Source organism: Macrobrachium rosenbergii, chromosome 21, assembly GCF_040412425.1.
Source record: "Macrobrachium rosenbergii isolate ZJJX-2024 chromosome 21, ASM4041242v1, whole genome shotgun sequence".
Taxonomy (NCBI): domain Eukaryota; kingdom Metazoa; phylum Arthropoda; class Malacostraca; order Decapoda; family Palaemonidae; genus Macrobrachium; species Macrobrachium rosenbergii.
Genome location: NC_089761.1, coordinates 2,135,790 through 2,207,878, shown reverse-complemented (window position 1 = coordinate 2,207,878; position 72,089 = coordinate 2,135,790). Strand labels below are relative to the sequence as shown.

The 72,089-nt window shown below is 37.8% G+C and overlaps 3 protein-coding genes across 3 annotated transcripts; all 3 read right to left on the bottom strand.

The window, feature by feature from the left end:
* Positions 1 to 26,685: 26,685 nt before the first annotated feature.
* Positions 26,686 to 27,624, bottom strand: LOC136849828 (uncharacterized). Its single transcript, XM_067123291.1, has one exon. It carries the CDS (start codon positions 27,622 to 27,624, stop codon positions 26,686 to 26,688), a length of 939 nt encoding a protein of 312 aa, XP_066979392.1.
* A 173-nt stretch (positions 27,625 to 27,797) lies between these two features.
* Positions 27,798 to 29,329, bottom strand: LOC136849825 (uncharacterized). Its single transcript, XM_067123286.1, has 2 exons — positions 29,244 to 29,329; positions 27,798 to 28,668 (listed from the first exon to the last, which is right to left on the bottom strand). The coding sequence occupies exons 1-2, from the start codon at positions 29,327 to 29,329 to the stop codon at positions 27,798 to 27,800; spliced, it is 957 nt and encodes a 318-aa protein (XP_066979387.1).
* Positions 29,330 to 31,218: 1,889 nt separating this feature from the next.
* Positions 31,219 to 31,683, bottom strand: LOC136849823 (uncharacterized). Its single transcript, XM_067123284.1, has one exon. It carries the CDS (start codon positions 31,681 to 31,683, stop codon positions 31,219 to 31,221), a length of 465 nt encoding a protein of 154 aa, XP_066979385.1.
* Positions 31,684 to 72,089: the final 40,406 nt, after the last annotated feature.

The following is a 72,089-nucleotide window of genomic DNA, read 5'->3' as shown; positions in this document are numbered from 1 at the left end:
ACAGATCGACTGCATGCCTTATTAAAAGAAGTTATTGCTCTTGCCATTCAGGTACAGGTAGATTATGAAGTAAGACTGGAAACCTGGTATCTATGATGTGGACAAGTGCACAAACTTACATTTGTTCCCACGCTATGGAGGTGGTTTAACAAGGTATCAGGTAAAAAGAATCTTATCAGCGCACTTCATCCTAATCCCTGAGTGAAGCAGACTATATTACTCAACATTTTGCAGACAGGATGAGAACCATTACCGTTCTTCCCCCTGCAACTCACTGCGACCTAATGGCACTGGAGCCCATTGGGGATACAGCCATAATGACTGCATGCAACACTCTCAATGATACAGACACCCTTCACCATGGTAGAACTTAACCTTGCTCTCAAAAGAGGTAAGGATACTGTGTCTGGTTCTGATTTGATAACCTATAGGATGCTAATGAATATGAATAACTCTGCAAAATCTGTATACTTCATGCTTATAAACAGAACTTACACTGAGTCAAACCAAGGAAGCCAAAGACAGATGGTGCCAACAGACCCATTACTTTAATTAGCTGTACAGAGAAGGAGGCCAAGAGGATGGTTTTCAATAGGCTGACCTGGAAGACAGGCCCCTTGCACCTACGATTATATGCATACAGAAAAGGTATTAGGACTCAGGAATGCATAACCAACATCCTGTCCACAATCAATGAAGAGAAAGCTTTAATAGTCTTTCTGGATTTCTGGATTTCGAAAAGGCCCATGCATTGACAAGCCCTACTGGCATTCTCTTTTCCCTTGTCAGGAAAGACATCAAAGATAACCTATTGGCATGGACACAGAGCTACACTATGAATAGAGAAACTAGGGTCTACTTTCAAGGAGGTTATTCTGAGTTTATTGAACATGAAAATGGGACACTACAGAAATGAATTTCTTAATCCCTTTCTCTTCAAAGTTCTCTTGGAAAACCTTACCACTCTAAATCCTCTCCAATGGGTAGAAGTCTTCATCTTTGCAAATGATGTCTGTATTGTCTACCCCCAGCGACCAGGCGACATTCAGTTACAAAAACCCTAACAGGAACTAGACTTGATTGAGGAAAAATGCAACGAACTGGGCCTGAAGATCAACATCATCTAATTCTAAACCAAGGCAATGTCTACCTAACAATCTCTCCATCATGAGGGAAGCCACTGAACGGGTAAATAATTTCATTTATCTGGGTGTGAGGCAATGATTATCAAGTATCAAAACACTCATGACTCTCTTTAGTGCAGCAGATTGCTGTAAAAATCGTTCAGATAGTGAAACAAGCATGAAATTTGGCACAAACATTCCTAAGACTACGCTCTCTTAGAAAAGGGCGCTGGCCACCTGAAAATCCAAGATGGCGGCTATTTTTCAAAATGGCCGCCATCTATGTTGAGATTCACTGGTTTGGGAGCATCTATTGATGGAATATGCCAGTTTTTTTTTAAACCTCGACTTTTAGGTTATAAAAATGTTCCATACCACACATTTTATTGAAAACCCTTACTAAATGAATTGTAACCAAGATGGCGTACAAAATGGTTGCCATAAAAGTTTTTTTTTCTATCCACAGCGCTAGCAGACATAGAGACCAACTGTTTTTATTTAATGGTATATTCATGTGATCAGACAGTTTAACTAATATGCTATTTTCAACTGAAATAGTAATGGTATGGTCACATACAACATTGTGTCTAAGACTGTAACCATAAAAAGAAAAGAAGAGAAATACGGACTAAACGCAACCAATCTATGTATAGGTCTCTCAACCTACACCTTTGAAAATTCGAGGATAAGAAGGTAGGCATAGCATGACACGTTGGATGCTCAAGCCAGATTATCTACTGAAGAGAGGGCAATATTTATCTAGACTTCACATTTGCATGTGCACAGAGCTGTGCAGGGAAGACCCAGCTTGTAGCACTTGCACCTTTCCCGACAGCCTGCTTTGCATCCACATTTGGTAAGCTGTTGGCAACTCTTGGCTAAGGGCGAGTTGGTTGTCCAGAGGACTTGCCATGCTTCACCAGACTTTTGCCATCCCCACTCAGCAGGGTTCTCTGGCTGTGGCTGACACTGGGTGGCCTGCCCCCACACACAACCAGCCTGGTACGCAGCACGCTTGGTGTGTTGGAGGAGAGCCCCTGGTTGGTGGAATGGCCTCATATGCCCTTTGTTTTCTGGCAAACATATCAAGTCTAGCCTCATCCACAGTGCCAGCAGTGCTGGATCTTTCATACATAAGTATGACAAACCTCTCCAGGACCTTCAGGTCACTCTCTTCCACTCTGAGAGGGTAGTGACTCAGTTTGGAGAACACAGTGGAGGCCTCTGGAAAGATGTTCCATGTCTGCCAGGCGGTCTTCTTGCCCTTGCTCCGGAAGGCTGACACTGTATCACAGCCTGTGAACGCATGGAAGAAGAGCATGCCATTCACCTTCTCCTGGCCCAGAGAGTTGCACAGGTCATGCACAGCAATCCAGCGCAGGCTCTGGCCTTGGCCAAATGCCACCCATAGCTTCTCTAGCCCTAGATTGTGGAGAGTGGAGAAAGCACTGACTGCAACGACAAGAACATCTGTGTCATTTGCTTTAACCGTGATGGTCTTGGCTCCATGTTCTGTGGCATATTGGGCATGGAGAAAGATGCGGGTGTCAGCTTCCTCATGAGAGCACTTTTCCAGTCCCTGAAGACTAGCCTCATGAGTGCTGAGGACAGCAGACCCTTTCGTGGCAATGACAACATTTGTGGCAGACATCTGGGCAACTTTGTCTGCCAGGAACTGGAACAACTCTGTCTTGTTGGCATCGTGTCTTAGGAAATTGCGCCAGTTGGATGGAATTGTGTTCTTGTCTGTCACCTTGCGCCTTCCTCCTTGACCACGTTGGAGCCTGGTCTCAGCTTTGAGGCTGGATGTATTGTATACATCAAATACAAGATGTGATGATGTGTACTTGCTGCTATAGGATTGTATCACAGGCAAGAAGTCGCAAAGTGCATAGCCCTCAAAGGTCTTTCCTTTCTTTGGTGGCAAGGCATGGACCAAAGCTGATCCATCTACAATGAGGACATCAGTCTTTGGTTCTTTGTCTTCTAGTGTAACATGACTCTCCAGGACCGAGGTCAGCTGAGACTTCTGACATGTGTACAGCCTACCACCCTCACTAAGGGAAGCTAGGAATGTTTGATTCTCGTGCTGGAAGAATTCCTGCAGATCACATTCACGGCTCTGACAGGATATAAATAGCTTTGAGAAAAGCTGGCAATCCTCCTTCAGAAGTTTCTGCTTTGACTGTTCTACAGGAGCAGCTTCTTGCCTGAAGAAGTCAGTTCTGTTCTTCTTTATCGGCTCATAGAAGGAGACTGCATTGTTTGCCAAAGAGTCTGAAAACTTCTGAAATTTAGTGCGGCCTCTGTCAAGGTGTGTCTGTAGAAGTTCTGCTGAGCTGGGGTGGGCAATGTCTTTGTTGTCAATGGAATACAGATCCTGGCTCTCTTCCTGAAAAGGACTTCCCAAGTGTTGCAAAGCCAATGACAGCTTGCTGACTCTCTCCAAGAATGTCTTCTGCGCATGAGGTGTTTGTTCATGGTGTGTTGTCTGCTCATTAGACTCCTTACTTTGAACCTCTGTTTCGTATGCAGACACCAAGCGGATGATCTCTGGGCCAGCCACCATCCATCTTCTGAGTGCTGACGGATCTTCAGTCAGCCCAATGGCTCCGCCATCAGCCTTTATAAAGGCATTGGTCTGCTCATGAGCTTGGTCAAGAGCCATTGCTGAGAACTGGCGACTGGTCTTGTGCACAACAAAGTTGCCAGCCTTGAACTCCTTGTGCAACTCTGGGTGTGAACTCTCTAGGGTAAGCATGTCCCTGAGGTGAATAGGCAGCCAACGAGCATAGTTTGTATTATTGTTGGAAAAGAAGTAGGTATCAGCTCATGCAATGCCTGGCAGTAGAGGACAAAATTGGCCTCACGGAAGGACCTGATCAGTAGGAATATCACAAGTTCCATAGACAACACCATGTGCCAGAAGTGGAACTGTGGACTCTGCTGTCTTCGAAGGTCACACCACTCCTCAAACTCTAATGCCTGCTCATTGTTGTTTGCTTTCTCAGCACAGTAGTCAGTGTATGCTGTCCTCAGGAGTTTGTACAAACTAGAGGCTGTAACCTGGTGCATCTGCCGTGTCCTGGTTACACTTGCAGCTGACAGGAAGGATTCTGCAGTTCCAGATGAAGCAACTCCTGCCTCCACCAGAGCTCCTGTCCAACCACTGCCATGAAGAAGAGTACCAAGAGATGTCATTGCTGCCATCTCAATGTGCAGACCACCAAACATTACCAGATACTTGTCTTCGCCATACTGATCAGGCCACTGCCACTGCACCTGCTTTGCTACGGCATAGATTGGCTGATCAGCTGTGATTATGGGTATCTGGCCAGGGTTCAGAAAATCAGTGACATCCTGCACTTTCTGCATCACGTGTTTGATCGTAGCAACAGAATGAGCCTGATCACGCAGGAGAGGAAGCAATGAAGTTATGGTTACTTCAAATTCTGGGCTTCTCTTCATTGAAGCGTGATGAGCTGACCACGTCAGATTCACTGCATCATCTATTTCCTGGGTGACTATGACCTTGTCTAGCCACTGATACTCCAGTGCAAGCTGTGGCCCCAAGATATCTGTGGGTGGCTTTGGTATTGCAGTGTTTGGTGGCACAGGGTTCTTTGTTTGAAAGGAAGCTGGTGAGATGTTTGTGAATGTGTCCGGCAATTCAGGCACCGACCTCACTTTCTCAGGTGCAAACTTTAGTTGCTGTCTTTCCTGTCCAGTGTTCTCCTTGGTGGGGTGCTGAAATATGGAGATGCTAGTTCCATGGAAGGAGGTAGTGGCAGTAGTTGCAGATGGGTTGTGGTCGATGTTGTCCATCACTGCAGTGGTGAACAACCCTTTTCGCAGTACTGGGGGACAGACCACACCCTCCTCCACATATTTGCTGACTGTGGCATCTCCTAACTGTGCAGAGACCTCCAGTACTCTGTCATAAGAGATACTGAGGCCATACTGATGTAGCATTTCAACCAGGTTTCTCTTCCTGGTTTTGGCATAGACTGAGAGTCCCATGTAGACTGGGAATGGTGTTTCTCTGTCTTTGGAGTGTCTATGAGTTGTTGCTCCCTCTTTGTATCGGGAGTAGCAGTTGAACTGCATGAGCTGTGCAATGGCCTGGTCTGACTTTGATGCTCCAAATCGTAACTGTGACTTGATGTCAGCCCCATGCTCAACCATCCCTACAAACTGGAGTAGGAGAGGAGGCACAGAATTTCGTACACAAGCCTCAGAAAATGTGCCATCAAACCGTGACTGATGATCAAGTATAGACTTTCTGAGAATATTTGCTGCTTTAGCAATGATAACTGCCTCTGAAAGATCAGATGATTGAGCAAGTGCTTTTCCCACATCCTTTTGAAATGCAAGTAATACATCTCTGCCAGATTTATGAGCCTCAAGTTCTGGAATTTCTGCCAGAAGTTTGTCTTTGAGTCTCGTGGAATTTACACTTGGTGACTCTACACCTAATTGTTCCAGACGTTGTTGGTAGAGGTGGCAAATATCTGCCAGCCGAAATGTGACTGGATCATCTGAACAAAGGTTGTTTTCAACAATGTATGTCATCAGTTCTGACAGAACTAGTGGATACACATCTGATTCTGACTCAGTGCTACCTTGGTCTTTCTCAAGGCTCCTCAGGTAGGACCTTTTTCTGTTGTAGAGGGCACAAAGACAGGCATGGTGATACTTAAACTCCTGTGCAATGACATCCCCACCAGTCAACTTAGCAAGGAGCTTGCCATCACTAAGTATCTCTGCACATTCACGCAATTTCAAGTCAAGGCCCTTAGTACTAGCCTGTCTGAGATCAGATGCAGGTGCCACTTTCTCACAGAAAATGCAAACTTCATTGTCATGACTGGTTCGGCGCAGTTTTGCACGACTAGTCTCAGTGTTGCTGGTCTGGTCATTGGATTGTCGCTTTCTTGCACGGTCCAGTTTAGTGTTGTTAAACAACAAGCGACAGTTCACATGGTATTTTGCTGCATTTTTCCTGAGAGTGGCCTCTATGCCATCACCTTCATCCAGCCTTGCTGGATCCATTATCAGTGGCATTTCATTAATTTCACTGAACATGGGAATGTTCCTTGCCAGCATTGTGTACCCATCATGGTCTAGGACATGATGACTTGGAGGTGATGTCAAGTGCTCACCTCTTTTGTCCTTCTGACAAAGACAACACAAACTCCAGTTTGTTTTTCTACTGCTCAATATTGGATTGGCATCACATTCTGCCATGATTTCACTTTTGATTAAGGCCGAGGGGTTATCTTTTACCACCTTAAACAAAGCACACATTCCTGTATGGGATTCAACTAGGTTCGGTCTCCCTACACCTAGCCCGATCATTCATCCAGTGCCATTTAAGTCCCGTGTGATCTGTACACCATCCGGGTAAGTACATGAACCATCATGTACAGCCCCATACCCTTGGCTCGGCTCTCCCGCGCTGGCACATCCTGTCTATTCAGGTGCAGCTATCTAACTATAGCTGGTCTGGGGCTGTTAGAAAGCATTTGGGACACTAAACTAAACTATACTACAACTACTTGTCTAAGACTACAGGATTAGTAAAGCTGGATTAGCTGGCACTGAACCCCATGCTGAGTTACACAGCAGTGATGTCACCAGTGTGCCCTGGTTGTGTGCAGACATACACTCTTTTACATTTATTAATTTTCCTTCAAAATTGATGAGTTATTCGAAAGAGATGGCCTCATTAGGATCTAAAACCACAGAAACCAAGATCCATGCTTAAAACGATAATTGTTGAACGGGCATTATTTCTCATTATAATTATTGTTTCTACCTTTTCTTGGCAGCCATATAGCCCCCATATTTAAAGGTAAACTGTACTGGGAAGCTACAGAAACATAATATTCACAAGAAATAGTATGGAAGAGCTTTACCATATTGCTAGAAGCAAATACATGCCATTCTAGTGAAAAATTAGCCAAAATCTGTCGATACTGGCCGCCATCTTGGAATTTGGCCGCCATATTAAATTTTTTGCGTGGCCAGCGCCCTTTTCTGATAGAGGGAACTTTAAAGAGCACTTGTGCAAAATTTCATGCTTGTTTCACTATCTGAACGATTCTTATGAAATATGCAATTATCTGCTGCACTACTTAGTGATATAGGACCTTTTCCTGTATACACAGGCTTACACATAAAATCAATGCACAGTAATATTGGGTTAAGTAAATGCAAAAATACATTAACAATTTATTACAGAAATATTATGTAAATACATAATCCTGGGATACCTAAAATTAAACAAAGTACAACATAACATTAAGACAAAATCTCAAGTAGTATATAAACAAACAAGCATTCCCTTTACCCTTAGTATAATTATCAATGCACTTGCAGGTAACCAGGTAACATGAGCCTAAGACAGACAATTGCAAATACATAGTGACACTGGAAGGCTATGGTACTTGGCAGAAGTTGAAAACCTCTAATTAAACCCTGCAGATTCCGGAAAATCACTGGAATATTCCTAATCCTGTACACAGTAAAAATTTAACTTATGAATGGAGTCTCTCTGCTCCATCCATTTTGTCATTGTAACGTAATTTTATTATATTTACTTTTTCTAGATTTCTGTTACTTTTATTTTCATATTTAGTATATTTAAATTCTATTTTTTTTTTCTTTTTCATAATTCTTGCTTTATACAATTTTGTATTAATTTTCTAACATTTTTATCGTTTTGAACTATTCTTTATTTACATTTTATTTTTCTTATTTCGCTTATTTTTATCTTTTTTAATTTTTCCATTTCTAATTATTTTTTCACATTTTTTATTTCCATTTTTTTATTATTTTATAATATTTATTTTATTTTTGTTTGTATTATTTAATAAATTTTACTGTTATTCTTATTTTTAATATTTAGTGTTTTATTTATGTCTTTTTATTTTATTTTTATTGTTATTGCATTTAACATCATTTTTATTAACTCCATTATTATTTTTATTTTTATTTCTATATTTTTCCTAGAAAGTTTTTATATTAATATTATCGTTGTTTTTATTACATTTTAATTATCTTTTAATTTTTAATCTATTCTTTTTCTTTTCATTTTTTATATTTCTGTTTTTAATAACTTCGGTTATTATTATCATTCTTATTACCATTTTATTATTATTATCACCAGTTTTATTTTCCCGCTTAGTCCTATGTTTTTTTTATTTTTTTATATTTTATTTCCTATTTCTCTATTTGATTTTCATTCCAGTTTTTATTTCTATTCTATTACAAATAATTTTATTATATGGCCTTCCGTTCTGACCAGTAACAAGAGACAATGCAAGGATTGTACTACCCTATTCTTGTTTTTCATAGTAGGCAATTGAATGCAGATTCATTGCTATTTGAGTTGCTGGAGACACCGAATTTGAAACACCATTCACTAAAATGTTCGTCACTTAGCATTTCACGTTAGTTAAACGCACAATTCCTCTGTGATTAACACATGACCTGTGCATTTGCGATATTGCTGTTGTAGTAAAATGTAGGCTCATCAAACCCTGTGGTAAGAACTTTGCCCTGGATTTATTTCAAGAAACAAGAGTTTAAGATAGAGAAATCAGGTCATCATTGGAAACAGGACACAAACTTTTGATAAAATGCGTTCTAAAGCCACAAGTATATTGGTAAATCTATATACTATATGTTTTTTTTTTTTCTTGAAATGAGTTGCAGAGATATGATGAATTTCAAAACTGAGAACATTAACCTATGGAATATAAATCAAAACTAACTGTCAAATTTAATAAACTGGGATCAAATTTTCTAGACTTACACCTTTTTAGTAATATATCTGATACACCATCACGTACTGTCCCAAACATAACTGATTATCTTCTGCAATTATTGCAAACCAGTTACTTACTAAAAGGAACCGCCGTAACTGGGTCCTTTTATTGCACCGTCATATCAATAACTTTATCCAACCCAAAACCAGCAAAATTAAGGTTTCCGGCCAACTTGCCAAGATAATGGAAAAAGGATCTAATCTGATTGTCATTTTGGCTACACACAAGGATAATATAGTTTATGTGCATTTTTATCTGCATTGTTCGGCGGTTTAAGAATGCATAGCAGTTTCATCCAAATTGTATAAGAATATTTGGCTTTGCTCTATTTGTGAATGCCTTGTAGAAGGTCGCGCTAATCTTTTCAATATTCAAGCTGCTCTTGATCAGTCCATAGACACAGTGAACACTTTTAGGAGTCAAATAATGTTTGCCTATATTTCAGCCACCCTTGCATCACCACTGATTGGGCTGTTCCTCCCTTGACCACTAGCGTTTTTGCTGTTTTACCATAAAAAAAAAAAAAATATTGTAAAGAAATACATTCCTTCTGCTTTCCCTACGTGTTCTTTCACAGTATGAGATTCTTCAAGACTCATCATCAAGCTACTTCATACATTACTGGCAGGTATAATACCAATGATATCAGATTTCTTTTATGTGACCCAAGAGAGGACAACACCAAATCTGCACTTGCTGGAAGGTAACTGATTTCCGGGCCATGGCGACGTAGTGGCAAGGTGACTAAGAGTCTTAGGACTGAAGCTTATATGTATAAGCAAAGCTAACTGGCACCTGAGTTGGGGATCTACATGGAAAATCGTTAGTATGGTCAGTTAGGGTCTAACCGCTATGGCGCACTGGAAACCTCTTGGCGATATTTAAAATGAGCACAAATGCCAACAGTCCATCGAAAATAACACTACTATCATTGCTAAACATCTTTGCTCCAAAGAAACCAGCACATTGGTAAATATGTTTTTAAAAAAAGATATTTTGGCAAAAATTATTTAAATTTCAGTTGGAATATAAGAAAGTACCACTGAGTATAACCTGCTTCAATTGGCATAACAGATATGTATAAAGAGAAATCATTCTCATGTATTATTTTTTTCGTGAATTATGTCTTAACTTACATTCTCTGCGTAGCATCCGACCGACACTCTTGGATGTTTCATCCCTAGAAGGAGGGATGGATTATCTGTAAAGTCACATTTTTTATGCTCCTTTACTCGTTTTCCTTTTGTTTCTTGTGAAACCTGGACATCGTTTTCCATATACATTCTGACCTTTTATTTTTTTTTTTGTTAAAACCATTCTCTACAATTATTCTCATATACTAGTATGAACACCTCAGACTTGAAGCTTCTTAATTTTACCTCGTGTTGACAGTATTTTGGCGACTTTTGCTCTGCTCGTTACATTGCTGCTTTGATCCAGTTTACTGTTGTGAGAGAATGCGACAGACTTATGTATGCTTGTACGATCACGAGACGGTCAGCGCTCTCAGTTGTTATTTTTATTAGACATATCCTCGTGATAATACTGACAACAAAAGTCTTTCCTAATACTGTGTGGATTCATAAGTAAGAGGAACACAAACGCATTGCATAATACTGTTCTTTCTCACATTTATACAAACACATAGACAGCACAAGTAATGAATAAATAATGACTCTCTCTCTCTCTCTCTCTCTCTCTCTCTCTCTCTCTCTCTCTCTCTCTCTCTCTCTCTCTCTCATTAAACAGATCAAGTTACGATAGCACAACATAACTCCTGAAGATGAATGGCAATACCGGTACCGCATAAAACAAGAATATAGGGTAGAATTGCTTGCTTTGTATTATGCAAAGCAGCACATCCTTTCAAACAGCTGCGTTTTCATATGGAAAATACCCATCCTATTTCTATATGGAGATGTAAATGAAAGAGAAACTCTACAATTAATTTAGTGCTTTTATTATTAATCTGCTTAGAAGGCCACTCAAGAAGACAGTAGTTTTGCATATGCAAAGGCCTTCAAATCATTTTGTACATACATACAGATATACATCCAATATATACTTGCCTTCAGCATTATTATTATTCTTATTATTATTATTACTATTATTAAGCGAACATTCATAAGGAACAAGAATTGTCATTAAAGATTCCACCGAACAGAATAAAGAGGAAACAGAGAGCGCTAAATAATAAATGAATAACAATAAAGACAAATCATCAAATAAATGGGTAATCACATACTAAGCAACAATAGAGGTTAGGCAAAGCAAGACATATTAGACATTTTACGGAATATTGCAAACATTCTTCTGAGCGTGAAGTGTCTGATTACATCATCCTTTTCTGTGGTCGACCAGAATGTTGTCTACTTTTCACACATTAGAAGAAGTTAAACTAGCAGCTCTTTCCATCCTTTCTTTTGTGCTAGAATGACACATTACTGTAAAGCAGATCTCCAGTTAAAAAAAAAAATTACAAACATAATTCGGAACTTTGATATATTTTCTTTCCACATCAAATTCACAGAAATTCACAAACACACCTTAAAATGTCTTAGATTTTTATGCTCATATAACCACTTATACTTAACGAGAAAATTAACAAGATTTTTTTTTTCTTTTTCATTGACACATTGTCATGTTAACTTTATTAATGTTGTTATCACCCAGGTAGGAGGAGCACTATGGCTGCTTAGACTTACTTCAAGAGTTCAGACTTCTAAGATGAAGCACATCTGTCTTCAGTTCCCAAGCTTGAATTTAAGTCGGTGCCTGAATGCACCTAGTCTAATACACCCAGTATTTCTTACACTTGCAGCATACTTTATAGATTATTCAAGGTTATGTCTTCAGAATCGTTTGAATTAGTAATCCAGATTAAACAGTATCCAAAGACTTCAGATTATTGTATTGTACCTTCCAAGGGTATTTAAATGGTTTTATACCTTACACATGGTTTAGTGCAATTGTAGTGTAGCTAGGGAAGTTAGGTAGAAAAGAAAGGGAGAGAGAGAAAGAGAAATGTAGAAAATTGAGGAAGTAAAGAGAGAGAGAGAGAGAGACATAAAGAATAAAAAGGGAGGCAGAGAGAACAGTGATAACGCCTAAAAGCTGTTGTTATTACCGTGGATTCAAATACAATGACCGAGGTAGAACTTTGCACGAACTCAAAAACAGTGAGCAGTTTATAGCGTCTAAAGCCATAAAACCGATCATAAAAGTGGGAAGTAGTGGTCTTGCAATTAGCGTAACCAAATCATGAGTCAGCACAGCCAAAAAGCTAACATCAGCCAGCTCTATAACCCCGCCTTCAATAGGAGGCGTTTTCATGGAAATTCCAGGAAATAGGGGGCTGGACAAAGTGATGTACTTCAACACCCTCCTAAGATCACCTCCAATCAAGACCTCTAAGGAGAGATTTGAATCACACCCACTACAGTCCTTCCCAGTCAACTATTTGAAGGGGAGGCCTTGCAGATAAATCCTTCCAATAGGACAGAAGGAGGTGGAGATTGCAGATTAAAAGAAATCCAGGGGTTCAACAGCCTGGAGAGCGACAGGAGAGAAGCAGATTCGAGCTGTGTCCACCTGGGAGAGTATGTCTCCCCTCGCTTTTGTGGTCCCCAATAGACTGAGTCAAACTAATTTCTCAAGGGTGACTTCGTTTATACCACTGTACCATTTTAATTTTGTACTGATTTTGTTAATCTTTCTAAGTTACATTCCATTATTAAAGTGAAGAAATTACAGAACTCGTCTCTATACGCCTTCCTGAGAAATATCAATACTTTAGGAATATTTATCTTCAATAACAGACATTAAAGAAGAAAGAGAGGCGCTGTGGACACACACAGAAGAATAACAAGGCAAGAAAGTGGAAGACTAAAATCACACGACAAAAGAAACGCATAACACAATTACCGAACACCTAGGAGAAGACTTAGTGTATATTTATAGTTCATACATGCAGAAGTGTCTTCTTTATGACTTCACAATAATGTGTTCTATACTGATGTGACAGAGCCCAGAGAATTTCTGACCCACACCTGTAGACAAGATCCTACTTTACATTTCTTTGTGAGTGGTAAAAGCAACTGACGTGGTGTTAATCCACATCAGAAATTCTCCTTAAATCTTTCATTGATCATTCCTCCGATTTATGACAATCAGTAATCAAATGAAGGTCCTGATAGGCAATATAGTGTGATGAAAATTGCAATCCACAAAGAGATATGAAAGTAATTTGTGATCAAAAGATTCCATATCATTTGACTGAATTACAAGAGATAGAACTTCATAATTATAAAAAATAATTCCCCGGTTTTAAAAGTATTCTGTGTGTGAGATCACCCCTCGCATAGAATGAAATCAAACTCTTCAAGGAATGCAATTAAATAGGGATTTCACAAAGGTACTTCTCAAAATTTCTTAATAAAAGTACATTATCATGAAAGATACTAATCAAAAACCGTCAGAATTATATTAGTCAGAGGAATATGCCTTCTTAATATTACCTACATACATATGTACATACACAGAAGGTGATTCGATTTTGGGAAAGGTATTCAAATATGGTACTTGAATTACAATAGTCATGTTCGGATATTTCAATCCATTGTGCAGTATCACTTCCTTCGTTTAGTGGAGAGAGAGAGAGAGAGAGAGAGAGAGAGAGAGAGAGACTATAATAAAATGGGCGACTTTATTTTACAGTATTACTTGGCATAATGGATGAAACCAAGTCTTGGTCGTTAGAAAATCCATAAAAGGAATAAAATAAAGAATGAATAATAAAATCTTTCCTCGGAAAGTCCATAAGACGTCATAAAGTAATGGGGAAATGACCCTAAAAAGCTTCCAGATTGTTCCATCACAGCTGGGGAAGGCATATAAAAAAGGCCATCTTAACTAGGTTAAGGATCATTAAAGATCTGTTTGAGATTTTACCTCCCGGTCACAGCTCTTCGTGATTTTGTCCCCTGATTCCCTTTATTCAAGCTGAATATGTGGCAGCATCACCTAGATACAATTATAACATTACAGAGATGGTATACAACCGTGATTTCATTATTTATTATTACCTACGAAATTCTTACGAGTACTCGAGAACGAAGGATATATCCCTCACGTTTAATTAACGACTAACGAGGTCCAGTTAATCTCCAATTTTTCCTAGATAAATATGCTCTTGGTTAATTAGAGAAAATAAGAGTGTGAACGTGATTCTGAATAAGCCCGTTCAGTAGCTGAATATCGAACACAGGAAAATGAGAGTTGCATCTCCTTCTCTGGTGTATTTGACTTCGTTGCATGTTTGCCAGATGTCACCATAACTCAAGCAATGTTAACACTAAAAGCCTTCGCTCGTTCACATTTGGTGCAATAAACGCCATCGAAAAGTTCAACCTTTTTTTCGCACTGCAGTGGTAGGTGACATTAAGCGAGTTGCACGCCTCCAAAACAGTGCTATATATCATACTGATATTTTCATGTGTTGACCATTTCGGGACACTCTAGTGTAGCGGAATGGCCGGTAAAATGTTTCCGTATATGAACACACTGAAATTCATTCTTTGAACTATTTGGTCGCTTTATTTATGGCGCCTCATTGTTCACATTCTTCTTTTTTCGTGCGTGTTTTGTCCTGTGAGCTCAACGGGGCAGGCTGAAGTTCCACACTGAGAACTCTGCTTCTCACCAAATTTCCCCCGAGGTAGATGACAGAACTCAATATCCAGCAGTTAGGATAAGAAGCAACTAGTGACAATGAAATTATTACAATGATAAACAGGGCTTTAACGAAACATACAGAATCGCATCAATACCAACCTGCCGGAAATGAACGAAATCTGGAACCTAGAATATCCACTCATTCTCAGTGTTCACAGGCTTATTTACGCACATGAGTGAATTTACTAATTATATACAGTATATGTGTGTGTGTTTATGTATGTGTGTGTACTTAATTATGTATAAAGAATCTACTATTTACCAGTTAAATATATATTTGTATCAGCCGGAATAATCTCTTAACTTCTCATTTTCTTTACACTTTTTGGATATGCTTGTTACTAGCAAGCTTTAGAAATAATAAAATAAAGTCTGGCGACCATATGAAGGATTCGAAGGTCGACTGGTTAAGTCTAACCCCACTGACAATCGTGGGCGGGTTCGAGTCCTTCGTTTATTTCTTTCTTCATTTGGCTCCAGGGCTTTGTAGTGAAACGCTTATATTGGAAGTGTGAAGAAATCCAGAAGTTAAGAGGTCATTGTAATTATTACAGTTTTATTGTCTATTGGCCAAAGTTTCGGCACTCATCAGTTTTGAAGGCTAAAAAATATATTAAAATAATTCGTGAAATATATTCTACTGAAAAGTTAACAAAAACTTCTCAAAAGCATAAAACCTTTAAGAAAACATTTAAGTGCATAAGAAATTAGAATTTGTAAAAATTACTTTGACGTCCAGGGTAAAGGAAATTCTTTATAAAATTCTTTATAAGAAAATGAAGTCACCTTTGGAGACTAACTCAGCAGCAACAGGTAAAAGAGCTGAGAGACCTTGGAAGCGGAACTAGTTAAAGGCAGACTTAGAAATAACCTATTCTGGCGATATGAAGAGGAATAGGAATTGATCGTTCATCTTTGGTACTCTTTGTAATAAAAAGTAAACCAGATGATTTTTAGCACCGTTTAGGATGAGAAGCCATTGGAAATTGTATTTCTAAACCGTACAAGGCGATCTATTTTAAGAGGCTACTTTCAATTGTGTTTTTAAATTTCGTTAGAAATAAAGGAGTTTTTCCAAGTGTTGTTTCTTCTAATCCTCTTACGCAGTGGTATTCCATTGGTCTTATGCTTCCCTCTAATCACTAATTGCTCTCTGGGCGCGTCAATTTTGATTCCTTGTCTAGCCTTAGTTGGATAACCAATTAATAGGTGTTCAAATGCGAAATGTATTCCCCTTGCTACTAGAACTTTCTCCTTAAGTGAGATTCTTCCTAATTTAAAAGGTAAATCAATTTGCCCCACTAGTTTGATTTTGTTTCCTTGAACATCTGTGATTCTACAGTCTACTACTGGGCTCAAGCTTAAATGAGAGAAATATGCCTGATACACCTTTTCAGACATTATATTTTTAGGACTGCCTGTATCAAAGAATACGGCAATAGGCTTTTCTAAACCAACATGGGCAGGGAATACGGGTGTATAACTATATTTATTTCCTATATTAACTTCGCTAATACACTCAGTCTGGATTAGTGTTGACGTTCTGGTCTTTTCTTCTACTAAGTAGGAAAGTCCATGATACAATCGGTGTAAAAATTTACTGTCGAGTTGTCTGATAGTTCTTGATCTGGTTGGTATACTAGGTTTGCAGCTTAGTCATTGTTCTGATCTCTATTATAATTTTGATCTCTGTTCCTTCCAGCTTGTGGAGACTGACTATGATTTCTACCTCTACCTTGTGACTGTGATCTATGTCTAGGTCTGTTCTTACAATCTCTAGCGCTGTGTCCTGTTTTCTTATGGTAAGGACAATAAGCTGTTCCAAGGCATTCATTTGAATGCCCTCTCTTTTGGCAGTTGCAACATGCAACTGTTGAAAATTTTCCTTGCGGTGTGTTACCTGGATTCCTATTCTGACTTCTAGCTGGTGTCCTAGATCTCCTATTCTGGTAAGTCTGGTGATTATGTTCCCCTCTATCTTGTCCTACAGTGGCTAAAGGTCTGTATAGATCATTCCCTTCAGGGTTTCTGCCTAAAATTTTCCTCACTTCATTTTCAATTTCGACGACATCGTCTTCTAAACCTCAAGTACGATTCATCCTTTCAAGAGCTTTTGAGGGTAGGCCTCCCAACAGCAAAGCTAACCTAAACAAATTATGGCAGTTTTCAGCTGTTACTACTTTTGACCTCCTGATGTTGTTGACCATGGAGTGTCTGAAACTAAATGACTCCATTCCTTGAAATGGCTATATAACTGCGGATTCATTCTGAGCTAATCTCTTGTCTCTACTCTCCATCCATGAACTATCTTTGCGAGGTTTGATAACAGGGTCTGTTTCGCCTACTGTGGAATATATTCCCCTTAGGTATTGTTTTAGTTCTTCCCAGTTCTTAATTCTTCTATATATCAGCACTAGAATGAACGTAACACCCCATATCTCCTGTCGACAAATCTAGATAGGCTCTGGCTTCATTTAATTTTTCTGTGTCTTCGAGCTATGTTATTCAAATGGGTTTCAAACTTGCTCGATCCATGTTTCCAGATTGCAAGCATCATGCTTTCCCTTTCTTCCCCAACATTTGATAATAAGGTTACTTGCGTGTAATTTATGAGTAATCATGGAGGTTGTGTTCGATGAAGTTGAAGGTGTACTATAGGTGTAGCCACTGCCAATTTGTTTGTTTGGCTTCTGGTACGAGCGGGAGTTCTTACCTTCTTCTTACGTGCCGATCTCTTTCCGTGCATCTACTCATTAATGGTAAGTAATTTCTTAAACACTAAAAATAACTGAATTACGATTGAATTATGGCAGTAATATCTCTAAAAAAAATAAAGTCAACCCAGGTATTTAAAGAATCACACAAAACAAAATCATAAGCACTTCTACCTTAATTAAAGTTAACAATCATTTAAAACTCCCCCCAAAGTTTCTAAACATTGAAAATGTTTTTTTTTAAATAAAGTAAAACAAAATATAAATATAATATGATTTAGTAAATGCAAATGTTGAATATTCTTTAGTAAATGATTAGCACTAATTAGTAAAAATGGAAAAATTGTTGCCAAAAAATTTATATCTATTTAACTCAAGTGCAAGTCTTTGTGTCTTAAAAAAATATCAAACAGAAGTATTCACATCATGTTAGCTTTAGTAAAAAAACTTGTGTGTGTGTGTATGTGAGGATATATAAATTATATGTGTGTGTGTATATGTGAGGATATATATATATATGTGTGTGTGTGTATATGTGAGGATATGTATGTGTACTTAACTTGCCATCTTCGAATCTGGGTGTCGTCGTGGGCGTACGATCTTCTTGGCTGCTTTATCTTGTCTGTGTTGCTGGAACATCTCTCTCCCTCTCTCCTTTGACGTCGCGCTGATCGTCGAGGGAAATGCGGATCTTCTGTTCTCTCTTCTTCGTAAACCGGCCGTGGTTTCATTCGTCTTCTTCCTTTTCACTTATTTATTCTTCAGTGCTCTTCCTTGCTGGATTCTTCTTTCTTCTGTGTCTGATGCACTAATATTCTTCTTCTTCTTCTCCACGAAAATGTCACTAAAATGTTTCTAGGTTCGTAGTCACTGGAACTTCTCTTTCAACGGAGCAGAACGATGAATTCTCCTGTTTCTTTCAAAAGATTTTTCATACAGTGGTGATAACTTTAACTATATGGCGAGAGTGTGTGAAAATTCAGTGTTAAACACTTGGCTTAGTACCCTTCAGTTGGTCTTGAGGTTGAAATTTAATATGCAGATTTGTAAAACACTCACTAATTAATAATTCTTTCTTGATAGTCGTATCCGATCGTAGATCAAATCGTAGTCCAAGTGTATCCAATTGTATCCTTCGTATCCTTGTATCACACCTCTGCAACCAAAATTCTGTAGCAGGAGATTAACTTCAGTAGGAGCAAGTTACTTGCTGTAAGTTATCTTTGCACTCAGCTATCTTGGATATACGCAAGTGTTTTTAAAGTCTTGGTTGTAGAAAAAAAAAATATTTTTTCCCTTTCTAAATTTATTGGCGTCTTAAAAATTATAAATTCTCCTCCACCTGTTGCCTTGGGTAGTAGCTGGGACTTTATTTAAGACACATTGAATATTCTTCAGTCTGCAACTTGGACTTAGAATCCTCACTTAGTCTTTGGGCACACTGAATCTCGCACTCTCTCCCTTCGGTGCCCTGTCTCTCACTGCCTCCTGGTTCAAAAGTCCCTATATGGAACGATTCAGCTCTCTGAAAATCATGGGGTTCTTATTTCGACCTTTAGTTGAAACCATTGACATTTGCATTAATAATTTATATAGTAACTCTGACAAAATTATTAATGCAAATGTCAATGGTTTCAACTAAAGGTATATTCGTGAACAGCGACTTCACACCAAAGCTTACCATGGCAAGCTTTGATGTGAAGTCGCATTAATAATTTATGTAGTGATTCTGATAAAATTCAAAATTTTACAAAACCTCAGCTTCATAAACTTTTATCTCTAGCAGCAACACGGCTGGGGTTGACATGCCTTGCTTGCATATCGTGAGGTTAGTTGTTTAAAAGAATGTCCTGTATCTTTCAAACCACTTCTGTATAGACGCTATGTAGATGACACTTTGTTAACTTTCAGATCTCTCACTCACATTCCTTTGTTTCTAGAGTACTTAAACTCGAAGCATGAAAATATCACATTTACGTCAGAAACAGAGACTGAGGGAAAGCTGGCCTTTCTGGATGTTCCCGTAAGCCGTAAAGATGGCGAGTTTCAAATAGAGGTGTATAGAAAGCCAACTTTCACAGGACTCACAACCAAATTTTCATTTTTTATACCCATCGATTTTAAGAGGAACTTCGTGAAAAGTTTAGTGACTATGGCATTTCAGATTTGTTCTGATTATTTTAGCTTACATTCTGAATTTTCTTGTATCAAGGATATTCTTTTTCATAATGGATTCGGTGCTAAATTTATTGACATACATTGGTAAACAACTGCAAAAACTAATAAGTCCACGTCCCCCAAAAGTGACAGTAAACAAGGCTACTGTTTATTTTTCCTTGCCCTATATGGGTAAAACCAGTTTCTCCTTGAGAAACAGTTTATCTAAATTACTATTGCAATTTTACCCTCAAATTAGTCTCAGAGTCATATTCAGGCCTAAAAATGTAATACAAAAGTTTTTCAAGTTCAAAGACACGGTGCCCAAAGACCTAGTCATCTGTAGTCTATAAGTATACATGTCGTTGCTGTAATGCAACTTATATTGGTAAATCAAAGCGCCAGTTTCGGGTCCGTGCCTTTGAACACCTAGGCCTCTCAATTAGAACAAACAGGCCTCTTAACAAACAAGCATTTAGTGCCATTCATGAGCATTCCCATCAGCATGACCATCCTCGAGTATAGATTCTTTTTCTATATTAGCCAGTCGGTCTAGCGATGTGGAGCTCACCACAATTGAAACATTATATTCCATCAGAGAAAAACCATCACTCTGTAATAATGAACGGCCAGTTGAGTTGCCTTGTTTTTAATTCTGTGTCTGTCCTCTGTAACTATCTTTGTATTTGCCTTTTATTCCTCTCTTGACTCTTGCTTTGATAGGTTAAACGGTACTTTAATTCTCGGTAGTTAGTTCTGATGTGTTTAATTTTATTTTATTTTAGTGGGTGTTTTTTTTTATTGTATTTATTTCTTATTTTTAGGTGCCTGATGATGGGGTATGTTAGAACCTCGAAACTAGTCGCAATAAAGGATGTTTCCTCAAGTACTGGTCTACCTATTCTTTATTTGACTCCGCTTTCCACGGAATTCCATATATGCATACACACACACACACACACACACACACATATACAATATATATATATATATATATATATATATATATATATATATATATATATATATATATATATATATATATATATATATATATATATATTCCCCTCTGGCCTGTTTTCACCGGGGGGGGCGGGGCACAGCGTAAACATAAACGAAGGCGACACTGTTATTGGTAATCAATGTAATCGTGAGACGAAAGCACGCAAAGAAAGCATACTGGGAAGTTCGTGGTTCATGTACTCAACGGTGGGATATCTCTGATGGTGATTTCTTTGATATATATATATATATATATATATATATATATATATATATATATATATATATATATATATATATATATATATATATATATATATATATATATATATATATATATATATATATATATATATATATATATATATATATATATATATATATATATATATATATATATATATATATATATGAAATTATACCAGTGTTTTTGAAATTATAGCCCCGTCCACAGAACAAATGGAAAGTTATGAAGTTTTCTGCTATAGCCTATCTCCAAGTACATTATTTTAAGTTTATATTAAGCTATTTTTCATTTTACATTTCTTGTATTTTCAGACTGAGTGACGGAGTTAGATACAGTCATGGCTAACGACTCGGAGGAAATCAGATGGATTGACCAAATCCAGGCTATAACCTTCAGAGAGGCCAGGGATGCTGGCGCATCCTTCATTTCACATTCCTGGATAGCTAAATACATTAAAAGAGATGAATCCTTTGTTAAAAGAAACTGGAACAAAAATCCATGAATGTCATCGCGAAAAGAGTGAGAATCTTGGAAGGCCTGAAGTCCTTTCTCAGGAGTCAAAAGACATCATAGCTGAGGCAGTGGGTAGACCAAGAAAGTCTTTATGTAAATTGGTGCTTGAACTAGAAACAAAAAGGGGAAAGAAGAAAAGTATAGTGCTGTACATTGTGAGTTGAAAAAATCAGGTTCTTGTCCTTCGCTGGTTCGAGCCCACAGGACGACGAACTTATTATCAACTAAAAAATTCCCCTTTGGTAACATATATGAAAATATATTATTTCCGAGGTAGAGCGAATTGGATATTAAAGGACGTTTGTAGCTTACTGATTGTATATGAATCACGGTGATGTGATAAAAAGTCATAATATGGCTGCGTGCGACAAACGACTACACGGTCAACATGGCAGAAGTGGGTGGATATCGTCACTAAATACAAACACCTGAGTTCAACGGGGGATTTGTATAAGGGAGGCGTTATCCACTTATACCTCACTTGCTGGTCGTTTGGTTTAAAGTGTCCACTATAGTCCTGAGTTCTTGTCCTTCGCTGGTTCGAGCCCACGGGACGATGAACTTATTATCAAATTATCAACTAAAAAATTCCCCTTCGGTAACATATATGAAAATATATTATTTCCGAGGTAGAGCGAATTGGATATTAAAGGACGTTTGTAGCTTACTGAATATATATATATATATATATATATATATATATATATATATATATATATATATATATATATATATATATATATATATATATATATATATATATATATATATATATATATATATATATATATATATATATATATATATATATATATATATATATATATATCCATCAAATTCAGAATCTACATTAAATTACCTTTCTAACAGCGTTTATTATTTGTCAATTTACACTTTTGTTGAAGTGTAACATGCCAAAGTTAAAAGCAGAGTATAGCTTTACAGTTACATGAATAAGAAATTATTTGTAAACACTGAACGTTAGCAAGAGATTAGACTTGCAATCTGATTGTCATTTTCCCTGAATAAATTCCGACATGTTTTGAACAGTTATAAAAGCAAAATTATAATTATTTATCACAGAATGGAGAAAGAGGACATGCAACGATGTACAACAGATAAAGACGGAAAGGGAGAGAGAGAGAGAGAGAGAGAGAGAGAGAGAGAGAGAGAGAATCATCTTTTACTCTTGTTTTCATTATGTACTTCTCGAAAAATCTCCCATATGCCATAAGATGTAATCAGGAAAAAATTAACAGTTTATTGAAGTCTAGTATGGGAATTAGATAATCTATTTATCCATAGATTATCATGAACCACCACAGCGGCTGGCGGGTAGTAAAGCCCAGCCACCCGGAGTACGCAAAAACCCTACTTTGCCCTCTATAACTCTGGAAATATTCAACCGGCCGGGATGAAAGTCTGGCTTTAGAGGTTTCCCACTAAGATCTCTAATCGTGCCAAATTTCATCGAAATCTGTTCAGCCGTTCCAGAGATCCAGATATCGATTTTTGGTATTCCGGTGATGTGGTAGGGGGTGGGTGGATGAGGGACCCAACATATCTGTGAAGCAATAACGATAAAAGATACAGCCATGATAATTAGTTTTTCTGAAAGCTCGTGTTCTGGAGGGGTGCCTTTCGGGATTTGTTTTTTAAAATAATGAAATTTTAAAGTTACAGTATGCCATTCAAATTAGCCACCAAAATTCATATTTCCTGAAGTTCAGGTGCGGACTGTTCACAACATTAGGAGAGACGCCGTTTTCTCATTGTGGGAATTCATCCGTTATCTTACGTAACAATTTCTTCTTTTTTTTATCTAGATGAGAATCAAATGTCTCTCATTTTTACATTACTGTATTTCCATTTACTACAAAATTTTGGAAACCTAATGTAATTAACAAGCCCCTTTACCTAACAATTTTTTATCTGCGGAAGTCATTTTACTCTTGAGCTGGTGTCATGGATGATCATCAATCTTGAAAGGTTTGCAATAGCGAGCGGATGCGAAACTGACAGTCCACAGTATTTTCCACAAGTTTCAAGTTATCCTCTTCATTAACGTGAACCAAAGGCTACGACAGGTTTCACTGCTTGGAAAGTTGATTCCGTCCATCTTTCGATCTTGAAATCATAGAACGAAGTTTCTTTTCTTAATTCCACGTCGATCTGAGGTCATCTATCTCTGATATTGTGGTATTTTGTTCAATTTACTTCTTTCTTTTCCTTATAGGTCTAAAACCGAAGCTTTAAGGAAATGTATTGTAGCACTATCAAGTTTCTATAGCTCGGTAATCTTAGGCCTATTAGCGTCTAGCATGAGTTTTTTATCCATTATTCTTTTTAAATTTCTCTTACGACTCATATAGTTTTAATAGTACTTTATAAACCAACCAAGAGCTAATTTAATGATAAAACATTTGATCAAGATAAGGAGGTGGTTCAGGATGTCGAGGGAAAAACACGATGACGTGTGCAGAGCATAAAATGGACCCTTACGGAATGTCAAATCTATTTTACTCTTTTCATATTTTTGTGTATAGGTAAAACTTGGCCATCCAGGTTTTCGACCAAGAAATCCAAATGGTGACCCTAGAGGAGGAGGAGACCTTATACCAGAACAGTAGCTAACATTTCCCTATATGGTAATAATCTCTGGCTGCCATTCAGATTAAAGCTGCTCTCTCTCTCTCTCTCTCTCTCTCTCTCTCTCTCTCTCTCTCTCTCTCTCTCTCTCTCTCAACAACAATGACGATATTTTTTTCTAACAAGCTTTTATTTCCACTGTATATGGAGGTAATGTAGCTTCCCTTGATTATTGTTAAATTGCCAGATTAGAGCAAATATGTATTAATCATAGAGGAGTACAAGAGAGCTTTTTCCACGCTCGGAAAAGAGAACTGATTGAAAACCAATGAGTACTTCAAATATGAGGGAGAGCCCTTCAGACATCATAGTATTAAACTAGACTTATAAGAAAGTATGCTAATATATGTCTGAAAATATGGAGATATTTGATAATCAGGTACGCTGACCTATTCCACTTAACTTGGGTGGCGACTAGGCCTAGGATAGCATAGATCCTAGACCTGGGAAAGCCACTGTAAGTAGGCTAGTATTATAACCTAATCAACTCTTACGTGTAGTACATAGTTAATTTTTTTATTTATTCTATACATCAACTGCCACAGTAGTTGGCAGTTAGTAAAGCCCAGCCACCCGGGTTACACAAAAACCACGACTATCCCCCTTTATATATATATTTATCTATCTATCTATCTATCTATCTATAAATATATATATACATATATATATGTATATATACAGTATATATGGAATTTTTATCACACCGTGATTTTTTATATACATTCATGAAGCTACAAATGTCGCTTAATGCCCCAATTCATGCTACTTCGGGAATATCCCCGATGGATAATTATCACCGAAAGGGAATTTTTTTTTATGATAAATGGATCGGTACCGCCGGGCCCGATCCATTTATCATTAAAAAAAAATCCCCTTCGTTGATAATTCTCCATCGGGGATATTCCAGAAGTAGCGTGATCGCTTTCCCAATTATATGGATTAGTTCAGGTTGGGTGGTACCGTAATCAGGAGCTCTTGCATAATTTCCACATCAGTGGTGGTTCGTCTAAACCGAAGCCTATTCAACTTGAGTATTAAAATGACACTCGCTTTCTATACTGATTGAGAAAAGATTCCTACTTCAACTTTTCGCTTTCATCATAATTTATTTGGTTACAGAGGAAAGTCCTACACCCTACCCCTTCCTTTGTATCCCCTGACCTCCATAGCTGTCTTTTTTGGCTGAGCTTTACTACTCCTTTGGTGATTTCACCACTTTTTTGCCTGTGCTACGAATTTAAATCACCAAGTATTTTATAACTTATTATGGTTTACTGCTTACGTTTATATCATTCCTCTTTTCCTGTAGAAATGACGAAGTTTAGCGTAAGGATTAAAAAATCTAAAGTAATATATTATAAAGACAACTCCCTTTGAGATCTCTAATTCATGACCTCTTCTTGTCATGTTAGTTTCGACCCATCCCTCCTTTGGATGTACCAGAATCAGAAGACAACCGAAAAGCCCTAATGAATGAATTCACACTTTTTCAGAGCGAATCAATAATAAAGAAACATAGAAGGTAGGAAACGCCAGGTTATGACAGAATTACTGCAGAGATGATTTTGACTTAACTGAAACGGTGCCTCGTATACTAACCAGACTGTTTTCTTCAATATGTAATGAGGAAAAAACCTGATTTTTTATAATTGGATGCCGCAGCAAAGGTACCAAAGAAACGGTGACCTTACTGAATGTGGTTACTATAAAGGCAATGCACCTACGTCAGTTGTAATGGAAACATTCAGCATGCATATTCTCAGTATAGAAGGGAACTGACAAAATGTCTCGAATGAACAAGCAGAAATGTCAGTGTCAAGACGACACAGTGCGCAGACCAGAGACGAGAAGTGTGCAATTAATGGACAACACAAACTCAGAAACTCGACTTCCCCTTTATTCCTTTAACAGTAGTGATAGTGGTAGTAACAGTAGTAGTAGAAGTAGGTTCATTCCTGAAAGGAATTATTGCACTTCTTAAAATACATTGTCAAATAATAATGCATATTATTCAGTAAATAACAGTGACATAATATACCTGGATACATCTCACAAAGTTAAATACACCTTTATAATTGGACAATTTCATTACCACATTAAACTTCCTTTGATTATATCTGTTTACTATAATTATGGAATAAACAAATATTGAATACCTTAAAATAAACAAATTTAAGTCTTTAACACCTTAATGAATGATAAGACAGAGCAAATATATATAAGAGTTCGTCAAAAACTTACATCTGTGTGCCCAATAATATCCTTTAAATCACGATATATATACAACTGTACTCCTTGAAGACCTTGCTTAGACTACCAAAAGAAACTTGAGAATCTTAAGAACTGAGACAAGATTACGTAATTTGTTTACACTTCGCAAATTTTAAACTACCACTTAAAATTAACGACATGGTTTTACCGACTAAATATATTTGTATTTCTGCATTAACATACTCAGCCCCATAAACAGATTAAACCTGTTTATCATATTACATACTTACTCATGCAGATAAAATAAATAACCTTTAAGTTACAATACAAACCCTTATAATACAAAATACCTTCATGATTCAGATATTTATTTACCTAAAATAAAATTAAACACTTTCATAACACACACATATATATATATATATATATATATATATATATATATATCATATCAAATAACCAGAAGAACACAACATAGTATCGTGTCACATTTCATGAAAATCCTAGCCTTTAACTAATAACACCAGCTTCTGAATAGGACGGACAATAACTGAAGAAAGTGTCTTAATCTTGGCACTGCGGATTGTTCCTTTGTCATCAGGGTGTACTTCTATTGCTCGTCCCATTGGCCATCGATTCCTTGGTTCAATGTCACTCTTTACCAAGACCACATCACCAACAATTAAATTTCTTCTTGGTTCATTCCACTTTTGTCTCGTCTGTAAAGTACTCAAATATTCCTTTCTAAATCTTGACCAAAACAGGTTGGTCAGATATTGAATACATCTCCACCTTTTCCTCATGTAAACATCATCCTTTTGAAACAAACCAGGGGGAGGGACTACATAAGATTTTGGAATCAACAAATGGTTTGGAGTTAGTGGCTCAAGGTCATCGACACTATCACTTACCGTGGTTAACGGTCTTGAATTTATGATAATCTCGACCTCACAAAGCAGAGTCCGTAAACTTTCATCGTTTAGCCTTTCGCCAAATTCCTTCAGCAGTGCAGACAACACTTTTCTAACTGTTCTGATTTGGCACTCCCAACAACCACCCATGTGGCTTGCTGCAGGTGGATTAAATTTCCATTCAATATGATGATGCAACAAATATGTCTCAATCTTCTTTTCCTCCATCTCGCCGAGAGCTGCCTTAAGTTCTTTCTCAGCCCCATGGAAGTTGGTTCCATTATCACATCTGATAACCTTGGGATGACCTCTTCGAGAAACAAATCTTCGCAAAGCATTTATGAAGGAATCAGATTGTAAGGTGTTTGCTGTTTCAATATGAACTGACCTACTAACCAAGCAGGTAAATATGACACCATACCTCTTTAACTCTTTTCTTCCTTCTTTGATGTAATATGGTCCAAAGAAGTCAATGCCAACATTACTGAATGGTGGCGAAGGTTCCAATCGGTCTGCTGGAAGATCAGCCATCTTTTGACTCAAAGCTGGTTCTTTTAACTTCCTGCAAATAACACAATGAAATAGAACACTTCTGACAGTTGCATTAGCATTAATTATCCAATACTTCTGCCGAAGATTTGAAAGAACATGGTTTCTACCAGAATGAGCTAATAATTCATGCTCGTGTTGTATCAACAATGTAGTCACATGATGCTTCTTTGGTAATAGTATGGGATGTCTGGCAGACTGTGAATATCAGATTTTCTTATCCTACCTCCAACCTTCAATAAGCCATCTTCAGAATCAAGAAAGGGATCAAGCTTATATATAGGGCTACTCTTGCTAACAGACAATTCCCTTGATAAAGCCTTCACTTCATCACCAAACGCCTTCTGTTGAACATACATTATGATTGCCCTTTCAGCATCAGTGGTTGCATAACCTTTCCTTTTACCTCTAAGGATTGACTTCAATTGTTGAAATATAGAAACTGCCTTTTGTAACCTCGACCATGAAGAGTAATATTCAATCAATCTTGTAAACCCATGACATTCTTCAGAAGTTGTGACTGCAGACACATGTTCACTCTCACCATCACAATCTGCGTACACATACTCCTGGGAAAACAAACAATCAGATGCAATGAATGATGGACAATGAAACCATTTGTCATACTGCAATAACTGATGTACACTAATACCTCTTGATGCTACATCAGCAGGGTTATCATTGGAGCTTACATATCTCCATTGCTCAGGTTGAGAGTAGTCCCTTATAACTCTGACTCTATTGGCCACAAACACAGGGAACCTTTTTGTGTTGCTATGAATATAGTGAAGGACTGTTGTTGAATCTGTATAGTACACAACACTGTCAACAGTAAACTCCAACTCCTTCAGGATGTGTTGAGCAACCTTGACAGACACAGTTGCAGCTGTAAGTTCTAACCTAGGTATAGTTACCACCCTTTCTGGAAATACTCTTGATTTTCTCATGACAAGGCTTGACTGAACTTGGTTTCCATCATGAAGAACAAGATATGCTGCATCACCATAACCAACTGTACTTGCATCACTGAATAATACAAGACTTGAACTTGTTACATTACAAAACCACTTGGTTTAAAAGCATCTTAGTATTGAAAGCTGCTCCAGTAAATGAAGACCTTGTATCCAATGTTGCCACCTTTCAGCTAAGTCATCCGGAATCCTTTCATCTCAGTCCAGACTCTCAATTTGACATAATTCTTGTAGCAGTTTCTTGGCTGGTAAGATAATTGGAGAGAGTAACCCAAGGGGATCATATAATGATGAAATAGTTGATAACCCTCTTCTGGTGAGTGGATTTTCCTTGAGCGCAATTGAAAACTTGAATGAGTCTTCTTTAAGGTCCCATAACATTCCTAAGGCTCTTGTCATTAGATTCTCCATGTCAAACTTGTCACTTTCAATAGAACAATCTTCAGTAGGCAAAGCTTTAAGGATGTCATTTGAATTGCTAACAAATTTAGTTAACCTAAATCCTCCTTCACCTGTTGCAGATATCAAATCCTTCACTAACTTAACTGCTGTAGGAACATCAGCACATGACTTCAAACAGTCATCAACATAGAAATTATGCTAATAGTATTACCAACAGTTGAGTCATACTTCTCATCTGCTTTGTCTCCCGTGGCCTTCAGTGCAGTATTTGCAATACTTGGTGAGGAGATTGCTCCGAAAATGTGAACAGCCATTCGGAATTCTTCAAGAGGTCGATTGATGTCCCCATTAGGCCACCACAGGAATCTAACATAGTCGTGATTCTCAGGTGGAATCTTTATTTGAAAGAACACAGCTTCAATATCTCAATGAATGCATAAACCTCTTGCCGGAATCTAATGAGTACTCCCGTCAATGAGTTGGTGAGGTTAGGACCCTGTAGCAGAACATCATTTAATGACAAACCTCCAAACTTTGCACTACAGTCAAAAACAACCTAATTTTCTTTTTCTAGGGATGAAAAACTGCGTGATGTGGAAGATACCAGACAGGAGACTTGTTGACCTCACCTTCTGGGACCTTGTAAGCATAGCCTTTGTCAAACAACTTATCCATGAATGCTGTATACTGCTGTCTGTAATCTTCACTACTCTTCATCTTCCTTTTGCCACTCCGCTCTGCTGACTGCCTGCTTCTTATTGTTAGGAAGACTCACACTGGGATCTCTGAAAGGCATGGGTAGCTGGAAATGACCATCTTTAAATTCAATGGTATCCTGGCACCTTTTCACAAATCTTCTGTCCTCAAAAGACAAGCCACGCTCTTCAGGAACTGAACCAAGATCCTTTTCTGAAAAATCCAACTCAAAGAACTTCCTAACATTTTCAACAGTAATACAGTCGGTAACATGTTGAACATTAGATACAAGTAACCTGTGACATGAAACCCCATTTGAACTAACCTTAACATGTACAGGCCCATTAACCGTCCACCCATGCAAATATCTCACTGCAAAAGGGCCATAACCTGAAGGGGGTATAACCTCTAAAGGTTGCAAAGCAGTTGGACAATTACTACCTATCAATATTCCTATGTCTAGCTCTGGCTGATATAATGGAATCTTATCAATAACACTTGATAAATGAGGCCAGTCCTTTAACATTTCATACCTTGGAATTTGATCATGATTAACAGGGATATCTCTTTGAGTGAATACCTTTGGCAATACAACATCATTATTACCATGTATATCAGTGACAACAAGATCATTTACGATAAAAGTTTTGACTGTATCAGTCCCATGCATTGTTTGCAACTTGACAGCTGTTTCAATACCTTTACAGTTTAATTGATCCTTGATATTATCTTTAATGAAACAACCTGTACTGCCCGTATCATAAATGGCATAAGTTTTTACTACATTATCACTACCCTTTACATGCAATTGCACAGGCAAAATCGATTGCAATACTGTATCAGAAATTGTACATGCAGAAGACTTCACACTACCTTGACCTTGAGTATTACCTTGACCTGGAGTGACCTTCACCTTGAGTACCTTCTTGACCTTGAACACAATTTTGACCTTGAGTGCAATCTTGACCTTTACTTCCAAACTGTGAACAAGCTTGTGAAGTAATTGCATTATTACTGTCAAACATCCTAAAGTTCTCAATATGCAAAGTGGTAGGATGCCTTTTATTACATGTCTTGCACTGCCGTCGATTGAAACACTTTTTCGAAGTATGGTTATTGCCAAAACAACTGAAACAAAGACGATTGTCTCTCACAAACTTTCGTCTTTCATCCACACTCTTGTGCAGAAATTGAAAGCAGTCCTCAATATCGTGATGACCACTACAGAGTTGGCATTTCCTGGTACACTGGTTTGCAGAATTTGATGGTTGCACTGTAACTGCCAATGATTTTTGCTTGTTCTGACTTGAGCCGTGATGTGCCTTTGCCCTTGTAAAAAGAGACACTTTACCCAAAGCTTCCCTGCTAAATACAGGATCCATTGCTGCCTCTGCTGCATTCTGAACAAATTCCACTGATGTGGTGAAACACACACAAACACCTTGCTTCCTGAGCTTTATCACATGATCCAACCACTTATTTTGAATATACACGAGCAGCTTTGAAATCACCCTCTGAAGGTTTGAGAGTCATTTAAAACCTGCATATTTGACAATGACTGCATGGTATGATTACACTTCACAAGATACAAAGCATATTCATGCAGTGATTCGCTGCTATCACCTCTCACTTGTGGCCACTTGCTCAACTTGTCTATGTATGCCATGGAAACCTTGTATGGATCTCCATACACTTTATCCAGAAGCCTTTTTGCTTCAATGTATCCCTCAGAAGCATCCATAAACATGCACCCAGCTATGAGTGACTCAGGCTTTCCTTCTAAATGCTGATTTAAGTACAGCCTGTTGGAGTCCGATGTGGTGTGTGGCACGATGCGGTCATTAAATGCCAGCATAAATGATGCATATTCAAGATGATCACCACAAAACTTGGTCACCTCAGCATGAGGCAGAATCATAGCCGCTGCTAACTGTTGCTGACTTCGATAGAATGACTCTGGGGCGGGTGTCATGGGTAATGAAGGCACTGTGACGCTGGGTTCATGATGCACATTGTGAATAGGAACAAATACTGGTGTTTCAGGATCCAAAACTTTGTCCACTGATGAAATAATTTCCTCTTGGAACACCTTTTCCCTTGCTCTTGCAGCTTCAATTTCACCATCCAACTTTAACAAGTCTTCCTCGGCTTGTAATTCTGCCTATTGTTGGGCTATTTTTCCCCGTTTCTCTAGCAATGTCCTCTGTGCAAGCAAACCAGCCAACTTTGCCTTCTCTTTTAAGTGAGCAGATTTCACACTTGATGCTGTGTTTCTAACTGACCTCCTGGATATGTGTGACTTGCTCCGTATTGAAGATCCGTCTATTGAATCTTGTAAACTCGCCTCTATTGTAGTTATCCATTGATACGCCTGGTTTCTGAATCCTATGACCGATAATTCTTTATCTTCAAACCTTTTGATTTCTGGCTGGTGTTCACTGATAGATAATTGAGAGAGGTAATCACTGTGGCAGTCCTTGTACTTGTTAAATCTATCCTCAAACTCTTCCATACCTGTCTTTAGTAAATGGAGGTTGTCAGGCTTCTCCATACACCGGCTGACTTCATTCAGTTTCTTCGTGAGGGCAGAGAGAGCCGCAGTCTGGTTGTTCTTGAGGGTGCGTAACTTCTCCTTGTCATCCTGGTCTTGTCATCCTGGTCCGTATTCATGTTAATGTCAAAGATGAATGAACTATTGTAATGGACAACACAAACTCAGAAACTCGACTTCCCCTTTATTCCTTTAACAGTAGTGGTAGTGGTAGTAACAGTAGTAGTAGAAGTAGGTTCATTCCTGAAAGGAATTATTGCACTTCTTAAAATACATTGTCAAATAATAATGCATATTATTCAGTAAATAACAGTGACATAATATACCTTGACACATCTCACAAAGTTAAATACACCTTTATAATTGGACAATTTCATTACCACATTAAACTTCCTTTGATTATATCTATTTACTATAATTATGGAATAAACAAATATTGAATACCTTAAAATAAACAAATTTAAGTCTTTAACACCTTAATGAATGATAAGACAGAGCAAATATATATAAGAGTTCGTCAAAAACTTACATCTGTGTGCCCAATAATATCCTTTAAATCACGATATATATACAACTGTACTCCTTGAAGACCTTGCTTAAGAACTACCAAAAGAAACTTGAGAATCTTAAGAACTGAGACAAGATTACGTAATTTGTTTACACTTAAAAATTTTTAAACTACCACTTAAAATTAACGACATGGTTTTACCGACTAAATATATTTGTATTTCTGCATTAACAGAAGGTATTGGACAAAGATGAGCGGCGGAATTTCACAGTGCTCAGCGCGCCATGTGGCGTTGGAGGCAATGCTGATGACAGTGATACGGGTTATAATACATACTGTACAGTAATTAAAAATATGATTATTTCAGATGCTTCCCATTCCTTTTGTGTCTGTCATAAAATGTTTTTTCCCATTTTATCATATAATCTCAAACTATTGTACAACTCTCGTTTATATCATTTTTTTGCATTTCACAAAGGGATAAAGTTATCTCCATTACTTTCAGCAGAGAATGTAGTACTCCTAGATGAAACATGTTGATAATGGACTTTAGTCGACTGTAAGCATTTAGATATATCTCCTATCTTCTCTATAAACTGACACACGAAATGTTTTGGTGAACGATTCCAAATTTACAGTGCTATGATCTCCTTGTAGTCAGAAACTTTTTTTTTTAGCTTTTATCATAAAAATACAATTACATTTCAATAATTTACATTATTTGAGTAATCCTAGTAATACAAAAATATAAACATAAATTTAGACAACATTTTGCTACAAAATAATACAAATCAAAATCAAAACTTATAATTTAAAAATTCTTTGGTTACATACTTGGAAATATTGCTTGTATATCTACATTTAATATACATCCTTTGTGATTCTACGTTCTTTTTCAAAAAAATCAGTTATATTTTGGCAGCTATTGTTGTGTTTGTAACACATCCACAAACAATACAAATAGCTGGTGATCAATAAAATGGCTGTGTTTTTGTCAACGTTTGATTTCCCTACTATATCATAGAATAATAGTTTCAATAAACTATAATTATTTAGTTTACAGCATTTCATTAGAATGGAATTAAACCAATTTACTATATTTTCTTTTCTCTACAGAAGTAAAAATATGCATCTGATGCTCTGTTTCCCATTATTGGTCACATTTTGAGTCCTCTCTTAACTTCAACATATGGAGCCTTTGTTTTGTTGCTAGTGACTCATGAATATACCTGAACACAAATTCCCTTTCCTCTACTTTAATGAATTGACTCTTAATAATTCTCCAAATATTTTTCCATTTAAGTGTGGGATAATTATTTTCCACTACTGGAATTTCTTTCCTCCAAATGATTGAATACATTTCTGTTATTTATATTTGGAAAGAATTTGTTGTGATATGCTTTCCTAATATCATCTACTGCCAAAGAATAATATTCAGGGGTAAAATATGCTATTTCTGATAAATTATCTAATTCCATCTTACAGAACAATAATACCTGATTAACCCGTTACGGTTTATTATACTTTTTAAACAAGTTACACTGAAGATTGCTCTTGCCTTTTCTTCAATACTTATTATTCCTAAACCCCCTTCTATTTTTGACAAATGTAGGGTACTACGTTTTATAGGTCGATACATACCACACCATACTGTATATACTTGAAAATAATTGCATCCACCTTTTGAGCTTGTTTTTTTACTTAACGGAAGTGTGTGTGAGCTGATTACCATATTTTTGGCAATATCAAAGAGTTGATTATTAATGCTTTCTGGTAAAGTGTTAAATATCTTTTACACAACATGTTAACTGCCTTTTCAGTTTTTTTCTGTATATCTGACCAGTTTATTTCACAAGTTTCCTCATATGAATTGCTGAAATAGATGCCTAAAATTTTAGCACAGTCCACAACTTTGAAACAAGTTAACTTCCAGTCTCTTCTGCCGGACCATTCACCTATTCCTAAGATGCCAGATTTTTCTTTATTTAATAATGAGCCAGTTGCTGATTCAAATTTCTTTATTTCATGGTGAATCTCTATTAATGAATCATCGTCTGCAAAGATTACTGTTGTATCATCAGCAAATCCCTGTACTTTAATTTTGTCATTGTTTGGTAATGTAGGGGGTACAATTTTTTTATTGGTTTTTAATGCTAGGTACAATGGTTCTTGGAAAATGACATAAAATAACATTGATAGTTGACAACCTTGTCTAACCGACCTTCTTACATTAAAGGTGCCTGTAAATAGTCCAGTCACACATATCATACTTTTACAATCTTTACATAATATTTTTAACCATGTAATAATTTTTTCTGAAAATCCAAACTTTTCCATAATTCTAAAAGGAATGGCAAGTTCACCCTATCAAAAGCTTTGGGCCAGTCCAAGTTTAACATCCCTGCATTCAAATTATTTTCCCTTACATAATTTATTATGTCTCTAATTGTATTATTGCAGTGAATTATGGATCTGTTTGGAACACCACAATATTGTTCAGGTGATATGATTTTTCCAAGTACAAGTTTCAACCCATTTGCCATTGCTTTTGCTAGAATTTTATAATCAACATTTAACAGAGTGATTGATCTCCAATTTTCAATCAGTTCCAAATTTCCACTTTTTGGACATAGTTTTATTATTCCCAAATTTTGCGATTCCGATAAATTTCTTCCTTTCAACATACATTTTATTACCTCTAAAAAATCGTTTTTGATAATGTACCAAAATCTTTTATAAAACTCTACAGTTAATCCATCACTTCCAGGTGATTTCCCTTTATTCGTTTTATTCAATGATTCTCATAATTCTTTTGTAACAAATTCCTCCCCTAAAAGTTCATTGTCCTCTTCATCTACCTTTCTTTCGCATTTCTCAAGCAGATATGATTGTTCTTCGTGATTTCCCTCAATAAATTCAAACATTACTTTAAAATGATCCTTAAGAAACAGGAGAACAGCCTTTGTGTCTGTTAGCATATTTCCACTTTTACCTTTTAGCTTCTTTATGCTGTTTCTCCCTCCCAAGAAAGTGCGATGACAATTTTTCCCCTTCCACTTGATCTTTTAATTTTGCTCTTATTTTAATTCCTTCACAAAGTTCGTTTTGGAGACAGTTTATTTTACTTTTCAAAGCATAAATTTCATCATATTTATCATTCCCAGCATTACATAAGCCATATAGATATTTTAATCGATATTGCAATGAATTTCTTAAGCCATATTTTTCATTTGATACACTCCTAACTTTAATGAAAAACCTTTTACATTCCTTTTTAGCAAATTCCCACCATTCACTTACATTTTTAAAACTCTTTTTTAAGTTTTAAATGACTCCAAAAACACTCAAAGTTTTCGCCAACTCCTTCTGTCTCCAGTAAAGACGCATTCAATTTCCAAAATCCCCCTTTTGCACATCGCCTATCCTGAATTTTGCAATGACCATACAATGATCAGAGAAGGCCACAGGCACTGTATCAGTACTTATCACATTATGGAGTAGTGGTTTAGTATATAGGCGATCTTCTATCCTAGAACCATAGCTTTTTCTAATGTAGGTAGATTGTGGAATGCCTTTACAAGTGCATGTTACATCTTTTAATCCTACATTTTTTATGAAGGTCTGCAATGATTTTGACACTAAATTATCTTTCCCCGTATTAACATCTCTGTTAAATGTAACACAATTAAAATCCCCTCCGAAAACTATATTTTCAACATTTTTAAGAAAATAATATAAGATTTTATTGCTAAAAAATTCTTCTCGTTCTTTCTTTTTATCTGTACCAATAGGTGCGTAAATATTCACAACTGGCATTTCATGATTTAAGCAAGATATTTTAGCTCCTATTATCTGTCTCTCAGTATCCATTTCCTTGCTTATGACAGATAATGATTTAAATTTATTTATACAAACTGTTGTACCTCCTTTAAGATTATTACTTGGGTTTAACAAAACATCATAATAATTTGTGAAAAAACTCAGAGCTTTTAAATCCTTCACATTATGTTCTTACAATACCTAGACAAGGATAACAACTTCATTTGTTTACCTACGTCATTTAATCCATTCACATTTAAACAACAAATTGAGAGACTGAAGGTGTAAAATTAGGAAGCTTCCAACTTTTTCCTTTTCTAGTCTCTCAATTTTTTCCAATTTTCCTCATCACTATTGTCTTCAGATCTTGAATATTTTGGGGTTCCTATTTTCTTCTTTGAGATTCTCATCTTGACGTCATTTTCCATTTGAATTTTCCATTTTCCGCTTCCAGACGCACTTTCCAAATTCCCATCAGTCTCCATTAATCCTTCGTCAATATATTCTGCATCAGTTTGTCCTCCTCCTTCTCGTCCTTGACCAATTTCGTGTCCCGGTTTCAGACTTATCTTTCTGTCCTCTTGATGAACGTCAACATTCGTCGTGATAATAGTGCTGCCTTCAACAGGTGTAGTTTCTTGTGGTATAATCACCAATTCAGACGCTTCCCAACTTGGTCCACTGTGTACCTCCTCATCGATAGATATCACCTCCTCCTCCTCATTTGATTCCTTATCCTCACATTCTTTGAGTTTTTCACTATCCTCAAGCTCAATATTCTTCCTTTCTGTTAAAACACTTGGCTCGTTGTTGCCATTTTCCACTATTGCACTCTTGATATTATGAACATTTTTACCATTTGGTGTATCTTTACCTGGTGACTCTTGTTTTTCCTTCTCAAAATTTTGTTCGTTCCCTTGTGTTTCGTTCTCTTGTGTTTCGTTCCCTCGTAGATTCGGCAGACTTGGAAAATCCTTCTCATGCTCAAAAATATTCACCATTCTGTCCAAGGAGCAATCTGCAGCAAAATGATCCTCGCTGCCACATTTGAGACATGTCTTTTTCTGTCCGCTATACATGAAAGAAATATTATGTCCTCCTATGAAAAGCGCCGATGGAAGTTTTACTTAATTTCTATTTTAGCCGTTCGTATTCCGTTTAACAGTCCTTTACGTCTACCGAGTGAGGTAGTATTATCACGTACCCCATTAACTTTCCCGTACGAGCTTAATACATCACTCAACATACTGTTTTGCATATCAAATGGAGCGTACCTTATTGAGACAAATGTAAAGACACTGCTGAAATTAACTACTTTCACCTCCAGACCACCAGGTAAACATATGACTTTTTCATCATAACTGTTTAGAAAAGTTTCATATACACATTGATTCCGGAACTTCAATATCACTTTATTGCCTCGCATTTCTTGAACACCAATCAAATCTTCAATATCAATTCTCAGCTTTTCAAAAATTACATCAACATCATTCAAGCTCGGTTTACCAGAAAAAATTAATCCAACGAAGTCTTTTCTCCTATTGGGTGGCGTTTAAAATGAAGCCATTTCCACTTCGTCCGAACGCTCTATACGTCACTTCTGTTACGTCACAGCCATAGCCCGAGGGCATATGGCCTGCCGGCCAGGCCAGGAAAGTGTTTAGAAAATTTCTTTCCTATCTACTTTAGTTTCACGGTCAACAAGGAAATGGTCAATGTCTATGCTATCCTTGATACTTTAAAACCTTCATGACATTAGGCTACCTTAGGCATTCATATTGTCCTCGTTCACCGAAATAATCTAGAAAAATAAGAGCCTGTAAAATGGCGACTATTGTTTACACTGCACTTCTTCCTCTCTTAGGTACTACCAAAGAAACGGTGACCTTACTGAATGTGGTTACTATAAAGGCAATGCACCTACGTCAGTTGTAATGGGAACATTCAGCATCCATATTCTCAGTATAGAAGAGAAACTGACAAAATGTCTCGAATGAACAAGCAGAAATGTCAATGTCAAGACACAATGTGTAGTAGGCTACTTATCACGAGAATGTATTGGACAAAGATGAGCGGCGGAATTTCACAGTGCTCAGCGCGCCATGTGGCGTTGGAGGCAATGCTGATGACAGTGATATGGGTTATAATACATACTGTACAGTAATTAAAAATATGATTATTTCTGATGCTTCCCATTCCTTTTGTGTGTCAAAATATTTTTTCCCATTTTATCATATAATCTCAAACTATTGTACAACTCTCGTTTATATAATTTTTTTTTTTTGCATTCCACAAAGGAATAAAGTTATCTCCATTACTTTCAGTAGAGAATGTAGTACTCCTAGATGAAACATGTTGATAATGGACTTTAGTCGACTGTAAGCATTTAGATATATCTCCTATCTTCTCTATGAACTGACACACGAAATGATTTGGTGAACGATTCCTAACTTACAGTGCTGAGATCTCCTTGTAGTCAGAAATAAAAGATGTTTACCACTCTTCTGCGGCTCTGAAACTACCTTGGAATCAGAACAATCATCACATTTGGAAATTTATCAAATGCTCTTGGTATATAATATTGTGATGGCTGGTTTGCCACCACTCAATACTCAATCTCAAAATGTTTTAATAGCGTTCAAATCACAGGCACTAAGTCCACGACAGGTGGAATAGTACTAAAAAAAAGATGTGCAAAAATCAATTCGAGGGGGTAAACAAAACACCATGAAAAAAAAATTAATTTAATACATAAATAACCAGATACAAGTTACACCAGAACCTCACAAATACACCAAATAAATGAATAACTAACACCCTTATTAATTAATAACAATAATCATCACACTCATACTGCTAAAGATAGCCCGCAACACAATTATCCACAAAAGAAGGGGGTTCAGATAGGAAGAGGCAATCAAAAAGGAGGAATAACCTGATCAATACAAGCTAATATGTCCTAAGGTGGTTTTTCTCCATTTCTCAATAGCTGGCCGTGATCTCTTCAACAAATAAAAATCTCCGCGCCCGGAAGTTAACACAGGGCAATGTCAAATCACTGCTCCCAGCAATGAGGAATGAATATGGCGAGCTCCGCCAATCAACAAAGATGACCTCTGTAAGGCAGAAACAACCCAAAGATCCGTTCAAGGTCCGGAAGCCATGATCAAAAATATAATTTCAATATCACCATACAGAGAGGCCCCCGCGGCTTTATAACTAAGCAGGGAGGTGCTGGAAAAACGTGGCAGAAGAATCCTGGTGCGTCAAGTAAATCCAGATATATCGGATGATTCAAGCAGCTGGCCAATATCATTCCCCTCTATAAGGTTGCTCAGAAACAACTCCCCGTTTCGGGCAAAGGCATCACCAGGAACAACGCGGAATCACACACCAAATATGAAAAAATAAAACAGCCATTAGCAAAAAGTTTCAAACACACAAACCACCGGAGAGGAGGAGAACGAGCTAATAGACTAATACAGTATTTAGCACTCAGGTTTAATCAATAATAATGTAAAATCAAACAATTAAATGACAACAAGATGACAATGTACTTGGCTAAAATGCCATCAGACTCGCTTTTGATTGCATAATAAAAATTTGTTAAAGGTGTCAGATGAAGCTGGGGTTACATAAATTAAATACGGTTGGCAGGAATTAACTGTGATAGTTATCAACAGAAAAAAATATATATTCGTGTATATTCAGACAAATTCCAACAAAGATTGTACACACAGCTGTGTATTTATTCCCACAGTAGCAAATAACTGAATATCCAAATAGCTTAAATATCATTTACATCTGAAATATCTTTGTCTAACTGGGAGGTATGAGCAACCACAAACTTACATAGTAGGTGGCTTGTTTAGTATCATTAGACACTGACGCTTCTTATAAGGGTAAAAACTTTCATTACTTGTAATACTAATCTTGAGGGATGAAGGAATTTTTAGCTAAAACATCTTTTTTTTTTTAAATCCATCTTGTATCAGTTCATTTTAACGCACTTGTCATGATTAATGGACAGATTCGTGCATGTACTACTATCCAAGAGTTAATAGCTGATCCTTTGAAATTAGCCATTATTAAGCAGTATACCTATTCTAGGATATGTAGCAAATGTACACCTAGGTTGTCCAGACCAAGGTATACGAATAAAAAATATATACATATGAGTTACATTATGTGTACCATTCCACGGCTTTCCTGATGCAGTCTTCTATGAAATAAGGTATTCAATGGCAATTTTTTAGGAAAATGTTATAAAAACGAAATTTTTCGTTTGCATGAACACTAAAATAAAGCAAGCAGCACAATGATGCTCGCATTGCTGTAGAAGTTAGAGGCATGAAGATTCTTCTTGTTATGTAGATAGTAATCTATATGGGATAGCCAGATCTGCAAAGGTACTGTAGTTCTGCTCGGCTCTTTTTAACGTATGGAATGCAAAACGAGTTGGTCTTTCCCTGTTCTGATCATTAGTTTGAGAAATAACTTCCATGTCACTTTCTATGTCACAATAGTTGATTGTCACAAAAAAGACCAATCAACCTTTGGGTAAGTTAACGTTTCGTTACTTGTGAGTATTTACTGTATTTTAACCTTTGGAAAGCCTCTATCTGTTTACTTGATAAGTCCATTGGTCCAGCTATTTCGAAGAAGTTTCTTATAAACTTACGGTAATCGCTTGTGAAGGAGAATTCTTTGTTGGCCTCTACTTTAGAGCAAGTCCAAATGCCGTCTAATGTCACCATATATCCAAGGGACTCTATCTCCTTTTCAAGAAATTTTTATTTTTAAGGCCCTTTGTCACGATCCAAGAATCATTCCACGTTCTTTCAAACTCTAAACAATCATTTTTCATCACCAGCAATTGAAATATGGGAAATGAATATAAAAGAAACTCACACAACACTACAACACATTTATCCACAATATTATTTACGAAGAAAACGAAATGTTGTTTCCCCTTTGCTCTTATTCAACGTAACACTAAACAAAACAAATCTAAGCATTACAGATGGGGGAACAGGTTGCAAGGTAGAGCAATCTTAATACTTAAATGGTGAGTTGGTGAGTTATCCTTCGTGGCTGGGGTTTCAGCTGAAGAGATGATGCTAGCACGATGACCTCGGGCTTAAAGACGTCACAGAGGGTGGCTGGGAACTCAGCAGAGATGTTGCTGGTATGGTATGATGAACACGGGCTCGTAGTTGTCAAAAAGTGGAAGTCTTCAGGATGAGGCAGCGAATGCTGTTTCTCCAGGAATCTGGAGATTGTGCAAATGGAGGGCCGGAAGGGCTGGCGACTCGTCCTCGCTACAGGCAGGAAGGGCTGACCGCTTCACCTTGTCACAGGCAGGAAGGGCTTAGCGACTTCTCCATACCAGCAGGAAGGGCTGACTACTTTTCTTCGTCACTGGCATGTAGGGCTCGCTGCTTCACCTCGTCTCGAACCGGGAGGGCTTAGGGACTTCTCATCACAAGCAGGAAGGGCTGGCTGCTTCTCTTCGTTTCGGGCAGGACAAGATTTTATGGAAATAGGGGTGAAAGTCGTCTGAAGGGGATACTCCTTAATAACCGCCCCTTTCTGGTCACGCCATAGAAGCTTCTAGAACAAATTTTCTAATTCATTGCGGATCGAATATTGTGCCATGTCACAAAGGCATGGCATGAGATACCACGTGGTGTCGTTTCCACAAGAACGGATTTTCATCGAATCGCAAATTGTCCACGAGGCGTTGACAACAGTAACTGACTGGTGATGACATCCTCGAGCAAACATTAGAAGCAGTCACGTCTTGGTAAAGAGATATTTCTTTTTCAATATATTTCAACATAATTGCATCTACCCACGACACACTTCAGCACTCTTACAAGATTGTTTTTGTGTTCCTATAATGCAGGAATAATGTCATTTAGATACACAAAACACTTTGATGACCTACCAAGATTTACATTGACATTATGAGGCCAGGCGAACATTGAGACGCAGGCGACACAGGCAACGCGGCACAGAGCAGGGCAGAAAACTGCATTTCACTATTTTAAATGTAAGCGCGCACATTGTCAAGCAGGACAGCACAGGAAGTAACTCGCTCAGTAATCCACCAAATTACCATATGATGTGAAAGTCATCATTATGTCTGATGATTTTGTTAATTTCTGATGAATCTCTCGGAAAGACCTGTGTGCTTCTTATCAACACTGTTTTCCCTGTTATTTTTCTTTTTTACAATTATCCATTATAATGACATTATGGAGGCATTATTACAGGTCAAAAGAAAAGGGACTTGTTCATCAGATGATTTTTTCCTCCGTTCCTATATTGCTGAAAGACAGATGTGAGGGAAAATAAAACTTATCTTAAAAACACAGCCAGTTTTTCTCTACTCCTGATTGGTTTTTTGGGCGTTGCAACCTTCAGATGATATGTCACTTTGTATCATGTTATGCACCTCATCAAATTGTTCTCTGCTTAATCTGAAATAATTCTTGAATTTTTCATAACTCAACTCAGATGTTAAACCAAATGCACCATGGGTATTCCTCTTGGCCATGTACTCACTCCTCCACAGTGACCTCTTTCCCCTACAAATGTCATATAATAACAAAGTATTCTCGAATTCATTTTCCGAGTCAGATTCTGAGCTGAGGTTTCTCAGGTAATCATGAGCGGCAGCCATGATCACAGGACCTACATAGGACTACAGACTGCTTCCCATTGTGCCCACCACGCCTATGCTGACCTGCCCTGCCCTGCCCTGAGTCTGCCCTGCTCTGCCCTGCCCTGCGTCTCAATGTGCACCCGGCCTTTTACATTTGAGGAATGTCTGCGGCATTCTCCACACCAAAAGGTAAGTAGTTATATTGGAATCATTTATCTTTTCCTATGGAGGCAGTTTTTCTCTACTACTCTCCTCTGTGGGCATTTGACGATAACAAGATTTAAAAATCAAAAGTAGAAAAACATACTATTTCTAACTTCAACCAACGAGACCTCGATAGAGCGCAAAGGAAAGGCATTATCCTTTGTTATGGCTTGCAAACACCCGTAATCTACAAATATTCTAAGTGAGTATCCTCCTTTTTAACCATCATGATTGGAGAGGCCCCTGGATTCGCTTCCCTTGACTATCACTTCATCCCTTATTTGTTAATTCCTTTTCTACTTCCCTCTCATGATGTACTGGCACCGATGTGGCTTTTATCATGTGGGAGGGTGATGCCTGGTCTCTGTACTTAAGGGAAACCTATTAATTCTACCTGAGGGCTCATCGAATCCCGGTCACTTCTTGATAGCATTTCACAATCGTTTTTGTAACCCCTAACATGAAGAAGGGGTAGATTCCCAGGATGCATAAATCAGAGGTTGTGTTCATTCGTCTGGGTAATCTTGATGCTGCCTCTCTGCAACTGCTACCATATAACAACTCTCAGCTGATTTACACTCATCAGGGTCACACACCAACTCATAAGCTAGTGCAACTCTCTGATAGAACATATTGATAAAGGGTACTTATATTGAAATGAATTACTAATAAAAGCTACATAATTCATTTTTACAAGTATTTAAATAATTACTTACATATAATTTGCATATCTTAGCACTTTACTATAACAAAATTTTATAACAACATAACAGTGCAACATAATACTATAAAAGTAATGGAAATAATAAACTATCAAAGTACAAATATAAACAGGAGAAAATTAGTCAGTTATGCAATTAGCAGGACACTGATCTTGTCACTAGTGACAATAACGGGCTCACAGCAAAAGGGTTGAAATCTGCACCCTGTGCAGACCTGTTAACTTCATGGAAGTAATTCAGTGACCCTGCATGCACTCCAGTACTCACTCCAGCACGCACTCCAGCAAGGTTGACTGTTCACTTTTCTCATGGTGAGGCTTGGCCATCACCTTGTAGGCCTCGCTCTTGGACATCTTCCCAAAGTCTATTACATACTTCTTCAGCTTGTCCTTGGCAGCCTCGATGGCCTGCAAGGTAGACTGCTGCAGCTTACTCTTCCATGATGCAAGACATCGGCCAGTAGGCCTCAATTCCCTCCATGATTTCCTGGGCCACTTAGGAGGTGGTTGGGCCTTGCACAAAGTACAGTACTCAGCATCACACACAGTAATAACAGCATCAGCAGTACTGTAGGTACAGCAGCAAAAGCAACAATATTTGAGGGAGAAATGTGACACACGATCACTCGGTAACTGTTTGACATGCAAAATAAAAATTGACGGGCAACTGAATGCAAGAGCGGAGCCAGCTTTGCCACAAACCGTATATGGTACTCTTCGAACGTAGCCAATGAGGGAAGGAGACTCCTGTGATGTTATCATGACCTACTGTATATCTCTATCAGCCATTTAAAGGCAATAAACATAATGACATGCAATGACGTATTGCTTGAGCACCGATAGCGCGAAAGCTTACAAGTTCATGAGTGCTTGCCAACCCACACAACTTCTACCATATATACATTGTTCTTGTAATGATGCACCTCTCTCAACCACTTAAAAGCGATAAACAAAGCGACGTGTGATGACACATTAAATGATATAGTACTTTCAAGCCAATAACAGGATCGACTGCTCTCAAGAGGACAAAGGAAGGCTTGGCAACCTCCCCACTCAGCTCCCCCAGCCCTCCAACGACCACACCCCAGAATAGTGCAGCAGATTGCTGTAAAAATCGTTCAGATAGTGAAACAAGCATGAAATTTGGCACAAACATTCCTAAGACTACGCTCTCTTAGAAAAGGGCGCTGGCCACCTGAAAAATCAAGATGGCGGCTATTTTTTCAAAATGGCCGCCATCTATGTTGAGATTCACTGGTTTGGGAGCATCTATTAGATGGAATATGCCAGTTTTTTTTTTAAACCTCGACTTTAGGTTATAAAATGTTCCATACCACACATTTTATTGAAAACCCTTACTAAATGAATTAACCAAGATGGCGTACAAAATGGTTGCCATAAAAGTTTTTTTTTCTATCCACAGCGCTAGCAGACATAGAGACCAACTGTTTTTATTTAATGGTATATTCATGTGATCAGACAGTTTAACTAATATGCTATTTTCAACTGAAATAGTAATGGTATGGTCACATACAACATTGTGTTTAAGACTGTAACCATAAAAAGAAAAGAAGAGAAATACGGACTAAACGCAACCAATCTATGTATAGGTCTCTCAACCTACACCTTTGAAAAATTCGAGGATAAGAAGGTAGGCATAGCATGACGTTGGATGCTCAAGCTAGATTATCTACTGAAGAGAGGCAATATTTATCTAGACTTCATTTGCAAGTGCACAGAGCTGTGCAGGGAAGACCCAGCTTGTAGCACTTGCACCTTTCCCGACAGCCTGCTTTGCATCCACATTTGGTAAGCTGTTGGCAACTCTTGGCTAAGGGCGAGTTGGTTATCCAGAGGACTTGCCATGCTTCACCAGACTTTTGCCATCCCCACTCAGCAGGGGTTCTCTGGCTGTGGCTGACACTGGGTGGCCTGCCCCACACACAACCAGCCTGGTGCAGCACGCTTGGTGTGTTGGAGGAGAGCTCCCCTGGTTGGTGGAATGGCCTCATGCCCTTTGTTTTCTGGCAAACATATCAAGTCTAGCCTCATCCACAGTGCCAGCAGTGCTGGATCTTTCATACATAAGTATGACAAACCTCTCCAGGACCTTCAGGTCACTCTCTTCCACTCTGAGAGGGTAGTGACTCAGTTTGGAGAACACAGTGGAGGCCTCTGGAAAGATGTTCCATGTCTGCCAGGCGGTCTTCTTGCCCTTGCTCCGGAAGGCTGACACTGTATCACAGCCTGTGAAATCGCATGGAAGAAGAGCATGCCATTCACCTTCTCCTGGCCCAGAGAGTTGCACAGGTCATGCACAGCAATCCAGCGCAGGCTCTGGCCTTGGCCAAATGCCACCCCATAGCTTCTCTAGCCCTAGATTGTGGAGAGTGGAGAAAGCACTGACTGCAACGACAAGAACATCTGTGTCATTTGCTTTAACCGTGATGGTCTTGGCTCCATGTTCTGTGGCATATTTGGCATGGAGAAAGATGCGGGTGTCAGCTTCCTCATGAGAGCACTTTTCCAGTCCCTGAAGACTAGCCTCATGAGTGCTGAGGACAGCAGACCCTTTCGTGGCAATGACAACATTTGTGGCAGACATCTGGGCAACTTTGTCTGCCAGGAACTGGAACAACTCTGTCTTGTTGGCATCGTGTCTTAGGAAATTGCGCCAGTTGGATGGAATTGTGTTCTTGTCTGTCACCTTGCGCCTTCCTCCTTGACCACGTTGGAGCCTGGTCTCAGCTTTGAGGCTGGATGTATTGTATACATCAAATACAAGATGTGATGATGTGTACTTGCTGCTATAGGATTGTATCACAGGCAAGAAGTCATAAAGTGCATAGCCCTCAAAGGTCTTTTCCTTTCTTTGGTGGCAAGCATGGACCAAAGCTGATCCATCTACAATAAGGACATCAGTCTTTGGTTCTTTGTCTTCTAGTGTAACATGACTCTCAGGACCGAGGTCAGCTGAGACTTCTGACATGTGTACAGCCTACCACCCTCACTAAGGAAGCTGGGAATGTTTGATTCTCGTGCTGGAAGAATTCCTGCAGATCACATTCACGGCTCTGACAGGATATAAATAGCTCTGAGAAAGCTGGCAATCCTCCTTCAAAGTTTCTGCTTTGACTGTTCTACAGGAGCAGCTTCTTGCCTGAAGAAGTCAGTTCTGTTCTTCTTTTATCGGCTCATAGAAGGAGACTGCATTGTTTGCCAAAGAGTCTGAAAACTTCTGAAATTTAGTGCGGCCTCTGTCAAGGTGTGTCTGTAGAAGTTCTGCTGAGCTGGGGTGGGCAATGTCTTTGTTGTCAATGAATACAGATCCTGGCTCTCTTCCTGAAAAGGACTTCCCAAGTGTTGCAAAGCCAATGACAGCTTGCTGACTCTCTCCAAGAATGTCTTCTGCGCATGAGGTGTTTGTTCATGGTGTGTTGTCTGCTCATTAGACTCCTTACTTTGAACCTCTGTTTCGTATGCAGACACCAAGCGGATGATCTCTGGGCCAGCCACCATCCATCTTCTGAGTGCTGACGGATCTTCAGTCAGCCCAATGGCTCCGCCATCAGCCTTTATAAAGGCATTGGTCTGCTCATGAGCTTGGTCAAGAGCCATTGCTGAGAACTGGCGACTGGTCTTGTGCACAACAAAGTTGCCAGCCTTGAACTCCTTGTGCAACTCTGGGTGTGAACTCTCTAGGTAAGCATGTCCCTGAGGTGAATAGGCAGCCAACGAGCATAGTTTGTATTATTGTTGGAAAAGAAGTAGGGTATCAGCTCATGCAATGCCTGGCAGTAGAGGACAAAATTGGCCTCACGGAAGGACCTGATCAGTAGGAATATCACAAGTTCCATAGACAACACCATGTGCCAGAAGTGGAACTGTGGACTCTGCTGTCTTCGAAGGTCACACCACCTCAAACTCTAATGCCTGCTCATTGTTGTTTGCTTTCTCAGCACAGTAGTCAGTGTATGCTGTCCTCAGGAGTTTGTGCAAACTAGAGGCTGTAACCTGGTGCATCTGCCGTGTCCTGGTTACACTTGCAGCCGACAGGAAGGATTCTGCAGTTCCAGATGAAGCAACTCTGCCTCCACCAGAGCTCTCCCGCGCTGGCATCCTGTCTATTCAGGTGCGGCTATCTAACTATAGCTGGTCTGGGGCTGTTAGAAAGCATTTGGGACACTAAACTAAACTATACTACAACTACTAGTCTAAGACTACAGGATTAGTAAAGCTGGATTAGCTGGCACTGAACCCCATGCTGAGTTACACAGCAGTGATGTCACCAGTGTGCCCTGGTTGTGTGTGCAGACATACACTCTTTTACATTTATTAATTTTCCTTCAAAATTGATGAGTTATTCGAAAGAGATGGCCTCATTAGGATCTAAAACCACAGAAACCAAGATCCATGCTTAAAACGATAATTGTTGAACGGGCATTATTTCTCATTATAATTATTGTTTCTACCTTTTCTTGGCAGCCATATAGCCCCCATATTTAAAGGTAAACTGTACTGGGAAGCTACAGAAACATAATATTCACAAAAATAGTATGGAAGAGCTTTACCATATTGCTAGAAGCAAATACATGCCATTCTAGTGAAAAATTAGCCAAAATCTGTCGATACTGGCCGCCATCTTGGAATTTGGCCGCCATATTAAATTTTTGCGTGCCAGCGCCCTTTTCTGATAGAGGGAACTTTAAAGAGCACTTGTGCAAAAATTTCATGCTTGTTTCACTATCTGAACGATTCTTATGAAATATGCAATTATCTGCTGCACTAGAAACACTTGTATCGGTCTTCCACTCCTACAAAACCCCTTTCTCAGTGTGCTGGTGACTGCAAAAGCATTACCTTCGCCTCTTTCACCCAACACAGCATTACAACCTATAGGCATGGTTCTTTTTTTTTATTCATTATATTATATTTCATGTGTATGGTGCTGCAGACCCTCCAAATAATTTCGATGCCTGGATAGCACAAATAAGGATAAACGAGGGTTTACAATAGAAAATATGTTCAGTTCTCTCAAGACACTTGAGAGAAATTAAGGTTTCTAGTTAGCCTTTATTCTACAACTGCAACAATGAATATGACCTTATTTAAAGTTGTTAGATTGAGAGAACCATAAATGGTACAGAAGTGAAGACTATCTTAAACATAATCTTCTGCCATTTGCCTTACCAGTAGCCAGTATTGCTACCATGTGCTATGACATTATAGAGACGTGAAATTCACATAGGATGTTAATTAAGTGTAGACTAATTTCAAGCATATTTATCTGAATTGGGATGAACTAGTTTGAGGTCATAAAACCCATAAAATACAAATCAGACAACCATTCTCAATTTTTAACGCTAAGTTTTGTATCTAGTTCTTCTTGCTGAACTACCTTACTTGTAAAGAATTGTATGTAAACACCATTCTGAAGCCCCTATATAACCCCAAGGAAATCGACCAGTATTTATAGCATCTGATACGTGTATTGCTTCATAATAGTGGTCTTTGGTTACGAGTGACATTTACACTCGAAAGTCGAGGTTTTCGCAGAATCTGTTAATTTTCGGTCTAAACGAAAAGCTTATTGTGAAAAACAATAATAAGAATTCAGCGAAATATTCACAAAAATATAATGTTTTTTAACGTTTTAATTGTGAAAATATTGTATTCAGATCGTTATAAATGTTTTATGGCGCAGAAACAACATTAGAAACATTGCATCTGTTATTATCAATCAGAGATATATCAAATGGCCATTAATATATAGAGTCCTCTGATTGGTAGAAATATGCATTTCCTTTAACAAAGTCGTAAGGATACTCTTTGAAAAGAATAACAGTCCCCTGGAATTTAGATTTCTTAAACAATCAGATCCTAGAAATCAAGAAATGTTGTTCGAAAGTTAAATTTCTTGAACATAACCTTGTTTAGTTCTCATACTGCATGGCTTTGTGAAGAGAATAACTATCCGTTAGAACTTTTACTTTTTCACAAATCAAAAAATCAAGGAACTTTATTGGTCAAAAGTGATCTTTAATATATTCATATAAGTACTCACATTCAGTTGTTTTCTTGAAATAATATACATCAAAGAAAATGGAAGAAAAACTAAGGACTCCGAGTGTCCGAAAATAAACCCTTCCAGATAATAAGCGTACGAGTTAACTTTAGGAAGAGACAAAACCAAAATAAAATAGTGAAGACGTTAAAATTTTTAACATTGACATTTGAACTGGGAGTTCCAAATTTTATTTCATCCTTTCGCAAGTCTGAGATTACCACTCTTAAAACTCGACACATCACCGATTACAAGTGAGATTCCAAGTCCCTCAAGGCAAGGCCCCAGCCATGCGGCGCCCACGCGAAGAAAATAATTCTAGAAACACTGATGCCTTTGAGAGAGCTGCACTTTATGTATACAGTAAGCGCTTCAAGTTTTCGATTTGGATTTTATTCCAAACCTATTAAATGTGCACATAACTGTAACAGCTAAATTTGTCTGTACACTTAGAGCAACTTAGAAAACTAGGAGATCGAACCAAACAATAAACAGCACATTTCAACTTTAAATTTATATCAAAAAAATTAAATACTCAAGTTTTCATCAGTTCAACTTTGATTCAGTGTCTGTGGAATGTTAGTACCCTCGTTGCGTTTTTCCTCTTTTATTCATTTCCTTCCACTGTAGATAACTTACTCCTTAATTCTTGTCAGTCATTAACTGCCTTGTTTTTGAGTGGCAACACATCCTCCACTGTTTTTAAGTCCAAATAGCTTTCGATAAATGTATGCTCTCGGTGTGGTAGAAAAGGGGCAACTCCCCCAGATTTGGCTCCCATGAAACCAGTCTAAATATTCTTCTCTTTCACGAATCATTGTTTGCATTTCTGCCCAACTCAAGTGTGCACTTGAATGTATGTCGGTGAATATAAGTCAACAAATAGCATTTCATGTTTTATACCATATTTTATTTATTATCAGTTATGGCAGTGATACTGGGGTCAAATTTAATATAGAACATTAGTCCTCATACATAGAATTATGATGAACACGGGGTGCTTTCAGATTGTCCGGGAAGGTTGGTTAGTTTGTTAAACCAGCCTGCGCTGGCGTGGCCCTTGCTTCCACAGTAATCCGTAACCCGGGAAGGTTTGTGGAAACGCAGAGACTACCGAAAAGGGGAGGGGTGAGTTTGCCATTTTTCAGAGATGTTTTACACAATAATTATTGTACCATGTCATTTACTGTAATTCAATGCATAAAAAACATAATTGGTCGGATTTCATTTCCAGATGTAAGCATAAGATTTAAAAAGAAAAAGTAAAGTTTTAATTGGCGTCATCGAGGACGTCTGTCCACCCCACATTTCGGCAGGAAATTCAGACCAAGGAGGCAATTCAGACCAAGGAGGCAATTCAGACCAAGGAGGAAATTCAGACCAAGGAGGATATTCAGGCCAAGGAGGAATTTCAGACGAAGGAGGCAATTCAGACCAAGGACGAAATTCAGACCAAGGAGGATATTCAGGCCAAGGAGGAATTTCAGACCAACGAGGCAATTCAGACCAAGGAGGCAATTCAGACCAAGGACGAAATTCAGACCAAGGAGGATATTCAGGCCAAGGAGGAATTTCAGACCAACGAGGCAATTCAGACCAAGGAGGAAATTCAGACCAAGGAGGAAATTCAGACCAAGGCGGAAATTCAGACCAAGGAGGCAATTCAGACCAAGGAGGAAATTCAAGTCTAAGGAATATTGACTTTATAATGATTAATTATTTATTATATCTGTTTCTCTAGGATATATGCATCAACAATATTTGACTCTGATGTTGTACAAAAGAATGAAGCAGTTTTGTTTTCAAAATCAGAAATAACATTTTAAACAAATTGTTTATTTCTTCAGTCCTTTTCACTAATTTTGTTTCTAGGTTACCCTTATACCCGGTTTTCTTTTGTATAAATAATATAGTTTTTTTGTGTGAACCAGATTCAGAAACATTTCGTCTCTCTGAAACTAAGAGTTATTTCTTTCATCAATAAAATGAACTGACATAATTTTTACAACTTGAATTTTAGGGGCTTTGAATGAAAATTTTCATTCCATATTTATTCTTTGGTGTTAATTATTTTCATTTTTTCAGCCTTAATTTTATTTGTTTTGCATACCACATGCAACGGTTTTCTAAGATCATTTATTTTGTCTACTTTACAGAAAGAGGTGTTCTTTAATCTTTTTCCTTTGTCAGTACCCAAACGAATTTCCCAATTTCCGCCGTAGGTACTTAAATGAGAGCAGCTGTGCCCTAGCTTATTTATACAGAGAGAGAGAGAGAGAGACGGTTGTTTTCATCATCACTGTCACAGTGTAGTCATCCTCAATATGAAAGGCAAGAGCAGTCTGTAAGCCTGAAAGTTTTGGGGGTTTCAAATCCTTCATCTTTTTTTTTTTTTTTTAGGAACTTCCAGATTTCAAAGCTTCTTCATTGCTTATTAAAATAAAATAAAAAGTGCCGTGGTCATAATCTGGTTTTATGCAGTAGTTTAGAGTAAATGTCACGGCAAAGAGGACACTGATCCAGTGTACCCATCTCGCATCGCTCCCTTCTGCTGACATCGACATGGTCACGGAAGTATTTTGATATATTATTCACAGAGGCCCAGTATCTCTTCTTATATCAAGATTTCCCTAAACTATGAAAGCTCTATCACATTCAGGAGAACGTTATTATGGCAATAATCTATTTATTCTAAGAGATGGCGTAATTGCCTTAAAAAACTGTTTTGAAAATCTTGTTATAGTTGTACAGTCAATTCATGTTTTCAAAATTTGCCTGTATTGCATAACAGGTGAGCTAAGTAAAGGAATGAAAATCTTCCCTGAGCCTGCAAGAGGATGTTGCCTGGCGGATGCTGCAAGGCCATAGACATTTCGTTTTGTTCGATCTTATCACTACTGCCGCTTATGAGATATGGCTTAAGTGAATGCCGTATAGTCCTCTGTAAGACTGCAGAGAAGCAAAATGACAAAATATACCACCCAGTATATATATACCTAGATACAAAATGAACCCAGTGAACAAAGTACATCCAGTGAACAAGACGTACCAGTAGTCAAAGTATACCCATGTACAAAATATCCAGTGGACAAAGTACGTTCAAAATACCCAATGAACAAAATGCATCCAGTAGATAAAATCTAAGCTATATAAATCACGTGACTGTGAACCACAGCGCAGAGGAATAGGAAAACAGAGCCTGAAAGGGAGCAAACTATTTATTTACTCATGAAGCTAAGGTGCAGTTGGTAAAGAAGCAGGCATGGTCGCAAAGCCAAATGCAGACATGGCGCTGACTGACTTGACAGTAGATTTATGCTGTCAAGATTTAAATGAAAAATGCAATATAATTACTATAGTGTGTTACGCACCAATGGATGATGTCCCGAGAAATAAAAGATGAATTTCATATAGAACTGCACAATGTTACAGATGAAACACCAGAAGGAGGTACGAATACAAAAGTTGGTGGGAACATGGAAGGTGTGGAGGCTGTAATGGATAAAAAGGTCAGAGAAAGAATGCAAACGAATTGGGGTACAATGTATCAGTTTATGTTCAGCAGCTAATTTGAAAATTGGGGTACTCTTTCTCACCAAAAGGACATCCCTGAAATTCCAATGGACATCTTCAGTTGGTAATCACTGAAACAAAATGGATTGTATGGTTATTCATCAAAAGAGAGAAAGACCAACAAGAAATGTTAAGAGCTACATAGGCGCATATGTTGGCAATGGTCACCAGCCTGTCATTGTTACTCTACAGCTGAAACTAAAAGCACTTATCAAAAAGGTGACACATCACTACATTTGATACAATTAAGCTGCGTGAAAGTGAATATCGAGGGGTTTTTGCAACTGAATGTCAAAATAGACTTGCAATTCTAGAAACCATATTTAAGGAGGGGCAGGCGATGAATCAAGAATGTATATCAGTGTGCTGGAGAATTACTGGGATTTAGAGTAAACAAGACCTTGGATATCATATGAGACCTGGGATACAATAAAGAATAAACAAAAGAAAAATTTACATGCAGACAAATTTCAGCCAGCAGATAAAAAGAGCAAAGTAGAACATATCATATACTCAGGTCTAGATAGCAGGGTTAAAAAAGATCAAGAAGAGGCAAGCAAAAATATTTGGACTGAAAGGCTGATAATGCTGGTGCAGCCATTTGTTCAGGGAGTGGTATTGGGGTTAGTTTAGCCCATAGAATTATTGATGAAATATCCATGGGTGAAGAGAAAAAGAGGAAAATACTTGTCAAAGAGAGGGTTGGTCAATAATAACACCAGAAGAAGAGAAGTACCGTTGAGTGGAACATTTTGGTAAAACATGAATAAATGATGTGAAGGATAATCTAATTGTTATACCTAGAAGCTGATGGAGACCTGAATGTGCTTATGAATATATTCAGTGTTTTCATAGAAGCAATGATAAAGGAACTTAGGAGAAAGTAAAAACCTACTTATGATTGAATCATTGTGCTGCTTTTCAACAATCCTGTTACAACTTGATTGATACACAACCTGGAAAATCTCCGCACACTCCATTTTTCATACATTTCTTCCACCAACTCGGACCTAAAAGCTAAAGCACTGTCAAGCAACACTTCTCCAGTAGGTCACCTCTCAAAGAATACTTCATTTAACACCTCAACAATACACTCAGAAGAATCTCACTTAAGTTTCTTCCACTGCATACAAACCAAACCATAACTAAAACTTGATAAACATACCCCATGCCTGTAGTAGTCTATATCCACAGCAAGCCTACTCCATTTTTTTCTCCAGTATCCCGTTTTATATACACCAGTAAAGCTGGGAATATTGACTGATATCTTTTGCAAGATTGCTCTACCTTTGCTCTTCCTGCCTTGTTACCAGTGGGTTCACCTTTCTGGCAAAGTATAACTGGCACTCTGCTCCCATATGAAGTACCTTCTGCACCTATTCCAAATTTACATCCCTAAGACAGCACATTTCTTATTACTCTTCGAATGTCCCATCTCCAATAGATTACCAATTCTTTCATACTCTCCTTAGCACATCCACCTTACTCTTTATTATGAACTCCTTAATAAAGCTCTGCAGCATATCCAACCTTCGCTTGATGAGCATCTCCACACCTCCTTCATTCGAACTCTCCTATCCATCTGTGCACTGTTGGTGAATCTGTCAGTATCTTAATATTCTATTGTCTCCACTTCAATACAATATTGACACCACTTAGCATAGCTTCTAATCCATTATGTTAATGTGATCACAGTCACTTTTCTTCATCAACAAAGCATCACCAACCACCCAAAAGCAATCACATGAAGCTGCACACTCATCACTATACTACTCGTATCACCCAACACCAAAGTACTCTCTTCTTTAGCATCCACCCTGTGCTGGATCTTCAATCTTCACTTTCACCAACACTTCTGTGTATCTCCTTATATAGTCCTCCCATCTTATACAATCCCATCTTATACCAGCCTTCCATAAATCAACAGCTACTCCTTCCTAGTCAGACACTCCTGCATCAAGGGTATTTCCCCTTGTGTAGCACTGGCTTCCTGTCTCTCTTCCTCTCCAGCTTTAAATCCCAGGCCACTACCCGCTTCCCAGAGTTCCAGAGGCTTGGTAATCAAGCCAAACCTCTTAAAGTGCTCTATAAGCTCTATTGTATTTACCCTGATATTCCTTCAATAAGATATCATCTATATCAGAGCTTGTAGCCTCCTTAATCCCTCTGTTTCTGTCAGCACTGTCTCCAAAATCTTGGCTTTGATATGAGGTGCACAGTTGATTGTGGATCCCAGTCTTGTTAAGCAATATATCTTTTTCTTGAACTTGACCATCTGGAGTTTATGTAAATCCTCCTCAACTCTGATCTGCAAATAGGCCAAAGTCAAATTTAACAATGCGCTATTCCCCATTGTCTGTCTCCATTTACATAGTTTTTTCTTACACACATCTGTCACCTCATTTCCTGTATGACATTTGACAAGATCATTCAGTTCTCGAATGTCTAGCATAATCATAACAATACGTCCAATTTCTCATTGTAGGCAGTGTGCCGTTGTTTAATGTTCACTTGAAGGTTTAATGACTCCCATCATCTTTGCCTTAAAATCTTTATCCTCCAAAAGACAATCTTAGCCATCATTATTCTCACTTTGCAATTCCTTAGTTACATTATAGCCCCTGAACACTGCAGCATGCTAAGCTCAACACTCCATGATGCCCACTAGCAACTCAGTCACAGTCAGCACTGTCCACCACATTGTCAGACAAAGTATCTGGAAACCTTAATAACTCACTGTGTTTGATAAACTTGGCAGTTACATCAAGTTTATCCAGTGCAGTCCTTCACATCTGACCTCTCTCTTTTCAAATGTTGTAAATACTTTCTCCCTCTCACAATAACCTAACAAGTGTGAATTTACCACTGTAGTTGAGAACTCAGTATCTATTATTGCCTCCATATTTCTTCCACTCATTGGAATCGCTACAACCTAGAAAATACCTTTATTCTGACCAAAGCGAAGGCTGCTGATGCAGCACTCCCCCTCTAGTCATTTCCCTGACTGAATTGAGATACAATATAGCCTACACTGCCACATTGATAGCATGTAACTGAGCTTCTATTCTCATAGTACCTGGCTATATGAGGTCCACCTCACCAGAATCATTTGTCCCTAAATGGCCAAGCTCCATTTGTCTTGTCTTAATACAATGGTTTATTGTTTAGGTCTGGCTGATTTTCCATTGCTTGTGGCCAAAACTTTGGTTCTAGTCAGTACATCATTCAAAGACAGTACTACAATATTCTGCACTTGTTCAGTTCAACTCTTATACTGTCCAGGAACCCATTCACAAAAGTTAACTTCACCACCCTCTCCATCTCATTCCATGACTGCCTGCTATGTCAGCCAACCTCCTAACTCCATGTGCAAATGTGTCTACCTGTTCACCTCTCCATCTCATATGAACCAACTTCCTTAAATGCCTCTTTCAGCCTGATCCTCTTCCCCCATCTCCAGATTTACAGCCAATGCGATTCCTCTAAAAACATAGGAAAAATATTTTCCAACTCCATCACTTTATGCAGTTTTGCTTCCAACTTCCCTTTCTTTAACCATGCCATTACATCACCTTCTCTATTTATAAGGCTTTATCATATCTCTTGTAATTTTGGTTGCCCTAATGCCTTGGTAATTTGCAATGAAACTACTCCAAAAACCAAGGACCAAACACAAACGCCCTGACAACTGCAGAAGACCCTGGACTTCCCACCCAAACCTTACACCAGTACAACGCCTCATCTGTTCTCTGGCCGTCCTCCTTTTAGTCGCTACAAATGTAATTAAACTGGCTAAGACTACCACATCTTACTATTTAATCAAGATCAACAACTAACTAATTGTTGACCTTGAAAATGAAGTAGTACATTGTGCAAACGATGCTGCATTTGCCACAGTCCTTCACTCCTTATTTCAAAATAAGTTGCTGGTAGCCTTAGCAGAGATCTAGAGCAGTCTGGTAAGTAGTGTAATCTGTTGGGCGTGAGGCTCAGCTGTAGCATCATCATCCAGATTTCTGCAATCGGGTAACACTTTCTTCACCAAATCTAAAAAGACGGAATACTCATTTTGGTAGTATGATTCAGGCTGAATGTTTCAGTGCCAGCGCGGGCTCTTCATAAGAGCTAAATAGGAACTGTGTTACTACATTAAAAACATGCAAAATTTTCTCAGTTCTCTTACGTGCGTGGTTTTTAATACAAACAATTTTTCCAATAGTTATGAATTATTCTAATATTTTCATTTCTCTCTCTTTTACTTTTCGGCATTCTGTCCTCTGGAACGTATGAGTGACTGTTTCCATTCTGAATAATAATAATAATAATAATTATTATTATTATTATTATTATTATTATTATTATTATTATTATTATTATTATTATTATTATTATTACTAATACTCCAGGTTTCTTGCACATGTTTGCAAAACTCAGTTGTGTAAGCTCTTTCAGAAATAGCTACTCAAAACTTCCTAACTGTTGAGGTAAAAAAGGGCGCAACAATCCCCAAATTGGCAAATAGCAAACACAAAACTCTGGCTCGAAGCAACGAAAAAGGGAAAGGTAAGTTCTGAGAAAACCATTCAGCCTTTTCATGGCAGCCAAGAGCAGCCAGAATTTCCATTTCGTCATTTTTTAGACGCTGGAGGCAACTAATCAAGTGACCTATACCTCACATGTATAGCCAGAACATCACCCGATTGATCACATGTGTTATGTTTCTCTTTGACACAAATATATCCTGCATTTATCAGAAAGATAAATTTGAGTCACACCAAGTCTCTTACTTTTAGTTTTCAACTACAAATATGTGACAATATTATTAACCAATTCTGTTTGTTTACTTATTGTGTTGTCAGTGACTGCAGGCGTTATTAAGCTACGTACCATAAATTAAAGGTATTATGAAGGGTATGAAAATATTTTTTTTACTTTGACGTGATAGTATATACTATTCAAATGAGTTTGATTGAATGAAAGCTAAAAAAAGATAATAATACAATAGTTTCCGATGCATTGCTGCTGTGAGCTCATCAGCAGTTAATATTCATCTAAGCAATTTGCAGAATCTGTAACCTTAATGGCACTGCGCGACTATAATAACTGGATGAGAACAAAGACGGTGGATTCAACAGCGCTTAGTCAAAGCGCATTCATTCCGCTCCTGCAGGAATAATACCTCGCCATGAGTAAACCTAATGACCATTATTCCCTCCGGCGTTATCTGCACTATGAAATCGCAGTAGCCATATATCGAACTCGAAAGAGATTCAGCATGAATTCAGCCCTGCTCTAGGATATGCGAAATAAGGAATGCATTCTATCATAATATCTCTTGACCAAACAAGAACCAAACACTAACACCGTTTATTTGTTTTCAGAGAATTATGAATTCTATTAGTGCAGCCCATACCACGTCAAGATGCTGCTCTTTTATCATTCAGATTAATTTAAGAAATATATAATGTTGGTCAATATTATGAAATGCAGACAAGGAAACTAAAACCGAATGTCACAGTGGCTCCAAATGTGAACTAGACGGACTCGCATGCGAAAAGAATCCCTTCAGTTTGACCGTAGACGACTCGGAACTCGATTTTTGAGAGAATTCTTCTTTTCTTTCTTTCTATCTGAGGGAGACGGTTCAAAAGGGAATAGTCTTCTATACTTCTTTAGTAGCGCTTGAAGATTTGTGCTCAGTGACGATAAGTGATAAGGAAGTCAGTAAAAAAAGGCCCTTTAACAGCACTAGTATAGTACAGTATAGGTGACAGGGTATTTGGTCCCCAGAAGTGGGAAAATGCAACCACCATTCAAACCAAGGATGAAGGATCGACTACTAAAGACTACGTTATGCTGAGTCATACAATGCGTGCCATTCATTTCAGATGATACCTACGACTGACTACAGCACTATTACAGTAGTTCTATCTGATAATTTTTCTCCGAGCATAACTGATATTACGTGCTCTTATTCTTGTAGGAGAAAGAAACTCGGCCAGTTTCCCATTGTTACTGGTGAACAGAGAACAATTTAGCAGTAATAAAATTCATGGTTCGCTGCAAGAGAAAGATTCAACTGGCTTTAATGCAAAAGTTGCCTAGTATTGTTGTTCATAACCTTATAACAAATCCGAAGTCATGTAGAGAATCGCTCTTTTAAAAGGAATTTAGTGTTTCAATACTTCTTTCTCTGCCTCACCTCCCACTTCTACTGTATGTGGGGCCGATGTTTCTGACTACTTTCTATGTTGCTCGTTGTTTGTCTCTCAGACCTTGGACAACATCTAAGCATTAAAGAAGAAATATATTGCCATGAAATATAGAAATACATTATCTCAATCACCTCTGCTTACTAATCATGTAATATTAATTTTTTTTTTTTTTTTATCAAATGTAGCCATAGGAGCTTTTAGACATTTGGTATGATCTTCAATTGAGAAATGCCTACTCCAGAGCATTAAAGGTGAGACTACGAGACTGAGTGTTTCAGTAAACATTGCATGCAATTCTTAAAAGTTGGCTGCCAGGCCATGATAATGAAAACCCACATCCTCGTCGTGGCTGTGACTATGGTAAAAAAACACATGGCCTGGATAATGTCTTCTTTTTGCAGATTATAGTAGAAATGTTACCCTCACGATCTGAAGATCTCAGCTTAGGATCATTCTGAAGAAATGAGGTCTGCCCAAGGTACCTTTGCACTGGATCTCCGAGTTTTCTTAGCACCTGCTAGGCCAGAATTATCTTTGAGTTTGTTAAACACCCAAAATAATGTCAGCCAAATTCTACCAGAGTAACAACTATTTTTGAGGGTGGTTGCAAAAATATAAAATATGATCACCAAAATTTTGCATTAATACGCTTCAGATGGTCGAATATAAAAGGTTCAGACTTATAATCTGCTTAAATTATCTTTTTTCCAGTAAAGGTTATCTTTGTACATCACAAGAGAGATAAGTTTAATTTTAATGTGCATAATTCCAAGATTGCCCAGGAGCATATATTTTCTCTTTATTTATTTTTACAATAAAATATTATGTTTGATGGAAGCGCTATTTCACTGAAACTACTCTCAACTTTAATTAGTACAACACTTGAGTGAACACATTACATGACTCGCAATACTCATCCAATAAGGCTTATTTTTGTAATTGCACAATCTGATATTGCACTGAAGAGGCCCTCGTACATATGAACGTTCTTCCATTTAGGCCTCCTTTTGCAGAGTATACGCTTTAACAAATGTGTCATTTTCAGTATGTAATGTTTTCATATTTCTTACTGAGTTGTCTGTGCAGTATGTGGCAATTGCTTCATCACCTAGTTACTCATTGCAGTGCTTTAAATGAGCGTTGTGGTTAAAGAGAAAATTCATGTTGTGTTGTTTTTCGTATTGTATTTTAAAGTACCTCCTCTAGATAACAATGCTTTTCCACAGGCCTGGTTTACATCTGCTCAACAATGAATGATAGGACAGTGTGAATTTTTATCATTTTCAGGCAATGGTACGAGATAATGGATTCAAATACAACTTCAGGTCTGCATAATCTGTGTAATCTGTATAATCTGTAGTTTAGACGTTGCTAATATGGTGGTTGTATAAAAGCTGGTCATAAAGGAAAGCAAAAATTTTTACAGGCTTCAAACCTGTAAAATGGTTTGTACAAAGACTGGCAAGTTACAGATAAAACTAAGTTTATGACAAATATTACAAATAGTGCACATAACCAAAGTATGTACATACTGCAGACTCAGAAGGCTGAGGAAAGTGAAAGATCTCCCAGTGCATCAGTTCAAGTTTCACCTCTCGAGTCACTTTTGTTACCAGTGAAATCGGATGATTAGCTCTACAGACCTGTGACGAGTTTATTGACTATTTTATGCTTAGCAGACAATTCTGTGGACATCTCACTCCTTAGTCAGGATAATGTCCCCTAATGCCCCTACCGGTGTCATATTACATATCTTGTTCTATGGGTTGTTAGGCTGACTTGGCGTTACCTACACTATTTTCATTGCAGTTATAATGAACTGGCTCTAAACCTGTAAACCTGCTCTTTGATTGCAATTCGTAAGTCTTGCTAGAGCTGAGATCATACTTCAGTTAGGGCCAGATACAACTTTGCTGTACTAAAATGACCTTCATATTTATATCCATGCCTATCAATTCTAACATATTTAATTATGCCATGATTAGTACTAAAAGTGTAGAGTGAAATTAATTTTTCCTCAGGATCTGGCTGGTTGTTTTGTTTTGGAACAATGGTTATAATCAATGACAGGCTTAACTTGGGCTCTCTGCAGTAACTTACCAAAAATCTTGAATACTTGCTTGTCATTTGTGACATATATGTTATCCATCTTCATTTTAGGCAAGTAATTAGTTCCTCGCTGGGTGAGCGGGTTCCGTTCTCAGCTACCACTCTGTTGGTCGCGAGTTCGAATCTCCGACCGACCAGTGAGGAACAAGAGGAATTTGTTTCTGGTGATAGAAATTCATTTCTCGCTATAATGTGGTTCGGATTCCACAATAAGCTGTAGGTCCCGTTGCTAGGTAACCAATTGGTTCTTAGCCACGTAAAAATAAATCTAATCCTTCGGGCCAGCCCTAGAAGAGCTGCTAATCAGCTCAGTGGTCTGGTTAAACTAAAATATACTTAACTTAGGCAAAGTAATTTATCCTTCTTCGAAAATACTTCATTTTGACAAAAAAACTAAATAAAATGAACTTTCACCAACACTAGTTACAAGAAGTATGTAATGCAGTTTCGGCTGTGGAAATATATTTATGACTTGAGTGGGATGGCGACAAAATTCCAGCAAGATCAACATAAAACTTTACACAATTTATTTTTAGGATACCACACTCGAAATATAACATTTGAATGCTAAAAAGTGCAAAAATGTTTAAAATATTCTTCAAAGTCCTTTAACCTCCAGTTACTTCTCTTGCTTGCAGGTGGTTTTTTTTTCCAGAAGGACCCTGCTGGGCACTGTCAGTCGCACAAATAAAGGACTTTGCCCCATACAGTGACTTTCTGACCACAAGCATGATATGACATACTTAAACTCTCACTTCCGAGTAAACTGGAGACATATTTGGGCACTAGCATTTGGTCTGTAAACTCAGCTGTCATTGTTTTATTAACATTGTCATAGATAATTACACTCCTCTGAGTATCGTTCTACTGGAGTAATGTGATATGCCTCTGTATAATTTGCAATTGCGCATCATACTGCCTCATCTCCTACAGCTCCTTCCTGAAATTCTTTCACTTTTGTTCCTTCCTATCTGCACTAAGTCCCACAAAGTCTACTATTATCTTGTATTGATTATAAATATCTTATTGCAGACTAAGTGAATTGTAGGGATGATTATATTTATTACACATATACTGTAACTATCATAAGCCACATATTCTATATACTCTCTCTTTAACTCTACGTTACATAACATATGCATGATGTGGAGTGGGAAATCAGCAAAGCAGTTGCACAGAAGCATCCAATATGATCGCCCATCAGAAATTCACATCTTGGCCTCTTGCATGCAGCGGTAGTAATTGTCTAGGTGAAAAAGATGAATGTGTACCCGTGAAAGTTATCCATATTTAAGTTAATGCCACAAGAGCATATCCTTGTTCCAAGCTTGAATTAGGCAAATTTAGGGTATAGCCATTGGGTATGGTCGGTTGATCTCGCTATCTCATGTTGTTTTTATGATTTCTGTTAAAATAAAAGATAATAATTTAAACTTGAATTAGGATATCTGATGATCAAGCTGGCAGTTAGATCTCCCATTCCTCACGGCTTCTTCCAGTGGACTTCAGCTGAAAACAGTGTGAACCATGGAATAGAAGTAAATGAGATATATACCTTCAGATTTTCCAACATATATGACAGATTACTCGTCTCAACTTCAGTAACCAATCAGATCCAAACAAAGTGATGAATGAGAATGCCTGACATGGCACTTTCTGTCTTTGCTGAACTTTGAATTTACTTTTTCTTTTTTGGGTCACACATTCAATCATTATTTTTTTTTTACTTGAAGGGTCATTACTATTGAACTATGTGTCCTGGTATAAATAAGACCATACTTTGGTACCCTTTAGGATATTTGTATAGACTCCAATATATTTACAATAAGCCAAGTTAAGCAAATTTGTGGATGGCTTCATAGAACGACAAAACAACTATCAGTGCCACATTCATACTATACATGATGATGCAAAGGTGAGCCCCTCAATAGAAAACATTTTCAGCCTCAGCAGCTTCAAAAAGATATACAGAAGACCAACAAGGCTTGTTTCAATGCACATATGCATGTTGCATTATTCACCCCAGCCTTACACGAATGCATTCCTTAGATAGTAAATTGCTCTCCAACACTTCTACTCCATCTGATCAGTTCTCTCTCTCTCTCTCTCTCTCTCTCTCTCTCTCTCTCTCTCTCTCTCTCTCTCTCTCTCTCTCCTTCTTCTTCTTCTTCTTCTTCTCGGCAAGACTTCTAAATTATACGCCCTTTCATCACCCTACCATCCTGCACTCTCAGCTTGAGAACAAAGCACTTCAAAACCTTTTGATTCTTTCCACCACTGCTGACACTTTTACTATATCATATCACTATTTTCTCACCATTTTACTTCTTGCATCGCCAGTGACGCTAGTAAAAGTGATGCAAGATCACCTATAATCAATCAGTCAATCAATCATTCAACCTTCAGACTGAAAGACCTTTGTTTCAACTTTGTGTACAGTAGCCACACTTCCAGTTAAGAAAGTTGGTTCAACAACCGCTTTTACAAACAAATTTAGCACTTACCAACACTCCTCTCTTGCAAGCTTTTTGCAGCGATCCTCGTATCTTTCTTCCTCACCCTTTGGGTTTATCACTTTTTTATCTCCCTGTTACTTACCTTCACGCCCTTTTTCTTATTACCATTCAAATAAACATCTTCAACTCGTAAAAGCTATACAAGCCTTTTACCATTCTCTACAGCCTGTTTTTATTGTCGTCACCACAATTATCATCTGAAAAACATCAAACACTCACCACTCCATTCTCAGCGCCCTCTTCTCTTCCACAAAGTATATAACAGGTATTCCTGTCCTTTACTTGGTTTTTCTTATCAATCCATCAATAAAAACATTACGCAGCCATAGAGACATTATGCACCTTCCCTGATAGCCTATGAGATCTACTTTACGCCAGAACAGTTACTCACATCTACATATTCTAACATAAGCTGCGTTTTCATTATAAAAACTTCAAATTTTTCTAGATAAAAATCTTCTCCACTATATCATCAACACTTTTCCCTTCACGTCCCTTTCGAATCTTTCATAAACTTCTCGGCATATTAGTACTATCAAACTTTTATTTCATAGTTACATAACAAACACTGCATATATGAACCTTCATTGTCCAGACCCATATTATTCTTCCTGTATAAATCCTATTCTCCGTCTATTCTCTGTTAAAATCCTTGTAAGATGTCCGGAATAATGAAGTATCAGTGTTTGCAGTCACCAGTCTGCTCTCTCCATATACAAAAGAACAATAGTTGTTCTTTTGTATAATTATTATTCATCTTTTCCAGACCTTCTGGCGCTTTTCTTCTGTTTATTATTTTTCCTTCTCGTCTGCTTTGTAACTTGAAATAATTCCCAACGTAGCATCCAGTGAACCCATTTATGTATTTTTTATATTTTTCAACCGTTTTTTTCTGAATTAGTGGAGCAGACCAGAGTGATATTTTGTCTCCACAGTACTTTGATCAAGGAAGTTAGCATGAATCGCTGAAATAAAAAAAATATACCAACTACTTAAAAGCGAATTATCTTTTCAATAAGGCGTTAATTTTTATGGTAGGAAAATTGCCTTGTTTTTCTGAGTAATATAGGATAACAAAAAATTCTTAACCATTATGCCCACTCTGCCAGTCAGCTCTTGGCGACTGAAAATGAGTAAAATAAAATGATATACACCATAGTTTCACTGAGCCAATAAAATGGTCACAAATACAGCCTCAGTAAGCATAACATTAATCTTCAAATTATCCGAATACAGAATACTTGCTTTTCTGCCTCAGGCCTACACATTTAGTTTGTTCATACTAACACTAAAGCTTCAACTTAGGACATTAGCTACCTGTGACAACCAGTTACTAGCCCATTCTCTAGCTATTGTTAAGCATGCTCTCTCCGAGTTTCATCTTAATTATGTCAAACGTTTACTATGATCTAGAAACTTAAGGCTAAGTCAATCGCTGGGCCACTTTCGACCATTCAGTGTATAAGACAGTGAAAAGAGGAGTTGGAGTGGCTGGACAGGAAGATAAAGAGATTAAAAATACAAAGGATCCGAGGGTGGAACTGGGAGAAAACCACACAGTTGCATTAAGGTGTTATAGTTAGAGAAGTTGTACAGCAGGATTGAAAGAAACGAGGTCAAGTAAAAGGCTAAGAAGTTGGTCCAGCTAAGGGGAGAAGAGACACCACATTCACCCTTCAGAAATTACTACAGTGCTCCACATGAGGTGCACTGATGGCTCTACCCCCGTACATTGGCAACTTTTACAAGCTAGCTTTATTGCTGGCCTCGTGCAGGTGCGGAGCACTGAGACTCCAACTTCTTCTATGACCTGTGCGAGGGAGTCGCTCATCCATCCCCTCGCTGGCCTCTCATTTGAAAGACCCGGGTTTGGTTCCAATGTGAGTCAGAAATATATATATGTATATATATATATATATATATATATATATATATATATATATATATATATATATATATATATATATATACATATACGAGTATATATATATATATATATATATATATATATATATATATATATGTGTGTGTCTGTGTGTGTGTGTCTGTGTTATTCCCAAGGTAGAGTGAATCGGATATTAAACGACATTTGCAGCTTAATATTTGTGAATATAAAATATCACGGTGTATGTAACAAAAATCATTTGTTACACACACACACACACACACACACACACACACACACACACATATATATATATATATATATATATATATATATATATATATATATATATATATATATATATATATATAAATGTGTATGCCTATCAATACGACATAAACTGAATGTTCATTTTTTTCCTTACTGTCAGAGAATGCCTGAAAGAGGAAGAAAACAAAATATCAATAAACGCACCTTTAAAAGCTCTCCACTAGCTAGAGAGAAATCTTGTCCTCTGCGAGAGAGAGAGAGAGAGAGAGAGAGAGAGAGAGAGAGAGAGCTGGAGAAAGAGTTTCAGGCAAGAAAACTGACTTGATTATCAGGCTAGAAAAAAAAGGATGTGATAAGAATCAACACCTTTCCGTATTTATTTGCGAGTGTCTTAACTGCAAATTTATATTAGAATGGATTCATCCTTCACATTCCAAAGAAATAGGAGAGGAAAGAAAATGACAACTGTTACTGTCACTGGCACACAATTAGTGTCAAAATGAATGATGTCGCATTTCCTCAGAGAAACAGGAACACTATAGATAAAAAGTTATTAACATGTCCATCTTATCATCTTTTTAGAATCCCGCTTTCATTGTGTCTTAATTATTTTCGCTGTGCTCAATAACATAGATTTCTAGTTCACTAACCCTGTTGTTGGTGAGTGTCTGGGGCATTTTTGGCTGCCGTTATCAATTCGAGTGTTTTGGACAATTCTGAAAAGGAAAAATAATCCACTGAAAAATTAAATCGATACGAATATGTTAGAAATAAAGCCGTGAGACTGGAATTCAGGTAAGCTGTTGCGGTTCTCACGTTCCAGGCTTGTGCCGGTGGTAGCAGGATTGGAAAGGGTCGGGGAGGGAAGAGGGGAGGAAGAGGGGGGGGAGGGGAGGTGGGGGAGGCAGCGCGAATCAATATCAGCCAGCAGCTCCTTTTCTATACAAACGCCTTTATCAACTCTCGGATTGTCAACCGTACGGTGTCTTGCCGGAACCTTCGCAGAATGAATAATATCTATCTTTAATAATAACATTTCCTCACAAAGCATATATATTATATATATATACCTGACGAAGAAACAGAAGTGCAAGAGCTTGTGTCTGGACCAGATGCTGTCTCCCACGCAAGTCCCTTATGCACACGGTGCGTTTTCAATGCTAACGAAATATTTGCAGTTATGATACGGCATTGGATCCATTTGCTCGCATAATGGGCACAACATTTGCGTAGGATTTTGCATTTGTACTTCCTTTTCATAAATATTCAAATAAAATCACTCCTTGATATGAGTTTAGAACATAAGAACTGTGATTTTTTGCGATACTTTTTGTCTGGTAAAAACAGCTATTGGCATGAACATTATTCGTTAACAGATCGTTTCTTCCTCGTTGTTACTTACATTCCCACATAAGAAATAAATTATGACTGACTTTGTACTTTATAACGAAATTTCACTGAAATACCGTTGCGTTTACTGATTCCGCCAAAGCTGAGTTACTACAGCATTCATTCTTAAGTATAAGTATCCGCGAAACCTTACTGATCTGAAGGGGTCTGTTGACAAACAGCGTCATTAACGTGGGGAGAGATACAAATATCTTCAGCTTTATAGGGCTGTGTTTCTAATAGTCTGTCAGCGCTGAATTTAAAAGAGCACTTCTTTGGTATAACCCTCTCTACTGAGGCCATCACTTGGACCATTCAAGTGCAAAGCATTCACCAGTTCCGGCAAAGAAGAGAGATTTAAGGCTGCCTCCGTCTCTCTCTCTCTCTCTCTCTCTCTCTCTCTCTCTCTCTCTCTCTCTTATCACCAAATCCATTGCCTCTAATTTCTTTTTCTTCACAACTATTAGTTTTCTTTCAAGTTTAGAGATCTCATCGTGTGTTAATTTGGCGTTGTTGATCATTGTGGTTGTTCTGCTAGAATCTCTCTCTCTCTCTCTCTCTCTCTCTCTCTCTCTCTCTCTCTCTCTCTCTCTCTCTTCCAGGCGCAAACTTTCCTTCGTATGATTCCATTCAGCCAAAGACCCCGAAATTGAGTGCCCTCTCAAAGCCCCGTTTATCCCGCTTCCAGTCGAACTCTTCCCAGCAATGGAAGACGAGCTAGTGAAGGGCTCTGCTCCTGTCGCTTTTTGTCCGGTTATTTGTTTCTTCTTCAAGTATTGTTCGACGGGTTTCCTCACCATTTTCAGTGCTGAAACCTTCAGTGGTGCTTTAACAAGACTAAGCTGACTTTAAGTAGGTGCTGTACCATAATATTCCTTTTCCATTTCAGAATTAAATACTTTTGCTTCAGCGTAGGCAGAAAGGGTGCACTCACGCTCAAGAGATTCATCCAGAGAACGCTGCGGCGTCTGACTACAACAAAACAATTTCCTTTATGATATACAGTACTGGACATTGTAATGAAAGAGCCCTATCCTTCCCCTGCTAAGAAGCAATCTGAGAAGGGATAATCAAAAGCAGCTTTATCCTCCACTTCAGGAAGTTAAGGTAAAGAGAGGTCGACCTAAAATTGATCAAGCATCTTTAAATATCCTGAACACAGTAATAATACAAAATAAATTACATTGAGGGTGAACTAGAGTATCAGTCTCCTGTGACTCCTGATGCATAATAAAAAAAGTAACGTTAAATTGTAGATCATTTTAACCTAGGATGGAAACTCTTATAACAGCCTCTGACGCAATCTCTCATCCTGGAACCACAACTGACGCAGGATCACCTTTAGCAGAAGAAAATATGGGTGTGAGCTGCATAGCTCCTACCGAAAGCTCAAGAAATATAGGCAGGAGGAAAGAAAGAAATTATTTTTGTCATTTGATTTATAGATGGATGTTGCGTCCTTTTCATCCACTTTTGTAAACAAGAGATAATAACAGTTGCTACTTCTGTGTCACAGTATACCTTTGCACAGCCTGTCTATTACCTTCTCTCTGCATGACCAAACCACCACAAAATAGTCTGATCCATCTCTGCACCTGTGTTAACTTTTTTAAATCTCATTATTTCGGTTGTATTTTAGTTAGACGTAAAGGTTCCCCTCAATAGCTTCAGCGTTTTTTAATCCTGTTCAAAGACCGTGATACAACTAGCTCTACTGTCCCACAGAATTTAAATAACTTATACATAGAACACAAAGAACCATAGTATTACTATTATTGTATTCATACAAATAATCTCAAAAACAAAATCTGCTTGTAAAGTAAGCTTTCATAAGTGGAATGTCAAATTGTTAAACAAATTAAACATAAATATTTGCACTCAAAAGCAGCCATGCAAGCTTTAGAAACTGTGGCAAGTTAAAACAGCGTGAAATCCTTTCTCAAGCATACGAGAGACAACTTTCATATCTCAGGCAGAATTACAGCTGTTCAACTGTTCAACCAGAAAAAGGCCTCTAGTACTGGTTTATCATGATATCGCAATGCCTAAGCAAAATTGGAATGTTAATACACAGCAAACTGAGTAGCCCATTTTATTTCCACACTTCCAGAGAGATGATATTGGAAGCATCCTTTTCAAGCAGAATTCGGGGAAGGTTGCCGAAAAAGATGCCACCGGCAGTTTTCTAAATCGTAATTATCATTTCATGGGAAAAACGAAGCCTCTCTTTAAGTTTTATCTGAAAAATGAATACACTAAGACCTCTGGTATTCAGAAAGGACAGTCAACAATGGGCTTCAGAAAGGACATTTAGAAAGGACAGCCAGCAATGAGCTTCAGAAAGGACATTTAGAAAGGACAGTCAGCAATGAGCTTCAGAAAGGACATTTAGAAAGGACAGTCAGCAATGAGCTTCAGTAAGGACATTTAGAAAGGACAGTCAGTAATGAGCTTCAGAAAGGACCTTCAAAAAGGACAGTCAGCAATGAGCTTCAGAGAGGACATTCAGAAAGGACCTTCAGAAAGGACAGTTAGCAATGAGCTTCAGAAAGGACCTTCAGAAAGGACAGTCAGCAGTGAGCTTCAGAGAGGACATTCAGAAAGGACCTTCAGAAAGGACAGTCAGCAATGAGTTTCAGAAAGGACCTTCAGAAAGGACAGTCAGCAATGAGCTTCAGAGAGGACATTCAGAAAGGACCTTCAGAAAGGACAGTCAGTGATGAGCTTAAGAAATGAGTTACCGAACGGGCGCTAAATTATCAAACCCCGAATTTTCATGCATAAGAGACCACAGGAAAAAATGCAAATATAATATCAATTACAAGGATTTCAAAATAATAGGCAAAGCTCCGAATGACCACCAACTGTCAATACTAGAATCTCTTTTTATTAAGCAACTAGTTCCCCAATTAAATACTCAGTCCACGTCAACACCTCTATACCTCTCATGAGTTTCCGTTGGAACCAAAACGGACCCTGAGTAAAAGCTTTTGCCTTCGGCGCTATTTGGTAACCATTGTTCCTTTCTGTTATGTTTCTTTTTATAATCTTATGTAAAAACTTTTTTCTCGTTTTTAAAATCTGAGTCTATTTTTAATTCTGTTGTCTTTTATAGCTTTGAAAATGGGACACATGGTCCTGAAACGCCAGCGTAATAAAGCACATTGAAAGGAAATAAAAGGAATTCTCCTTCTCCTAACTCGATGCAGGTATACATATAAATATATATATATATATATATATATATATATATATATATATATATATATATATATATATATATATATATATATATATATATATATATATATATATATATATATATATATATATATATGAATGTCTCAAAAATACCATTTTTTTTATCCATGCGGAAAATTCTGAAACCTTAGAGCTGAGATTTTTCTTTAAAAGTCGGACTCTTGATTGAACTGTTGGCCTCTATATCATATTACTAGTCTGTAACTCAAGTGTGAAATATGCACAATAAATATTTTATTTAAAGATAATATAGAATTACCATGGGAATTAATATAATTAACATCATTAAATTTTGAAAGAAATGTTAATATAGTTAGAAGGGAATGTATAAAATAATAACATAAAAAATCCTAAACAAGGATGCAGAAGTTTTCACTCCTGTGGTGAGGATGTGAAAATTTAATATCCTTACCTGAGCCTTGTCTAATTTATTTTGCTTTTGGAGGAGTAAATAGCTGTTACCACACATGCATAAATTCATAATGTATTTTCAAAACAAACAACCTCATTACAAGTAAAGAGTAAAAACTACTTAAAAATCCAGTAAATCCAACTCGTAAATTGGAACAATTTTCTGAATGAGAACTTAATGCTGAAGCCTGTGAAAAGCAACTTAAACATTT

What these genes read in the sequence shown, in the direction of transcription:
- LOC136849828 (XM_067123291.1), bottom strand. Translation starts at nt 27,624, where the DNA reads ATGGCTGATCTTCCAGCAGACCGATTGGAACCTTCGCCACCATTCAGT.
- LOC136849825 (XM_067123286.1), bottom strand. Translation starts at nt 29,329, where the DNA reads ATGGCTGTTCACATTTTCGGAGCAATCTCCTCACCAAGTATTGCAAAT. An exon ending in GGAGACAAAGCAGATGAGAA is followed by an intron (nt 28,669 to 29,243) that starts GTATGACTCAAC and finishes TGTATTATTCAG; the next exon opens with TGATGCAAGTACAGTTGGTT.
- LOC136849823 (XM_067123284.1), bottom strand. Translation starts at nt 31,683, where the DNA reads ATGACACCCGCCCCAGAGTCATTCTATCGAAGTCAGCAACAGTTAGCA.